Here is a 72,089-nt window from a genome sequence, read left to right as displayed (position 1 = left end):
TTATTCACATAATTTTGCATACTAGGCAGTGGTGCAAGTATGCGGGTACGGGTGGGTACGGCGTACCCTTAAGAATTTCGCCGTGGGTATGCCGTACCCACACCGACGGGCCGCCGCTTGCTACCGCTGATGTAAGGGGAGGAGAGCGCAGCCTGCGCCTCTCCTGCCCTCAGTGTCTTCGTTCAAATCAGCGCCGCCCGTGAGCCAATCAGAGCTCGCGGAGCTTTGATTGGCTCACGGATCGGCGTTGAATATTGAACTCACCCGCTGGAGACTGAGGGGAAGGAGAGGCACAGGCTGCGCTCTCCTCCCCTCACACACGGGAGACAACACAACAGCAGCAGCGGTGAGCTGGGGAAGGGGGGGAGGCAGCACTGTGGGGGGCAATGTATATCTGGCACTGTGGGGGGCAATGTACACCTGGCACTGTGGGGGGCAATGTACACCTGGCACTGTAGCGGGCAATGTACACCTGGCACTGTAGCGGGCAATGTATATCTGGCACTGTGGGGGGCAATGTATACCTGGCACTGTGGGGGGCATTCGTGTATCTGGCACTGTGGGGGGCATTCGTGTATCTGGCACTGTGGGGAGCATACGTGTATCTGGCACTGTGGGGCAACGTGTATCTGGCACTGTGGGGCAACGTGTATCTGGCACTGTGGGGGTCATATGTGTATCTGCCCCTCCCCCATATGTGTATCACACCCACATTTTCATTGGCCACGCCCCATATGACATTTGGCCACACCCATTTTTGGCACGCGCACCTTCGGCGCCCGCACACAGTACCTGTAAGACATTTTTTCTACTTGCACCACTGATACTAGGTATGCTTACTTGTATTTTTGTTGTCTGCATAACCATAAGTCAGGTTTAAATTTGCTTTAAATAGAGTCGGCATGGGAGGGGGGGCACCAACATTTATCTTGCCTCTGGGTGACTGTGAGAAAGTTACGCCACCGACTATACCGACAGCACCATCCTGTCTGCCGGAATCACAGCAGCGAGTCTCCTTCTGGTCTTGCTGCACTGGCTACACATCTTTCCCAGCTTTGCTTGCCACAGGTTCTATTCCCACTCGGTTAGTGGCGTGGACCCACCATTAGCATCCTGCGTTATTCTAGAGAGGATTTATGTGCCTTCTCTTTTTTTCTAATAGATCATTGATTTGTGATTTATATTGTGCATAATGCTCAATGGTTTAACACTAGTCACCATTCAGGACTCTGTAATCTCTCCATTGTTTCATCAGGCCAAGCATCAGGACCTGCCCACTTACAACATTTGTAATATCGGCCTTATTCACCACGTATCAGTATAAATGTGCAGTCCTCAGCAGACATACTATAGGGGAGAACACATGATGCATACCCTCCAACTGTACCTTTTTAATAGGTACAGTACCTTTTTTTCATGGTCTGTACCGATTTTTGGCTCCCCAAACTTCCATTGAAAGTATAGGAAAAGGGGCGTGTCCACGCCCCCTTTACCCGCGGCCACGCCCCTTTTCCGGATTTGTACCGATTTTTCTGTGTAAAATGTTGGAGGGTATGATGATGTGATGACTGCTATAGGGTGGGAATATAGGCTAATACCAGAGGCTGGTTACCTTCAACTCTCAGGGGGAATGTAATAGGTAATGTAATGTAATAATCAGAAAGTGAGAGATTTTGGTCAAATTCTCCTGTTTTTTTTAAAAGTGGCAATCATTTACATGGCAAAACCAGACTGATTTTGCCATGTAAATAATTGGCACTTTAAAAAAAAAAAAAAAAAAACAGGAGAATTTGCATACCCAACCCATTTTATATGGCCGTGTATGCCTGTCATAATGAACAGGGCCTTAACTACGTGTGTGCCACCGGTGCCTGGCACACAGCGCAGTCACCCTGAGGGCGCAACTGACAGCATCCCCAAAGTCTGCGGCATTGTAATGAGTCGGTCTGACTTATTACAAGCCGCCTGTACTGTGTGCTGCAGCTGTAGCGAGCATCCAAAGGGGAGGTGATGTTTGCAGTGTGCCCGCATCCTGACCCCCGTGCCCGGCTCCAGCCTCCTGTCCCTTGCTGCCGCCTCCTATCCCCTGCCTCCTGGCTACCACCTCCTGTCCCCTGCTGCCCAGCTCCCGACTCCTGTCCCCCACTGCCCACCTCCTTACACTCCGGCTGCCTGTCTCCCGCTTTATGGCTCTCCAGGTGAACGGATCCCTTAACTACTCTCCGCCTCCTGACAAGCCGGCAGAGGCAGGTCCAGCAGTGGCAGCTGCATGAGGAGGAACTGGTGAGAGGAGAGGGGACTGACAGGGAAGAGTGCTGGGGCGGGGACTAAGAGAGTGAGTGAGTATATATATATATATATATATATATATCTGTGTGCACTGTGCATATATGTATATATGTGGTTGTGTGAATATATGTATATATGTGGCTGTGTGCATAGGTATATATGTGGTTGTGTGTGTATATTTATATATGTGGCTGTGTGCATATACTGTATGTGGTTATGTGTGCGGGGGAGGGGGGCACCATTGCCTCTTCCACCTCGGGGCATCTGGTATGTACTTTCGCCCCTGGCCTGCAGTAATGTGTAAAAAGGGGACTCTGCTTGCCGTACTGTGTAAAAAGGGGACTCTGCCTGCCGTACTGTGTAGAAAGAAGACTGCCTGCCGTACTGGGTAAAAAGGGGACTCTGTGGGTAATTCAGAGTTGTTTGCAGCAGCAATTTTGTTATCAGCTGGGCAAAACCATGTGCACTGCAGGGGGGGGGGCAGATGTAACATGTGCAGAGAGTTAAATGTGGGTGGATTGTGTTCAAACTGAATTCTAAATTGCAGTGTAAAAATTAAACAGACAGTATTTACCCTGCACAGAAACAAAATAACCCACCCAAATCTAACTCTCTCTGCAAATGTTATATCTGCCACACCTGAAGTGCACATGGGGGGTCATTCCAAGTTGTTCGCTCGGTAAATTTCTTCGCATCGCAGCGATTTTCCGCTAAGTGCGCATGCGCAATGTTCGCACTGCGACTGCGCCAAGTAAATCTGCAATGAAGTTAGGTATTTTACTCACGGCTTTTTCTTCGTTCAGGCGATCGTAGTGTGATTGACAGGAAGTGGGTGTTTCTGGGCGGAAACAGGCCGTTTTATGGGTGTGTGGGAAAGAAACGCTACCGTTTCTGGGAAAAACGCGGGAGTGGCTGGAGAAACGGAGGAGTGTCTGGGCGAACGCTGGGTGTGTTTGTGACGTCAAACCAGGAACTGATCGCAGATGCCGAGTAAGGTTGAAGTTACTCAGAAACTGCTAAGAGGTGTGTAATCGCAATATTGCGAATCTTTCGTTCGCAATTTTACTATGCTAAGATTCACTCCCAGTAGGCGGCGGCTTAGCGTGTGCAATGCTGCTAAAAACAGCTTGCGAGCGAACAACTCGGAATGACCCCCATGGTTTTTCCCAACTGCTAACAAATTTGCTGCTACAATCAACTCTGAATTACCCCCTCTGCCATAATGTGTAAAAAGGGGACTCTTCCTGCCGTACTGTGTAAAGAGGGGACTCTGCTTGCCGTACTGTGTAAAAAGCGGACTCTGCCTGCCATAATGTGTAAAATAGGGACTCTGCCTTCTGTGCAGCGTAATATGAATTGGTATTATTTTGTGGCCACACCCATTCACCATGAAGCCACACCCCTATATTTTTTAAGCGTGCCTCTGGTGCTCACTGGCCCTATTGTGAGTAAAGAGGGAGTGCGCCAATGCTGTTTCTTGCACACAGCGCTAAAATGTCTAGTTACGGCACTGATAATGAATACACCTGTGCAGCAACCAGGAAATCTGGAACATGCAGTGGGGCAGATGTATTAACCTGGAGAAGGCATAAGGAAGTGATAAACCAGTGATATGTGAAAGGTGATAATGCCAGAGCCGTAACTAGGGGGGGGGGCTAGGGGGGCATGTGGCCCGGGTGCGGGATTGGATAGGGCGCTGGGATCAGCTGCGTCTGACACAGTAGAGAATCTAGTGAAGAAAAATAGGATTTGTTGTCATGTGTGCTACTGCTTAGACTTTATGCAGTAGCATAGAGACTACAAATCCCATGAGGCATTGCAGAAAGATGGCCGCCGCTGCTGGAGGTAGGGAGTCAGGGAAACGTCTAGTTTCCCTTCCTCAGCGGCAAGCCGAAAAAGTATACCGCCCGCCCTAGCTACGAATGTGGTCAGCTGCTGACCTTTCTCTGGCCCCACACAGCATTGCATTCAGCCCGCTGACAGCACAGTGATGGATGGAAGCAGGACAGCAAGAGGACCAGAGGTAAAAAACACACACATACTCAACTGTGACTGGTGTTAACCCCTGCAGCTCATTTAAACTAGTTTACTTAAGCTTATATGCAGTATATTGCCCTGATCTATAATGCTGAGACTGCTCATTTTCATCACTGTGACAGCTAGAGATTTTATATATATATATATATAAATATATATATATATATATATATATATATATATATATACACATACACACACACACACACACACACACACACACACACACACATAGCATGTGTGCATTACTGGGGTCTGCTGGTCTGAGGGATATCTGTTTTGAATTTGTTTCTTATTTATTTTCTTTTTTTCTTTTTCAATTTTAATATATATATATATATATCCAACAACTTGTGTCCGGCACTCCTGCTGTAACGAGGTAACTGCCACGGTGCCCTGGTTTTCAATTAGCATAGAATTCCAAGCATAGCCGGCACTCGTGGACTAAAACATGGACAATACACCAGTATCTTAAGCCAACGTTTCGGGGTTTTATTCCCTTTGTCAAGACCACATAAAATGCAACAATGACATACCTTATATAACGTGCACCTTCACCATCACCATGTTTCCCGTCTGAGTCCCCGATGACGTCATCATGGCGCGTCCGCGCCGGCGTGACGGGTACTCGTTGGGAAGTGAAACAGATAATACCCGTGTGTGCAATCAGCACAACTAAAAGTGAAACATATATTTTACATAAAACAGACTGTCAAATGAAAAGGGCAATGAGATACGCTGCTAGCATACTAAGTATAACATACTGTATGAGATATAGGCTGCACTATAAAGAATAGGCAGAATGTGCGGTGGACAAATACAAACTCTACACCAGTGTATCTCGATCTAGTACTGTTCATAAAAAATATGCAACATGTATGTTAAATAAATAGAACAATGACATCAGACTATAATACACGAGAAAAATGCCACGATCAATCTGCTGGTAATGAATCATAATGTGGGCACCTCTCGAACACATATATAATGTTCAAAGTGGTACCCATAGAAAGCAGAATGATGGGGGGGGGGGGGGGGAAAGGGGAATGAAAAACAGGCTATTGCAATAAATTATAGGTGCTGATGCACATATCAATGCTGATACTCTATATAAATGAAGTACATTATCATAGGAATGAGGTATATGTTAATGAGTCATTAAGACCATGCGGTTTATAGGTCTTGAGAGTGTGAATCCAAAATGTCTCTCTCTGTAATAATTTACGATCACGATCACCGCGTCTGATGTTTACAGGGATACAGTCAATCATCTTGTAGCGCAAAGATGCTAGGTTGTGTTTTAATTCTGCAAAGTGCCTTGCTACTGGTTGGTCCGAGCCTTTGCCCTCCAACGCTGCACGAATGCTGGACCTATGCATCGCCATACGTTCTTTCAGTTGTCTTTTAGTTTTGCCCACGTATAATAGGCTGCATGGGCATCTGATGAAATATACCACATAAGTGGAGGAACACGTAAGAATATGTTTAATGTTGTATTTTTTTCCCGTATGCGGATGGGGAAACGTGGAGCCTGGTTCCAGATAACTGCATGTTGTGCAGCCTGTACACCTATAATTTCCTGTTTTTTTGGTCAGAAAATGTTCTTTGGTGGGTATCTTGAACTGTGAAATGTCGTTATGGACGACTGTATCTTTAATACTGCGGCCTCGCTTGTAGGATAATAAGATGGAAGTGTCTCTTAACATGGGTAATTGCGGGTCTGTAGTTATGATTGGCCAGACTTTTCGTGCTCTCGCTTGCCAATTTGTGGCTGATTCCTGAATATCCCTGTGGCCAAACCATCTTTTTTTCCAGAGATTTGTTCTTCATTGTATTTCACTCAAAGCTTGTTCTCTGGTGAGTGTTAATGCATTGGTTTTGGCTATTTTTAATTTTTTGTAGTGATATCCGCCGGGTGATCGCTGAAAGCATGCAATACTGTATTGCGATCAGTTTCTTTCCCAGGTGAACTTCACAGCTGGATCAAGTGTATTGATCTCCTTCATGCTTTCTTCAAACGAGATTTGGCTCCCTGACCAAAATACAAAAATGTCGTCGATGTAGCGACAATAATATTTGATCTGTTGATTCCAAGCTGTACATCCAGCATTCTGGTTGTGCCATGGGGTCCTGTGTGGCCCCAAGTTTCGCAAACATTTTTATGGCCGAGGTGGAGAGAGATTTATTTCTTAGCAATGACACAGTTAAACAACAGATCAAATATTATTGTCGCTACATCGACGACATTTTTGTATTTTGGTCAGGGAGCCAAATCTCGTTTGAAGAAAACATGAAGGAGATCAATACACTTGATCCAGCTGTGAAGTTCACCTGGGAAAGTAGTACATCATCCATCCACTATTTGGACGTGCTCATTTCCAGTAATCATGAACATGTCATCTCTACTTCTCTATATACCAAAGAAACTGATCGCAATACAGTATTGCATGCTTTCAGCGATCACCCGGCGGGCACCATTCGTGGTTTACCGTACTCGCAGTTTCTGCGAGCAAGAAGAATCTGCAGCAATGAAGATGATGCCGTAGTACAAATTGACAACCTGTTAAATAAATTCTTACTCAGAGGATATCACTACAAAAAATTAAAAATAGCCAAAACCAATGCATTAACACTCACCAGAGAACAAGCTTTGAGTGGAAATACAATGAAGAACAAATCTCTGGAAAAAAAGATGGTTTGGCCACAGGGATATTCAGGAATCAGCCACAAATTGGCAGCGAGAGCACGAAAAGTCTGGCCAATCATAACTACAGACCCGCAATTACCCATGTTAAGAGACACTTCCATCTTATTATCCTACAAGCGAGGCCGCAGTATTAAAGATACAGTCGTCCATAACGACATTTCACAGTTCAAGATACCCACCAAAGAACATTTCTGACCAAAAAAAACAGGAAATTATAGGTGTACAGGCTGCACAACATGCAGTTATCTGGAACCAGGCTCCACGTTTCCCCCATCCGCATTACAGGAAAAAAATACAACATTAAACATATTCTTACGTGTTCCTCCACTTATGTGGTATATTTCATCAGATGCCCATGCAGCCTATTATACGTGGGCAAAACTAAAAGACAACTGAAAGAACGTATGGCGATGCATAGGTCCAGCATTCGTGCAGCGTTGGGAGGGCAAAGGCTCGGACCAACCAGTAGCAAGGCACTTTGCAGAATTAAAACACAACCTAGCATCTTTGCGCTACAAGATGATTGACTGTATCCCTGTAAACATCAGACGCGGTGATCGGTGATCGTAAATTATTACAGAGAGAGACATTTTGGATTCACACTCTCAAGACCTATAAACCGCATGGTCTTAATGACTCATTAACATATACCTCATTCCTATGATAATGTACTTCATTTATATAGAGGTATCAGCATTGATATGTGCATCAGCACCTATAATTTATTGGCAATAGCCTGTTTTTCATTCCGCTTCCCCCCCCCCCCCCCACCCCCCCCCCCCCCCCCCCCCATCATTCTGCTTTCTATGGGTACCACTTTGAACATTATATATGTGTTCGAGAGGTGCCCACATTATGATTCATTACCAGCAGAATTGATCGTGGCATTTTTTCTCGTGTATTATAGTCTGATGTCATTGTTCTATTTATTTAACATACATGATGCATATTTTTTTATGAACAGTACTAGATCGAGATACACTGGTGTAGAGTTTGTATTTGTCCACCGCACATTCTGCCTATTCTTTATAGTGCAGCCTATATCTCATACAGTATGTTATACTTAGTATGCTAGCAGCGTATCTCATTGCCCTTTTCATTTGACAGTCTGTTTTATGTAAAATATATGTTTTCACTTTTAGTTGTGCTGATTGCACACACGGGTATTATCTGTTTCACTTCCCAACGAGTACCCGTCACGCCGGCGCGGACGCGCCATGATGACGTCATCGGGACTCAGACGGGAAACATGGTGATGGTGAAGGTGCACGTTATATATAAGGGTATGTCATTGTTGTATTTTATGTGGTCTTGACAAAGGGAATAAAACCCCGAAACGTTGGCTTAAGATACTGGGTGTATTGTCCATGTTTTAGTCCACGAGTGCCGGCTATGCTTGGAATTCTATATATATATATATATATATAAAATTATTTTTTTGGAGGGATGGGGGGGGAGCTGATTGGTTGGTGCGTTTATCACCTTGCATCACTGGTTTATCACTTCCTTATGCCTTCTACAGGTTAATACATATGCCCCAGTATGCACTGTTAGAGGTCTCTGAGGACTGAAGTTGGTAGAGTATTGATATGCATGATTAAGAAGCTGATAAAGCTGATTATTTACTCTTAGAACACAAGCTATTTATTAATAACGTGAAGCCGTAATGGCCGCTGTCCCTCGTGCACGTGCTACGCACTTCGTACGCTATTTGCGTACAAAGACCTCGCACGTGGGTACGCAAGTTACGTACACACGCTGCGCTGTGAGTACGGAATACACACAGCGAGCGTACACATAGATAATAACCTTTTAAACCTTACACAGAGTATTGCTTATACTGTAAATCTTAGTGTTGAGATACTGCAATGATTATAATGCTGTTTAACCTTGGTCTGTAAGCTAGCTGTTTGAGCGATTGAGATGCTCCGATTACCCTCAGCAATGTAATAAACACACAATACCTTGCTAAGGTTCCAACACCTTTACTAACAATATTTAGCTAAGTAAAAGGGAAAAAGAAAACAGTGAACAGTTCATACACTACAGGCTAACATTAATATCTAATAGAATAACTAAACAGAAATATACACAATAGCGAACGATCGCAAACACAAATACATCGACTAAGAATGAATGGCTAACATTTAAACGGGTAACAAAGTGGCCACAGAGAAATATACCATACGGGGAACACTTGCTAGCGCAACCGGATCCAGTCCTCCAATTATCAGAGATAAATGTTGATGAGAGAGAGTACTGGCCGGTCTGGGGACAGTGACCCTTATATACACAACATACAGTGTACTACAAAGGGCCCTACAATCTTATTGTTCATTGGACACAGGAATGTCTCCTCGCATTATAACAAAATGTCATAGGTTAGTTTGAACAGGTGGGCTGTGACTATATCAAACTGCTCAGGTGGGAGGGAATCTCAGAATTCCCGCCGCATGGATAATGAACTGCAAATATATGAAATGTCCAGAAACTACTAATGGCCATAACTATACGCAGGAGCGATTAATCTTTACCTAACCAGCACCGGATTGTTCCTAATAAAATGTTCTTTAGTTAGGTACCAAACACCACTGCTCAAACCCTGTCTGACCCTTCATATCATGCAAAGAGGAATTCCTCTGTCCAGCGACCAGTTACATTAAACAAACTTAAAGTCATTATTAAGGGGAACATTATCTATAAAACATACTATTTGGTTTTATTATTTAACGATTGGGTCGCCCGCTAGACGCACACAAACTCTACCGTAAATGCACATACCATGCGCTCGAGCGCATGGCCGAGGAGGCGCCATCACGCAGCTGCGAGTATCCGCACGCACGGGAGAGAATGTGCACGTGCAGCGGGCAAGCGCATGAGGTGAATATATGGCAACGTGTAGCATGATATTTTTCCGACTTTGACAGTCCACCCTTTGGCAGTCATCAATAACTGCCACTTCCTAAAACAGTTCAAAAAGAAAAATATATGTCATAATGTAAATACCATTTTATGATTGGGTAAAGGGAGGAGAGGAGCAGGTGGGAAAAAGGTATGACCTAGTGAGATAGTAGAAGCATGTATGTACGAATCCATGTTTGAGGGGTCATGTATCATCGTGCCGTACATGTTTTAAATCAAGCTTCAAGGTATTGCGAAGTATACATTTGAATTCCTTCTTATCCCGTATCAAGGGTCTGTGGATGGGCTGTCAAACTTTACCGAGCTCTTTTTGGCTTTTGGTTGCAACAAATGGGGAGCACGTTTAGTTGATGATACATGAATGGGGGGAACATGTGAATGCTGATATATGTGTCTATATTCCCTATCGACTATGTGTGTCATTACCTGAAGGTTGTAGAGGTGAAGATAAGGAGCAGTCATAAACTATGTGAGTTTTAATATACATTTGCCGATTGAAGTCTTGTCTTGTGTCTTGTCTCGATGTACATGTTGACTGTAGTCTCCCGATGTTTTTGCTATAAATGGCGGCAAAAGTTTTTCCATTTTCCAGAAAATTACAGTCTCTATAATATTTGGGGCTATCGTAAAATTTAAAGTCACTAGGGAAATTGGGGCTTGTAGCATAGTTCATCAATGGTCTGTATTAAAAGAGGTTGTCAAATTCTTCTTCCAAGCGGATGTCTTTGTACCTTGGAGGAAATCAAAGGAGAAACGGGTGAAAGAAACGGACCGTGGAATCACATTTTCATCACAACATTGTCTCTATCGTTGGGTCGTAAATCAAATCAGTTGTTGTTATTACAGTGTCCTCGCTCCTCAGGCTCATCACTCCAGTACTACCTTTACACTTCGTTAAAGCCCGAACGCATCTAAATATCAGTCCGACCAATATGACAACTCCTAGAATACACAAAAGAAATTTCCCTACATTCATAATAATACCTTGGGCACATTCTCCTAAGCCCGAGAACCAATTTCGTGGGTTCAACCATGACACCCAACTGGTCAGCTCATTACCCACAGCAGCGAGTGTGAGATTGTTTTTCCTTCGAAACTCCCATTTTAATTGCAAAATGTCATCCATCTTTTGGTCTATGACCTCGGCTGGGTCTCCGTGCTGTTTGTAATGTACGTGCAGCACTTTATTCCATATTGAGTTGCAAGGGTAACACAATACCCGCCTGTCACTGCTGTGAGGTAATTGAGAATCATCCTATGCTGAACCAGTTGTTTTGTAGGCTTGTAACTCTTTCCCAGTGTACCTGAATGTGTCGTCATACATTTCGGTGATATTGTCTAATAAATTTGCAAGCGCAGATATATATTTATAATTTATCACTCCTCTGGCGGTACGAGTGATATCTAACGCGAGTAGGAATTGAATCACGGTGGATTCATGGATCAGATCAGAGGCTGAATGCTCTGTCCTCTCTATCAGGTGCCGTTTAACGACGTGCTCGTAATGAGTGTAAGAGTATAAGGAGCTTGGGCACTGCGGTGAATATCTTTCATTTTGTTATGGGATACAGTCATTACTTCAGGCAGTACTTTTCCAATATAACACAATCCCTCTGAGTTTGGGGCAAGCCACTTATACGCCTTCCTCCCGCATATGAAATATGCATCATCGGGGAGAACATATGGGACGGAGTATGACATTATCATGTTACAAATTTTCCATGTGAAATCTCCTAACCCTAACTCTCCCATCTGTTTAGTACACGTATCAGGTTGTACGATATGTGCACAGTATCCTGGTGATACTTCTCCAACTCGCATGGTCTTACTTCCTAGAGTGTACCTATACCGGAAAAATCTTCCATGGTAGGCTATCTGGCGTATAAGTTCTGTGTCTATGGGCATTCTGTCGGCTCTGTATGAAAAGGTCATGGTTTGATTACTCCATGACACTTCCCAATGTCCCGGCTTTCGGGGATTGGAAATGTTAAAGCACACTAAGGACCTATCCACATGATATTGGTGGAGCTTCAAACTAGGAGGACTAGAGCTATTAAACCTCTTGTCAACCGGCCTCCCACCACTTAGCTCAAGTACCCCTCCTACAGTTAAAGGGAATGGTACTAGTCCTGATTTGCTATGACCTTGAGGTACTTGAGAGCATACCCAACAGTCTGTCTGGTTTAACACTTTACCCACTAGGGAGTGATAGTCACTCAATGGATGCCGGTCCATGTGGACATTAAAACTGGACTGACATTTCTTGATGCACCCATCCTCAACTATATTGTCACAATGCCTACAGATGCAGTTCTCTTCATCTAACAATCCTTCACAATTTCTTCTATTATCAATGCTACCAGATCGTTTTCTGATACTCGCCTTTACTCGGAGATTATGTTGCTCTTGGAAATTTACGCCTCCATCCTGGTCATCAGAACCCATTCCCGATCCTTCCTCGACCTCCATGGTACTCTCGCCGAAACAGACTGCTCTGGTCAACATCATGGTCAACAGGAAAATCCGGATCACAGTATCTTGGGGCAAGTCCATCTTAGAGGAGAAAAAGGAGAAAAATAAGACAGGGGAAAGGAAATAGGAGGGAGGTGGGAACTGGAGAAAATAACAAATGGGAAAAAAAAGAAAACTGACTCGACAAGCTTCTGGTCTTATTATTCTCAGTGCTCAGGTGTCGTCTCAATCCTCCCTGAACAGACACTCTAGTGATACAACCTCTACCGTCTGTTCTTTATCACGGGACCTCTCTGGGTCAGTGACCTTTTTACAATGAGACGAATGGACCCAAGTCTCTCTCTCGGCAACCTTCAATGCTGTTGTGCTGGTCAATAAGACTTGATATGGTCCTTCCCATCTGTCAATAAGGCAACCTGAGCGTAGAAAATTCTGTATCATTACATAATCCCCAGTTTCAATGTCATGGCGTTTACTGTCTGGCATATCAGGAATCACCAACTTTAGATTATCATTCTGATTCCTCAATTGCTTACTCATCTTAACCAAGTATTTTACGGTTACTTCATTGTTACATTTCAAATCATCCTGGGGGTTAATCATAACATGGGGTTGTCGACCAAACAGAATTTCAAAAGGAGACAGATTAAGAGGGGACCTGGGAGTGGTTCTGATGCTGTATAATACGATTGGCAAAGCTTCAGGCCATAACAGTCCTGTTTCAGTCATTACCTTGCTCAATTTATTTTTAATAGTGCTGTTAACTCTTTCCACCTTCGCACTCGCCTGGGGGCGGTACGGAGTGTGCAGCTTACTATTAATTCCCATCAACTTACACATTGTTTGAAAGACTTCACCTGTAAAATGGGTACCCCTATCACTTTCAATTATTCTAGGGATACCATACCTACACACAAATTCCTGCACAATTTTCTTTGCAGTAAATACAGCGGTATTTGTGGCCGCGGGGAATGCTTCAACCCAATTTGAGAACACATCAATACAGACCAATACATATTTTACATTTCTACAAGGTGGCAATTGTATGAAATCAATTTGTATTACCTGAAAAGGGCCATCTGTTGGAGGGATATGGGATGGCTCTGTTGGTATTGCCTTTCCGATATTCTTCCTCAAGCAGGTGAGACATGTCATCGCTCTTTTACCCGCATGGGAAGAAAATCCTGGGGCTTACCAATAAGCTCTTACTAACTTACACATTCCTTCTTTGCCTAGATGAGTCAGCCCGTGTGCTGCTTCCGCTAGACTTGGAAGGTATGCTCTGGGTGCCACTGGCTTACCGTGTCCATCTGTCCAGAGTCCTGAGGACTCCTGGCCATATCCTTTTGACCTCCAAACTGCCTTTTCCTGTGGGGAACACAAATTTTGCATTTCACACAATTTCTGTGTGTTTACAGTATTAAATACCATCAGTCGTGTACTATCTGTTTGTATGGGGTTACCAGCTGCTGATTTAGCAGCTTCGTCTGCTCGGCTGTTACCAAGTGATACCGGGTCTTGGCTATATGTGTGAGCTTTACACTTGATAACAGCCACTCTGTCGGGTTCCTGTATCGCTGTTAGAAGTCTTTTGATGTGGGCTGCATGCGCTACGGGTGTGCCAGCTGCCGTCATGAAATTTCTGAGGCGCCATAGGGCCCCGAAATCATGGACTACTCCGAAGGCGTACCTAGAATCTGTGTAAATATTGGCTGATTTGCACTTAGCCAATTCACATGCTCTGGTTAGGGCAACCAGTTCAGCAACTTGTGCTGAGTGTGGTGGGCCTAGTGATTCTGCTTCTATGGTACTTTGGTCATCTACGACTGCGTTTCCAGTACACAAGTCTCCCGAGTCCGTCTGTCTGTGACAACTACAGTCAGTGTAGAAAGTAAAATCTACATCTTCCAGTGGGTTGTCACTGATGTCAGGCCTTGCCGTGAAATTTTGGGTCAAATATTCCATACAATCATGCGTGTCATCTCCTGTATTAAATCCTCCTTCACCATCACTCTCATCCTCCACCCTTTGTGCCTGTCCAGGCACACCTGGGAAATACGTTGCAGGATTTAATGCGCTGCATCTCCTTATGGTGATGTTTACGGGGGCCATCAATGCCAATTCCCATCTTGTAAACCGCGCTGATGAGACGTGTCTGGTTTGGGCCGAATTCAGTAAGGCTGACACTGCATGTGGTGTATGAATTGTGAGGTTGTGTCCTAGCACTACATCTTTGCTCTCTGTGACTAGCAATGCTATTGCTGCAACACTTCGCAAGCATGTGGGGAGGGATCGCGCTACCGTATCTAGCTGGGCGCTGTAGTAGGCTACCGGCCTGCTGGCATCACCATGCTTCTGGGTTAAGACACCTGCTGCGCACCCAGCACTCTCTGTTCCGTACAGCTCAAAGGGTTTCCCATAGTCTGGCATACCTAATGCCGGTGCCTGCGTTAGGCACTGTTTGAGTCTCTCAAATGCCATCTCAGATTCTTCTGTGTGCGAAATCCGATCAGGTTTGCTTGATGAGACCATCTCCTGCAAAGGTAGGGCCAGTATGGAAAAACCTGGGATCCAGTTACGGCAATACCCACACATTCCTAAAAACGTTCTAATCTGTTGCTGGGTTTGTGGCAGGGTCATGTCACGAATTGCTTGAATTCTATCAGCGGTAAGGTGTCTCAGTCCTTGTGTCAGACAGTGTCCCAAATACTTCACACGGGTCTGGCATAATTGTAACTTGTCCTTGGAAACCTTGTGTCCTGTGTCTGAAAGATGAAACAGGAGTTGTTTCGTATCTCTCAGGGATGCTTCCAGTGAATCTGAACACAGCAGTAAATCATCCACATACTGTATCAATATTGATCCACTCTCTGGTTGGAAAGACTGTAAACAATCATGCAGGGCCTGTGAGAAAATACTTGGACTGTCTATGAAACCTTGTGGTAATCGAGTCCAAGTGTACTGAACTCCTCTGTATGTGAATGCGAATAAGTATTGACTGTCAGGGTGCAGAGGTACCGAGAAGAAGGCGGAGCAGAGGTCAATCACAGTGAAAAATTTGGCAGTGGGAGGGATTTGCATAAGGATGACAGCTGGATTTGGCACTACAGGGAATTGACTCTCAACTATTTTGTTGATCCCTCTTAGATCCTGCACTAATCTGTAACCACTCCCCCCACTCTTTTTAACAGGGAAGATGGGACTATTGGCAGTGCTGGACGTCCTTACCAGAATGCCCTGTTGTAGCAAGCGCTCTATTACAGGGTAAACTCCTAACTCCACCTCTGGTTTCAGAGGGTATTGTGGGATTTTTGGAGCTATCCTACCATCTTTTACCTGCACAACTACTGGGGCTACGTTTGCCATCAATCCAGTGTCTTGTCCATCCTTGGTCCAAAGTGATTCCGGTATCTGGGAAATCATTTCCTCTACCTTGGACACCTATTTACAACAACAGTGTGTGACATTAATCTTGTTGGGGAGTCTAGCATATCCTGCGCTTCCTGAGCGTGGTTTTCGGGTATGTCCAAGAACACACCTTCAGGAGTACAGTATATGACGCATCACATTTTGCAAAGTAAATCTCTCCCTAGGAGATTAGTCGGAGCCAATGCAGCCAGCAGAAAAGAATGCTTGGTATGCAAAGGCCCTATCGTAATCTATGCGGGTTTGCTTAAAGGGTATTGTCGCACTACTCCTGTTACTCCCATGGCTGGAATTGTTTTACCAGTGGTTCTCATGCCCACGGTCGAATTTATCACTGACTTGGCCGCCCCCGTATCTACAAGGAAATTTAGAGATTTACCAGCTACATCAATTGTGACCTCAGGTTCATTTCCAAGACTCGCAATTAATTTAACTGGCTGCAGATTACAGGTATGGCCTCGCCCCTATGGTGCGTGGTGACCTCCCTGCATCGCACTGGCAGCTATTACCTGTGAAGGGGGTAAATGGGAATTATCAGAGACTTGCCAGTCTCTTCTTGGGGGATACCTTCTTGTTTCCCCTGCGTGTGGCTCATAACTCCGTCTCTGCGGTCCTTGATCCCAATCTCGTATGTCATGTCGTTGTCTAGGGTTTTTATATGCATTGTGTGGGTTACTGGTGTAGTTACGTGAAAAATGACCTTCCCTATTACAATTGTAACATTTTACCATATGTGGCTTACCACCAGGGGTCTGATATTTAGACTGAGGCGGCCTTGTTGTAAGGGCTTGGATACTTATAGCCATCAGTTTATCACTTTGTGACTCCCTGCGTCTTGTGATGTTCCTGTCGTGCCCAACAGCAGTCTCTCTTAAGGCGGCCACCGACATACCTCTCCAGTTAGGTTGAGTGGTTTGCACCCTATTCCTTAATACCTCCTTTAAACCGTCCATCAAGACGGACACCGCTACCTCTCTATGGTGTACATTTGCCTCAATTTCCTCGATCCCAGTATATTTAGCCATTTCCTCCAGTGCCCGGTGGAAATATTCAGAGGCAGTTTCTCCTTCCATTTGTTTGATGGAGAAAATTTTGTTCCATTTTACCACAGCTGGGAAGTATACTCCCAGCTGCAGATTGATTCTGGTTACATTATCTTGATTATACTCATCTGTAAGGGGTACTTCTTCATCTAATTTGCAGTCAGCTATAAATTTCACAAGGTCAATACTAGAGGGCAGGCATGCCCTCAGTAGTGTCCGCCAATCTTTGTTGTTAGGTTCAGTGGAGTTACCCAGGTCCTTACTGAACCTTTGACATGCGGCTAAATCTTTTCTGGGATCAGGAATTCAGACAAAATTGTTCTTAATTCTGCTCGGGACCAGGGACAGTGCATTGCAATATTCCTGATGGGTGTGACCCCATTTGTGTCGGTCTTCCCATTGGGGACCGCTATCACTCTAACAGGATTAATATTAATTACTTCACTCTGGGTTGATTCTACAGTGTGTGGTGCAACAGTTTCAGCATATTGTACAGTGCCGTACTTACCTTTAGATACAACCTCACCTGTCCCTGAACTATGGGCCTTTGATACCACTCTTACTGGTTGGGCGATGCCCACTGAAGTATCGTTTAGAGAGAGAGCTGAAATCGTAGTGGGCTCATCTTCCTGGTCGTATTCCTGGGGGAAGTTTAAAATGGGATACAACTTGCATGGGTTAGCGCTAGTATCAAAATTTGCATTAACTTTCATTTTATCCTTATCACTACTACATTGATTAAGTGCAACCTTATCGTACACCCGTATGTCATTCTCCGCAGCCACTTTTTCCCCTACTATATACGGTGGTGGTGCCGTTGCTATCAGACTCCTACCGGGATTTGAATTTGCTTTCTGAGCTAATTCCTGTTGTATTTCACTTTCCTGTTGCCATACCTGTAAACAATCATAATGTCTAATGCTCTGCTTTGCAGATTTTATTTGACCTATCCTTTTTCTTAGATTCTGCAATACCTCAGGGTTCAAACTGCCTACCCGGGGAAACTGCTCCCCATCATCCTCTGTCATTCGTTCCCATTCTTTGCAAAATACCTGTGTGTGTGATCCGTATTTTTCACACATTATATACCGTGCTGACCCTTTGGGCCAACAAATACCAACGTGAACCCTTGTTGGACGTCCCTTCTTTGAACAACTGGCCCCCATTGTTTGCAGATATTGCTGTCTCAGCAAATTCTTACAAAACAAACCAAGTTGCCCGCGGTAAGGCGACGGTGAAAGTTCCACTAGTGCCTTCACTCACTTTATGCCCCAATTGGCCAGTACGAGTTCCAGCAATGTGCCCACCACTGGACGTACCCAATCCGCGGGATCTTTTTGTAACCTCTATTTACTGGGGCGTGTGGGAGTATGCTACCCTCCCCAGTAAGTATTGGTTGTTGGAGATTTCCTGAGTGAACAGCGAAACTCCCTTAAAATAACAAAAACCTACACAAATCACGTTAGAATGTACAAATAGCCTTTATGATCCCACAGTAAATTTTAATGGGTATCAAGGTAACAAACTAATGCACACAATTACGTGCGGTCCAGTCGCACTGCGCATAAGTAACTTAATATTTATACGCTGTACGACCAACGGAATCAGTTGTTTAGGCTGCGAAACCTTCAGCCGGAGCTCAATCTATATGGGTAATACGCAAAACCCCCCGGGCTGCGCTTAAACCTTCGCAGTCCTTTTGTCTGCGGATACTACTTGCTCCTTTTACCTTGTATAATGTTAACGCGGGCAAGCCAGTCCCACGCCACCAAGTGTCCACTCACCTGATGTGGTCTCCGACGGGATCCCGATTTGTGGGTTCACAAAAAATAATACCTGTATTTCCACACTCACTCCTACTCACTCATATACACTGATCTTTCTGTACAGAAATTCCTTTCATACAGGCAGTAGTTCAATCCCTGAGTATTGCAATAGAAAAAGGTTCTCTTTTAACTAAGCATTTTGGAAACTGAACAAACCTGTGCTATTATCAGGTGGCTATACTATACCGCCCCCACTAAAACAATGTTATCGTGTGATTTGAGTTTCGGTGGGCGTATCCGTACGTTCCGTTGCGTAAACACGCCACGTGCGTATGCCTTTGTGTTGCGTACGTAATCTCGCACGTTGCCCGAGACACGTATGCACAAAGTCCAGATATGCCCACAGCAACACAACTAACACGCTTCTATAAATGTAAACGATGTTCAACTGTAATCGCTTACCGTACACCACACAGTATTTGCTATGCTGTGTGCGTGTCTTTTACAATTATTCCCTTAAAAATTATCCTTTATAATCTCAACTAAATAGCACCAGATTTCTTCAGCACGTGTCTAATAATCGATTCTAATGGCAACAAGAGAGTGAGCCGCAACAATGCAGGTGTGTGCGTGCGCGTGTGCGTACGCAAAAACAGAAATAAACTGTTTTAAAAGATAATAGCGTATTGTTCTTACCTTCCTACCTTCCGGATTCCACCCCAGCACTACTACAGCGTAGCGAAACAGACGCTTATCTAGTCAGCACCACTGTATCCCTCACCACCAATACGGATACGAAGGGATACTGCGTTCCCGCCCTTTGCTGACAGATAAAGTCTGTTTTCACCAGTGTGGATATGTGGAGGACGGACGAGGCCCCAATTGATAAAGCTGATTATGTACCTTAGAACACAAGCTATTTATTAATAACGTGAAGCCGTAATGGCCGCTGTCCCTCGTGCACGTGCTACGCACTTCGTACGCTATTTGCGTACAAAGACCTCGCACGTGGTACGCAAGTTACGTACACACGCTGCGCTGTGAGTACGGAATAGACACAGCGAGCGTACACACAGATAATAACCTTTTAAACCTTACACAGAGTATGCTTATACTGTAAATCTTAGTGTTGAGATACTGCAATGATATAATGCTGTTTAACCTTGGTCTGTAAGCTAGCTGTTTGAGCGATTGAGATGCTCTGATTACCCTCAGCAATGTAATAAACACACAATACCTTGCTAAGGTTCCAACACCTTTACTAACAATATTTAGCTAAGTAAAAGGGAAAAGAAAACAGTGAACAGTTCATACACTACAGGCTAACATTAATATCTAACAGAATAACTAAACAGAAATATACACAATAGCGAACGATCGCAAACACAAATACATCGACTAAGAATGAATGGCTAACATTTAAACGGGTAACAAAGTGGCCACAGAGAAACATACCATATGGGGAACACTCGCTAGCGCAACCGGATCCAGTCCTCCAATTATCAGAGATAAATGTTGATGAGAGAGAGTACTGGCCGGTCTGGGGACAGTGACCCTTATATACACAACATACAGTGTACTACAAAGGGCCCTACAATCTTATTGTTCATTGGACACAGGAATGTCTCCTCGCATTATAACAAAAGGTCATAGGTTAGTTTGAACAGGTGGGCTGTGACTATATCAAACTGCTCAGGTGGGAGGGAATCTCAGAATTCCCGCCGCATGGATAATGAACTGCAAATATATGAAATGTCCAGAAACTACTAATGGCCATAACTATACGCAGGAGCGATTAATCTTTACCTAACCAGCACCGGATTGTTCCTAATAAAATGTTCTTTAGTTAGGTACCAAACACCACTGCTCAAACCCTGTCTGACCCTTCATATCATGCAAAGAGGAATTCCTCTGTCCAGCGACCAGTTACATTAAACAAACTTACAGTCATTATTAAGGGGAACATTATCTATAAAACATACTATTTGGTTTTATTATTTAACGATTGGGTCGCCCGCTAGACGCACACAAACTCTACCGTAAATGCACATACCATGCGCTCGAGCGCATGGCCGAGGAGGCGCCATCACGCAGCTGCGAGTATCCGCACGCACGGGAGCGGGCAAGCGCATGAGGTGAATATATGGCAACGTGTAGCATGATATTTTTCCGACTTTGACAAAGCTTTTCCAGAAGAATTAATGCGGTCAGTTATATGCTTATATAACAATAATATTAATTTATTTCATAATGGTTAAATGAGCCCTTAATGACATATACTTGACAAGGCAACACAAGGTCAGATTCAGCAAAACATTTACTGCATATAGGGGGTCATTCAGACCAGAACGCAGCTGCATTCGGGTGGTCTGCGCACGTGTGACCCTACACGCACATTGAGAGGCGGCACCATGCATGCGGGAGATGGACGCAGATCATGCAGCGTGTGTAGCGATCTGCGTCCATTTCTGAATCATACTAGAAGACACTGATAGTGATGCCTGTATATGTGGAAAAGCCACCAAGGTACATATTGGCCTAGGGCAACAGACTGATCTGTAGTTCATCATATTACCAGGTACTTCTCTAGAACTTACTATTGTATTAATATACAGTATGTGTTGGCGTCACTTTTTAGATAAGATAACATGTCTTTGTTGGTCATATTTTACTATTTAAAACCTCTAAATACATTATTATTTATTGGGGGGCTTGGCCCAGAGTTACTGTCCTATAATTTTTACAGTAAAATATTTTTCCCTACTGATCACCTACTCTGACATTGAAACGTAACACACATATCTAATTGAACAGAAAAAAAATTGCAGCTGCAACTATTTGAGACAAATAATACCCTTTTCACATCGTACAAATAACCGGTATCGACCCGGTATATTGCCGTGTCAACACGGGTCACTGTGCGGTGTGAAAGGGTCCCTTCAGAAGTCCTGTGTCGCCTGACTTGGTAATGCAGCACAGGTTATAAGAAGGGTTATTCCCGGGTTGAATACCGGGTCAGCAGGCCTAGCCCGCCCGTTACGCGGGGTACGCGCACGGGTAAGGTGCCACAGTGAAGAAGGCGCCAGCAGCCTGGACCACCATGCTCTATCGCGGCGCACCTCTCCTGCCTGCCATCCTGCGGCTGCCCCTCAGTCTGGTCTCTGGCAGTGATGACGGAGTGTATAACTCAAACCAGGTGCCGGTTCGTTAGCCAATCAGAGCTCGCGGATCGGTGTCTGATTTGAGATATACACGCTGCCGTCACCGCCGGAGACCAGACTGAGGGGCAAAGCGGCAGGCAGGAGAAGCGCACGCTGCGCTCTCTACACAGCAAAACGGTGAGCGGCACTGTGGTGGTATATGTGGCACTGTGGGGGCATATGTGTATCTGGCACTGTGGGGTCATGTGTGGCACTGTGGGGGCATATCTGGCACTGTGAGCACATGGCATTGTGGGGGCATATCTGTATCTGGCACTGTGGGGTCATATCTGTATCTGGCACTGTGGGGGCATATCTGGCACTGTGGGGGCATATCTGTATCTGGCACTGTGGGGGCATATCTGGCACTGTGGGCGCATGGCACCCACTATCTCCCTGTGACCCCAGCCTCCTCAGTCACCCACTATCTCCATCACCTCTGACACCCAGTCATGCACTTTCTCCCTGTCGCTGATAATCTGGACCCCTGGGGGTACTATTATGTGGCCACGCCCCTTCCTTGTGAGACCACACCTCTTTTAAAATTTTATCCCTTCAAGGGGCACTAAATTCTAAATTCGCTTACCCAAAAAAATTAAGCTCGGGCCGGCCCTGCGGGTCAGGGGCAGTGTGAGCGGGTTGCCGGGTCGATGCGACCCTGGACCCGTTCAGTACAGAGGGAGAGGAGGTGCAGAGATTAACCCATCTCCCAGTGCCGCCTCTGCCCTCGCTGGCGGCTCTGCCCCTCATTGCTATGGCAACCTAACCCAGCATATTGCCAGGTCATGAGGGCAGTGTGAAAGGTCCAATGCCGAGTCCCACCCGGGAAGAACCCTGTTTCCAATTCCCGGATGGGACCCGGCCTTGCGATCTGAAAGGCGTTTTAGTGGACCGAGCTGCTGCATCTCGGACTCCCAGAGCCTGTAATGGCTGTATGACTGTTTTAGAAGCAAGCAGTCACTGTTAGATTCCCTTTAAATTTAATCATGTTCCCTGCATTATTTTTGTACTTTATTAGTATTATTAAGATGGATTTGCCTCCCTATTCAATTAGAGAAATGTGTTATGAATTTTGTATTATTTTAAATGTAAATTATTTGTGTATGATAGACAGGTGTTGTTTGGTAACAACATTGGACTTCTTATATAAAGGGGTATTGGGCTACAAAGAGACAACTTTGATAAAGCTGCCGACAGTGAAACGCATCATATGACCTCCATCTGGTCAGTGATTATTTATGCAAGGGATCCCTGCTACTATTTCTGGACACTTTTTGCCTATGGGGACCTCCAATATGCTGACTGTGGACTAGGGGATACCATCTATCCTGCGTTGGACTCCATTGCTGATATTTGGACCATTGCTAATTGGAAACCCCAAAGAACTGCCACAGGACCGGTAATAATCTACCCCAAACTGGACATTTTAACTCCTATAGTGCCAGGTGCCCTTACATTCAAACTGTGCATTATTTCCCAGACGTGCCCAAAAATGAACTATAGTAACTGACCAGATTTTGGTATAAGGCCTTCATTTGAATGTCTATTAATTGTTTTTGTTTTTTTATTTATTTCTACCTTAAATGGAGATTGTTTTTAAAATTTAACGACACTTGTCAATATATATCTCTAGAGCGCTGTTTTATCTATTTTCTATACATCAAAATGACTGAGCAGAAACACTCATCCATCAAGATATGTCTGAGTTGTGTGCAGATCCAAATGTTTTGGGGGGAGATAGATCAAAGCTTGCAGGTAGAGATCGCAACAAGAGATAAAGTACCAAACAAAAAGCTCCGAACTGCTTTTTTTCAAACACAGCTTGTAACATGGCAGGAGCTAATTGGTTGGTACTTTATCTCTCTGTACCTTTCCTCTCTCTAAGCTTTGATACATATTCCCCTTAGTATCGGTTTTGGCTCTATGTCATTGTCATGTTTTGGTTTTAGAAAAACACACTCAAGTGTTTTGGTTTTGGATCTATATTTCTTTAAAAAAAATTATAAAAACAACTAAAAGCATATAACTTGGATGCTAGAATGTAGTACAGGTTGAGTATCCCTTATCCAAAATGCTTGGGACCAGAGGTATTTTGGATATGGGATTTTTCCGTATTTTGGAATAATTGCATACCATAATGAGATATCATGGTGATGGGACCTAAATCTAAGCACAGAATGCATTTATGTTACATATACACCTTATACACACAGCCTGAAGGTCATTTTAGCCAATATTTTTTATAACTTTGTGCAATAAACAAAGTGTGTCTACATTCACACAATTCATTTATGTTTCATATACACCTTATACACACAGCCTGAAGGTCATTTAATACAATATTTGTAATAACTGTGTGTATTAAACAAAGTTTGTGTACATTGAGCCATCAAAAAACAAAGGTTTCACTATCTCACTGTCACGCAAAAAAGTCCGTATTTCGGAATATTCCGTATTTCGGATATTTGGATATGGGATACTCAACCTGTACTTCAGCAGGAACTACAGCCCACCCCCTCTCCATACACTCTCTTGTGAGAAATGGCAGCTGAAATCACGAGGGAGGGACTTACATGCAATCCAAAAGATGTCAAATCCATTTTTGAGAACCAAGATACGAACTTGGTGGGAAGATCCAAGCAAGATCTTGAAAACCCAAAGTGGGCTTGGTACAAGACAGAACTCTAAAGTACGGGTGTGTTAAATTCTCAACAAACTGGACCACTCATCTTTAATATTTATCCCAGGACTTTTACATACATGCAGGGCCGGCGCCACCACTAGGCAGCTTTAGGCAGCTGCCTATGGGCGCCGGCCACTAGAGGGCGGTGCTGCACGCTGCCAGTGAAAGAATAATTCCTTACCCTTAGCTAAGCTGAGTTTCATGCTGCACCGCCCTCCCGCATGTTACCCACGCCCCCACGATTGGATCTCCCTCTCTCCACCTCATGTTGGGAGCTGCAGATTGACCTTAAAGGGGGGGGGGGGCTTGATGGGAGCTGGCACGGAAAGCAGCCTTGGTCTGCTGGGGAGTTTGACGGTCTGGGGTGACTGGGAGCTCAGAGGAGAGGCTGGAGCAGGAGAAGGAGTGGCCGTTCCCAAGGTCAGTGTACAGTAGGTTCTAACTCAGCAGCTTCATAGGCTGGCATTGTGTATAGGCTGCTACTGTCCTGTGTGCTGTGGTGTGTTGGTTGGCTGGCACTGATCTGTGTATGGGGGGGGGGGGGGGGGGGCTGACTGGTACTGACCCCTATGTGTCTGTGTAAGTTGGCACTGATGTGTGTGTGTGTGTGTGTGTGTGTGTGTGTGTGTGTGTGTGTGTGTGTGTAGGCTGCTACTCCTCACCTGTGTGTGTGTAGGCTGGCACACTCCCCCATGTGTGTGTAGGCTGGCACTCCCCCGTGTGTGTGTGTGTAGGCTGGCACTCCCCCGTGTGTGTGTAGGCTGGAACTCCCCCGAGTGTGTGTGTGTGTGTGTGTGTGTGTGTGTGTGTGTGTAGGCTGGAACTCCCCCCCCCCACCTTTTGTGTGTGTGTAGGCTGCCACTCCTGTGTGTGTGTGTGTGTGTGTGTGTGTGTGTGTGTGCGCGTAGGCTGGCACTCTGTGTGTGTGTGTGTGTAGGCTGGCACTCCATGTGTGTGTGTGTGTGTAGGCTGGCACTCCATGTGTGTGTGAGTGTAGGCTGGCACTCCATGTGTGTGTGTGTGTAGGCTGACGTGTGTGTGTGTGTAGGCTGGCACTGACCTGTGTGTGTATAAGCTGGCACTCCCCCGTGTGTGTGTGTGTGTGTGTGTGTGTGTGTGTAGGCTAGCCCTCTTCTGTGTGTTTGTGTGTGTGTGTGTGTGTGTGTGTAGGCTGTAACTCCCCCCCCCCCGTGTGTGTGTGTAGGCTGGCACTCCCGTGTGTGTGTGTGTAGGCTGGCATTCCCCCGTGTGTGTGTGGATGTGTGTGTGTGTGTGTGTGTGTGTGTAGGCTGGCACTCCCCCGTGTGTGTGTGTAGGCTGGAACTCCCCCCCCGTGTGTGTGTGTGTGTAGGCTGGCACTCCCCCGTGTGTGTGTGTGTGTGTAGGCTGGCACTCCGTGTGTGTGTGTGTAGGCTGGCACTCCGTGTGTGTGTGTGTGTGTGTGTGTGTGTGTGTGTGTGTGTGTGTGTGTGTAGGCTGTAACTCCCCCCCCCCCCCCCGGAGTGTGTGTAGGCTGGCACTCCCGTGTGTGTGTGTGTGTGTGTAGGCTGGCACTCCGTGTGTGTGTGTGTATGTGTGTGTAGGCTGACACTCCCCCATGTGTGTGTGTGTGTGTGTAGGCTGACGTGTGTGTGTGTAGGTTGGCACTGACGTGTGTGTGTGTATAAGATGGCACTCCCCTGTGTGTGTGTGTAGGCTGCCACTGACCTGTGTGTGTAGCCTGGCACTCCCCCACATGTGTGTGTGTGTGTGTAAGCTGGCACTGACCTATGTGTGTAGGCTGGCACTCTCCCGTGTGTGTGTGTGTGTGTGTGTGTGTGTGTGTGTGTGTGTGTGTGTGTAGCCTGGCACTCCCCCACGTGTGTGTGTAGGCTGGCACTGACCTATGTGTGTAGGCTGCCACTCTCCCATGTGAGTGTAGGCTGGCACTGACCTGTGTGTGTAGGCTGGCACTTCGCCGTGTGTGTGTGTGTGTGTGTGTGTGTGTGTGTGTGGGTGTAGGCTGGCACTGACCTGTGTGTGTAGGCTGGCACTCCCCCATGTGTGTGTGTGTGTGTAGGCTGACACTGACCTATGTGTGTAGGCTGGCATTCCCCTGTGTGTGTGTGTGTGTGTGTGTGTGTGTGTGTGTGTGTGTGTGTGTGTAGGCTGGCACTGACCTGTGTGTGTAGGCTGGCACTTCGCCGTGTGTGTGTGTAGGCTGGCACTGACCTGTGTGTGTAGGCTGGCACTCCCCCATGTGTGTGTGTGTAGGCTGACACTGACCTATGTGTGTAGGCTGGCACTCCCCCGTGTGTGTGTGTGTGTGTGTGTGTGTGTGTGTGTGTGTGTGTGTGTGTAGGCTGGCACTGACCTGTGTGTGTAGGCTGGCACTTCGCCGTGTGTGTGTGTGTGTGTGTAGGCTGGCACTGACCTGTGTGTGTAGGCTAGCACTCCCCCATGTGTGTGTGTGTAGGCTGACACTGACCTATGTGTGTAGGCTGGCACTCCCGTGTGTGTGTGTGTGTGTGTGTGTGTGTGTGTGTGTGTGTGTGTGTGTGTGTGTGTGTAGGCTGCCACTGACCTGTGTGTGTAGGCTGGCACTCTCCTGTGTGTGTGTGTGTGTGTGTGTGTGTGTGTGTGTGAGTGTGTGTGTGTGTGTGTGTGTGTAGGCTGGCACTGACCTGTGTGTGTAGGCTGGCACTTCGCCGTGTGTGTGTGTGTGTGTGTGTGTGTGTGTGTGTGTGTGTGTAGGCTGGCACTGACCTGTGTGTGTAGGCTGGCACTCCCCCATGTGTGTGTGTGTAGGCTGACACTGACCTATGTGTGTAGGCTGGCACTCCCGTGTGTGTGTGTGTGTGTGTGTGTGTGTGTGTGTGTGTGTGTGTGTGTGTGTGTGTGTGTGTGTAGGCTGGCACTGACCTGTGTGTGTGTGTGTGTGTGTGTGTGTGTGTGTGTGTGTGTGTAGGCTGGCACTGACCTGTGTGTGTGGGCTGGCACTCCCCCATGTGTGTGTGTGTAGGCTGACACTGACCTATGTGTGTAGGCTGGCACTCCCGTGTGTGTGTGTGTGTGTGTGTGTGTGTGTGTGTGTGTGTGTGTGTGTGTGTAGGCTGCCACTGACCTGTGCGTGTAGGCTGGCACTCTCCTGTGTGTGTGTGTGTGTGTGTGTGTGTGTAGCCTGGCACTCCCCCACGTGTGTGTGTAGGCTGGCACTGACCTATGTGTGTAGGCTGGCACTCTCGTGTGTGTGTGTGTGTTTGTGTGTGTAGCCTGGCACTCCACCACATGTGTGTGTAGGCTGGCACTGACCTATGTGTGTGTGTGTGTGTGTGTGTGTGTGTGTGTGTGTGTGTGTGTGTGTGTGTGTGTGTGTGTGTAGGCTGACACTGACCTATGTGTGTAGGCTGGCACTCCCGTGTGTGTGTGTGTGTGTGTGTGTGTGTGTGTGTGTGTAAGGTGGCACTGACTCCTGTGTGCTCGAACAGTGAAAGTTATAAAAACACAAGAGGGCTCATGTTGAGAGGAGTCAATCAGTGTCAATGATCACATAAATTGGCGATATTTGGCGACTGCCCATACACAATCCCTCTCTGGCAGTAATTTAGATGTAAATGTATCATCTGGAAATAGAATTTTACAACAGATAAGAACCACTTGGCCCATCTAGTCTGCCCTGATACTGCTCCCCTCCATGTATTACTTTCTAAACATAGCACAAAGACATGCAGGCAATGTATGAATGGTCAGTAGCACTGACCTCTTCCGACACCTGTAGCTATCGAATTCTACAGCTGCAGGTGTCGATGCCCACACACCACAGCAGGGACAGAGCTGTCCCTGGCTGTGGCAGCTGCCGGCTCCGGGCTATGGCCCTCATTCCGAGTTGTTCGCTCGCAAGACGATTTTAGCAGTATTGCACACGCTAAGCCGCCGCCTACTGGGAGTGAATCTTAGCATCTTAAAATTGCGAACGAAAGATTCGCAACATTGCGATAAGACATCTCTGTGCAGTTTCTGAGTAGCTCGAGACTTACTCTGCCTGTGCGATCAGTTCAGTGCTTGTCGTTCCTGGTTTGACGTCACAAACACACCCAGCGTTCGCCCAGACACTAGAGATGAGCGCCTGAAATTTTTCGGGTTTTGTGTTTTGGTTTTGGGTTCGGTTCCGCGGCCGTGTTTTGGGTTCGAACGCGTTTTGGCAAAACCTCACCGAATTTTTTTTGTCGGATTCGGGTGTGTTTTGGATTCGGGTGTTTTTTTCAAAAAACACTAAAAAACAGCTTAAATCATAGAATTTGGGGGTCATTTTGATCCCAAAGTATTATTAACCTCAAAAACCATAATTTACACTCATTTTCAGTCTATTCTGAATACCTCACACCTCACAATATTATTTTTAGTCCTAAAATTTGCACCGAGGTCGCTGTGTGAGTAAGATAAGCGACCCTAGTGGCCGACACAAACACCGGGCCCATCTAGGAGTGGCACTGCAGTGTCACGCAGGATGTCCCTTCCAAAAAACCCTCCCCAAACAGCACATGACGCAAAGAAAAAAAGAGGCGCAATGAGGTAGCTGTGTGAGTAAGATAAGCGACCCTAGTGGCCGACACAAACACCGGGCCCATTTAGGAGTGGCACTGCAGTGTCACGCAGGATGTCCCTTCCAAAAAACCCTCCCCAACCAGCACATGACGCAAAGAAAAAAAGAGGCGCAATGAGGTAGCTGACTGTGTGAGTAAGATAAGCGACCCTAGTGGCCGACACAAACACCGGGCCCATTTAGGAGTGGCACTACAGTGTCACGCAGGATGTCCCTTCCAAAAAACCCTCCCCAAACAGCACATGACGCAAAGAAAAAAAGAGGCGCAATGAGGTAGCTGACTGTGTGAGTAAGATTAGCGACCCTAGTGGCCGACACAAACACCGGGCCCATCTAGGAGTGGCACTGCAGTGTCACGCAGGATGTCCCTTCCAAAAAACCCTCCCCAATCAGCACATGATGCAAAGAAAAAGAAAAGAAAAAAGAGGTGCAAGATGGAATTGTCCTTGGGCCCTCCCACCCACCCTTATGTTGTATAAACAAAACAGGACATGCACACTTTAACCAACCCATCATTTCAGTGACAGGGTCTGCCACACGACTGTGACTGATATGACGGGTTGGTTTGGACCCCCCCAAAAAAGAAGCAATTAATCTCTCCTTGCACAAACTGGCTCTACAGAGGCAAGATGTCCACCTCATCTTCACCCTCCGATATATCACCGTGTACATCCCCCTCCTCACAGATTATCAATTCGTCCCCACTGGAATCCACCATCTCAGCTCCCTGTGTACTTTGTGGAGGCAATTGCTGCTGGTCAATGTCTCCGCGGAGGAATTGATTATAATTCATTTTAATGAACATCATCTTCTCCACATTTTCTGGATGTAACCTCGTACGCCGATTGCTGACAAGGTGAGCGGCGGCACTAAACACTCTTTCGGAGTACACACTTGTGGGAGGGCAACTTAGGTAGAATAAAGCCAGTTTGTGCAAGGGCCTCCAAATTGCCTCTTTTTCCTGCCAGTATAAGTACGGACTGTGTGACGTGCCTACTTGGATGCGGTCACTCATATAATCCTCCACCATTCTATCAATGTTGAGAGAATCATATGCAGTGACAGTAGACGACATGTCCGTAATCGTTGTCAGGTCCTTCAGTCCGGACCAGATGTCAGCATCAGCAGTCGCTCCAGACTGCCCTGCATCACCGCCAGCGGGTGGGCTCGGAATTCTGAGCCTTTTCCTCGCACCCCCAGTTGCGGGAGAATGTGAAGGAGGAGATGTTGACAGGTCGCGTTCCGCTTGACTTGACAATTTTGTCACCAGCAGGTCTTTGCACCCCAGCAGACTTGTGTCTGCCGGAAAGAGAGATCCAAGGTAGGCTTTAAATCTAGGATCGAGCACGGTGGCCAAAATGTAGTGCTCTGATTTCAACAGATTGACCACCCGTGAATCCTTGTTAAGCGAATTAAGGGCTGCATCCACAAGTCCCACATGCCTAGCGGAATCGCTCCCTTTTAGCTCCTTCTTCAATGCCTCCAGCTTCTTCTGCAAAAGCCTGATGAGGGGAATGACCTGACTCAGGCTGGCAGTGTCTGAACTGACTTCACGTGTGGCAAGTTCAAAGGGCATCAGAACCTTGCACAACGTTGAAATCATTCTCCACTGCACTTGAGACAGGTGCATTCCACCTCCTATATCGTGCTCAATTGTATAGGCTTGAATGGCCTTTTGCTGCTCCTCCAACCTCTGAAGCATATAGAGGGTTGAATTCCACCTCGTTACCACTTCTTGCTTCAGATGATGGCAGGGCAGGTTCAGTAGTTTTTGGTGGTGCTCCAGTCTTCTGTACGTGGTGCCTGTACGCCGAAAGTGTCCCGCAATTTTTCTGGCCACCGACAGCATCTCTTGCATGCCCCTGTCGTTTTTTAAAAAATTCTGCACCGCCAAATTCAAGGTATGTGCAAAACATGGGACGTGCTGGAATTTGCCCATATTTAATGCACACACAATATTGCTGGCGTTGTCCGATGCCACAAATCCACAGGAGAGTCCAATTGGGGTAAGCCATTCCGCGATGATCTTCCTCAGTTGCCGTAAGAGGTTTTCAGCTGTGTGCGTATTCTGGAAAGCGGTGATACAAAGCGTAGCCTGCCTAGGAAAGAGTTGGCGTTTGCGAGATGCTGCTACTGGTGCCGCCGCTGCTGTTCTTGCGGCGGGAGTCCATACATCTACCCAGTGGGCTGTCACAGTCATATAGTCCTGACCCTGCCCTGCTCCACTTGTCCACATGTCCGTGGTTAAGTGGACATTGGGTACAACTGCATTTTTTAGGACACTGGTGAGTCTTTTTCTGACGTCCGTGTACATTCTCGGTATCGCCTGCCTAGAGAAGTGGAACCTAGATGGTATTTGGTAACGGGGGCACACTGCCTCAATAAATTGTCTAGTTCCCTGTGAACTAACGGCGGATACCGGACGCACGTCTAACACCAACATAGTTGTCAAGGCCTCAGTTATCCGCTTTGCAGTAGGATGACTGCTGTGATATTTCATCTTCCTCGCAAAGGACTGTTGAACAGTCAATTGCTTACTGGAAGTAGTACAAGTGGGCTTACGACTTCCCCTCTGGGATGACCATCGACTCCCAGCGGCAACAACAGCAGCGCCAGCAGCAGTAGGCGTTACACGCAAGGATGCATCGGAGGAATCCCAGGCAGGAGAGGACTCGTCAGAATTGCCAGTGACATGGCCTGCAGGACTATTGGCATTCCTGGGGAAGGAGGAAATTGACACTAAGGGAGTTGGTGGGGTGGTTTGCGTGAGCTTGGTTACAAGAGGAAGGGATTTACTGGTCAGTGGACTGCTTCCGCTGTCACCCAAAGTTTTTGAACTTGTCACTGACTTATTATGAATGCGCTGCAGGTGACGTATAAGGGAGGATGTTCCGAGGTGGTTAACGTCCTTACCCCTACTTATTCCAGCTTGACAAAGGGAACACACGGCTTGACACCTGTTGTCCGCATTTCTGGTGAAATACCTCCACACCGAAGAGCTGATTTTTTTGGCATTTTCACCTGGCATGTCAACGGCCATATTCCTCCCACGGACAACAGGTGTCTCCCCGGGTGCCTGACTTAAACAAACCACCTCACCATCAGAATCCTCCTGGTCAATTTCCTCCCCAGCGCCAGCAACACCCATATCCTCCTCATCCTGGTGTACTTCAACACTGACATCTTCAATCTGACTATCAGGAACTGGACTGCGGGTGCTCCTTCCAGCACTTGCAGGGGGCGTGCAAATGGTGGAAGGCGCATGCTCTTCACGTCCAGTGTTGGGAAGGTCAGGCATCGCAACCGACACAATTGGACTCTCCTTGTGGATTTGGGATTTCGAAGAATGCACAGTTCTTTGCTGTGCTGCTTTTGCCAGCTTGAGTCTTTTCATTTTTCTAGCGAGAGGCTGAGTGCTTCCATCCTCATGTGAAGCTGAACCACTAGCCATGAACATAGGCCAGGGCCTCAGCCGTTCCTTGCCACTCCGTGTGGTAAATGGCATATTGGCAAGTTTACGCTTCTCCTCCGACAATTTTATTTTAGGTTTTGGAGTCCTTTTTTTTCTGATATTTGGTGTTTTGGATTTGACATGCTCTGTACTATGACATTGGGCATCGGCCTTGGCAGACGACGTTGCTGGCATTTCATCGTCTCGGCCAAGACTAGTGGCAGCAGCTTCAGCACGAGGTGGAAGTGGATCTTGATCTTTCCCTAATTTTGGAACCTCAACATTTTTGTTCTCCATATTTTAATAGGCACAACTAAAAGGCACCTCAGGTAAACAATGGAGATGGATACTAGTATACAATTATGGACTGTCTGCCGACTGCAGACACAGAGGTAGCCACAGCCGTGAACTACCGTACTGTACTGTGTCTGCAGCTAATATAGACTGGTTGATAAAGAGAAGATGTCTATGTAACTATGTATGTATAAAGAAGACTGAAAAAAATCCACGGTTAGGTGGTATACAATTATGGACGGACTGCCTGCCGAGTGCAGACACAGAGGTAGCCACAGCCGTGAACTACCGTACTGTACTGTGTCTGCAGCTAATATAGACTGGTTGATAAAGAGAAGATGTCTATGTAACTATGTATGTATAAAGAAGAATGAAAAAAATCCACGGTTAGGTGGTATTACAATTATGGACGGACTGCCTGCCGAGTGCAGAGACACAGAGGTAGCCACAGCCGTGAACTACCGTACTGTGTCTGCTGCGACTGGATGATAAATGATATAAAAAATATATATATATATCACTACTGCAGCCGGACAGGTATATATTATATATTATATAATGACGGACCTGCTGGACACTGTCTGTCAGCAGAATGAGTTTTATTTTTATAGAATAAAAAAAAAAAAAACACACAAGTGAAGTCACACGACGAGTGTTTAACTTTTTCAGGCAATCACAATATAAGTATACTACTAACTATACTGGTGGTCAGTGTGGTCAGGTCACTGGTCAGTCACACTGGCAGTGGCACTCCTGCAGCAAAAGTGTGCACTGTTTAATTTTAATATAATATGTACTCCTGGCTCCAGCTATAACCTATAACTGGCACTGCAGTAGTGCTCCCCAGTCTCCCCCACAATTATAAGCTGTGTGAGCTGAGCAGTCAGACAGATATATATAATATTATATATAGATAATAGATGATGCAGCACACTGGCCTGAGCCTGAGCAGTGCACACAGATATGGTATGTGACTGACTGAGTCACTGTGTGTATCGCTTTTTTCAGGCAGAGAACGGATATATTAAATAAACTGCACTGTGTGTCTGGTGGTCACTCACTATATAATATATTATGTACTCCTGGCTCCTGCTATAACCTATAACTGGCACTGCAGTAGTGCTCCCCAGTCTCCCCCACAATTATAAGCTGTGTGAGCTGAGCAGTCAGACAGATATATATAATATTATATATAGATAATAGATGATGCAGCACACTGGCCTGAGCCTGAGCAGTGCACACAGATATGGTATGTGACTGACTGAGTCACTGTGTGTATCGCTTTTTTCAGGCAGAGAACGGATATATTAAATAAACTGCACTGTGTGTCTGGTGGTCACTCACTATATAATATATTATGTACTCCTGGCTCCTGCTATAACCTATAACTGGCACTGCAGTAGTGCTCCCCAGTCTCCCCCACAATTATAAGCTGTGTGAGCTGAGCAGTCAGACAGATATATATAATATTATATATAGATAATAGATGATGCAGCACACTGGCCTGAGCCTGAGCAGTGCACACAGATATGGTATGTGACTGACTGAGTCACTGTGTGTATCGCTTTTTTCAGGCAGAGAACGGATATATTAAATAAACTGCACTGTGTGTCTGGTGGTCACTCACTATATAATATATTATGTACTCCTGAAGCTAGGGTACAGTCAGGGAGTCAACCCATGCCTGTCCCTATGTCGCCGGGACCTTCGGGGTCTCAGAAGCGCCCACTATCCCAAACAGTTGACACAGATACTGACACGGATTCAGACTCCAGTGTCAATTACGATGTTACAAAATTACAGCCAAAGGTGGCTAAATGTATTCGATATATGATTATCGCAATAAAAGATGTTTTGCATATCACTGAGGAACCCCCTGTCCCTGACACGAGGGTACACATGTATAAGGGAAAGAAACCTGAGGTCTCCTTTCCCTCCTCACATGAGCTGAACGAATTATGTGAAAAAGCGTGGGAAACTCCAGACAAAAAACTGCAGATTCCCAAAAGGATCCTAACTGCGTATACTTTCCCGTCGCAGGACAGGATACGGTGGGAATCCTCCCCTAGGGTGGACAAAGCCTTGACGCGCTTATAAAAAAAGATAGCGCTTCCATCCCAAGATACGGCTACCCTCAATGATCCTGCTGACTGCAAGCAGGAGGTTACCTTGAAGTCCATTTACACACATTCTGGTACGTTACTCAACCCGGCTATTGCGTCGGCCTGGGTTTGTAGTGCTGTAGCAGCATGGACAGATTCCTTATCAGCGGATATTGAGACTCTTGATAAGGATACCATTTTACTGACCCTAGGGCATATAAAAGATGCTGTCTTATATATGAGGGATGCTCAAAGAGACATTAGTTTACTGGGTTCCAGGATAAACGCTATGTCTATTTCTACTAGGCGTGTCTTATGGACCTGACAGTGGACTGGTGATGCCGACTCCGAGAGACATATGGAGTTGTTGCCTTACAAGGGTGAGGAATTGTTTGGAGAGGGCCTCTCGGACCTCGTCTCCACGGCTATGGCAGGTAAATCAAATTTTTTGCCATATATTCCCCTCACAATCTAAGAAAGCGCCTCATTATCAAATGCAGTCCTTTCGTTCCAATAAAAGCAAGAGAGCACGTGGATCATCCTTTCTTGCCAGAGGTAAGGGCAGAGGGAAAAAGCTGCACAACATAGCTAGTTCCCAGGAACAGAAGTCCTCCCGGCCTCTGCAAAATCCACCGCATGACGCTGGGGCTCCCCTGAGGGAGTCCGCTCCTGTGGGGGCATGTCTTCGATTGTTCAGCCACGTCTGGGTCCACTCACAGGTGGATCCATGGGCAATATAAATTGTTTCCCAGGGTTACAAGCTGGAATTCGAAGAGGTGCCTCCTCACCGGTATTTCAAATCGGCCCTACCGGAAAAAAAACCTGGAAAGGGAGATAGTGTTACATGCGATTCACAAATTGTGTCTTCATCAATTGGTGGTAGAGGTTCCCCTGCTTCAAAGAGGGCAGGGGTACTACTCAACTCTGTTTGTGGTCCCGAAACCGGACGGTTCGGTCAGACCCATTTTAAATTAAAAATCCCTGAACCTTTACTTAAAACGGTTCAAGTTCAAGATGGAATCGCTCAGGGCGGTCATCGCCAGCCTAGAAGGGGGAGATTTTTTGGTATCTCTGGACATAAAGGATGCATACCTGCATGTTCCCATATATCCTCCTCATCAGGCGTACTTGAGATTTGCGGTACTGGATTGTCATTACCAATTTCAGACGTTGCCGTTTGGGCTTTCCATGGCCCGAGAATTTTCACCAAGGTAATGGCGGAAATGATGGTGCTCCTGCGCAAGCAGGGTGTCACAATTATCCCGTACTTGGACGATCTCCTCATAAAAGCGAGATCACGGGAGAAGTTGCTGAACAGCGTATCACTTTCACTGAATGTGTTACAGCGACACGGCTTGATTCTCAATATTCCAAAGTCGCAGCTGAATCCTACAACTTGTCTGCCCTTCTTGGGCATGATTCTGGACACAGACCAGAAGAGGGTTTTTCTTCCGACGGAAAAAGCGCAGGAACTCATGACTCTAGTCATGAACCTGTTGAAACCAAAACAAGTGTCAGTACATCATTGCACTCAAGTTCTGGGAAAGATGGTGGCAACATACGAAGCCATTCCATACGGCAGATTCCATGCAAGGAGCTTCCAATGGGGCCTATTGGACAAATGGTCCGGGTCGCATCTGCAATTGCATCAGCGGATCACCCTGTCCCCCAGGGCCAGAGTATCTCTCCTGTGGTGGCTAAACAGTGCTCACCTTCTAGAGGGCCGCAGGTTCGGCATTCAGGACTGGATCCTGGTGACCACGGAAGCGAGCCTCCGAGGTTGGGGAGCAGTCACACAGGGAAAAAATTTCCAAGGACTTTGGTCAAGTCAAGAGACTTGTCTTCACATCAACATCCTGGAACTAAGGGCCATATACAACGCCCTACGTCAAGCTGAGATCTTACTTCGCAAACGACCAGTTCTGATCCAGTCAGACAACATCACCGCAGTAGCTCATGTAAACCGCCAAGGCGGCACAAGGAGCAGAGTGGCAATGGCGGAAGCCACCAGAATTCTTCGCTGGGCGGAGAATCATGTAAGCGCTCTGTCAACAGTGTTCATTCCGGGAGTGGACAACTGGGAAGCAGACTTCCTCAGCAGACGCGATCTGCATCCGGGAGGGTAGGGACTTCATCAGGAAGTCTTCGTGCAGATTGCAAGTCGGTGGGGACTACCCCAAATAGACATGATGGCATCCCGTCTCAACAAAAAGCTACAAAGGTATTGCGCCGGGTCATGAGACCCTCAGGCGGTAGCTGTGGACGCCCTAGTGACACCGTGGGTGTTCCAGTCGGTATATGTGTTTCCTCCTCTTCCTCTCATACCCAAGGTGTTGAGGATAATAAGGAAAAGAGGAGTGAGAACAATTCTCATTGTTCCAGATTGGCCACGAAGGACCTGGTATCCGGATCTGCAAGAAATGCTCACAGAAGATCCGTGGCGTATTCCTCTAAGGCAGGACCTGTTACAACAAGGTCCCTGTCTGTTCCAAGACTTACCGCGGCTGCGTTTGACGGCATGGCGGTTGAACGCCGGATCCTAGCGGAAAAGGGTATTCCGGATGAGGTCATTCCTACGCTAATAAAGGCTAGGAAGGAAATGACGTCTAAATATTATCACCGAATATGGCGAAAATATGTTTCTTGGTGTGAGGCCAGGAATGCTCCTACGGAGGAATTCCATCAAACTGGAGTGAATTTGGGCCTAAAATTAGGCTCCATTAAAGTTCAGATTTTGGCCTTTTTCTTTCAAAAGGAATTGGCCTCTTTACCTGAAGTACAGACTTTTGTGAAGGGAGTACTGCATATTCAGCCTCCTTTTGTACCTCCGGTGGCGCCTTGGGACCTTAACGTGGTGTTAAGTTTCCTTAAGTCACATTGGTGTGAACCACTGAAAACAGTGGAGTTGAAATATCTCACTTAGAAGGTAGTCATGTTGTTGGCCTTGGCTTCGGCTAGGCGAGTTTCAGAATTGGCGGCTTTATCACATAAAAGCCCCTGTCTGGTTTTCCACATGGATAGAGCGGAGTTGCGGACCTGTCCTCAATTCCTACCTAAGGTGGTCTCATCCTTTCATATGAACCAACCTATTGTCGTGCCTGTGGCTACTCGTGACTTGGAGGATTCCGAGTCCCTTGATGTGGTCAGGGCTTTGAAAATTTACGTGGCCAGAATGGCTAGGATCAGAAAAACAGAAGCACTGTTTGTCCTGAATGCAGCCAACAAAGTGGCGGCCCTGCTTCAAAGCAGACTATTGCTCGCTGGATCTGTAACACGATCCAGCAGGCGCATTCTACGGCAGGATTGCCGTTGCCAAAATCGGTTAAGGCCCATTCCACTAGGAAGGTGGGCTCGTCTTGGGCGGCTGCCCGAGGGGTCTCGGCACTACAGCTGTGCCGAGCTGCTACTTGGTCGGGGTCAAACACCTTTGCAAAGTTTTATAAGTTTGATACCCTGACTGAGGAGGACCTCCTGTTTGCTCAATCGGTGCTGCAGAGTCATCCGCACTCTCCCGCCCGTTTGGGAGTTTTGGTATAATCCCCATGGTCCTTACGGAGTCCCAGCATCCCCTAGGACATTAGAGAAAATAAGATTTTAAACCTACCGGTAAATCTTTTTCTCGTAGTCCGTAGAGGATGCTGGGCGCCCTGTCCCAAGTGCGGACTACTTCTGCAAGACTTGTATATAGTTATTGCTTACATAAGGGTTATGTTATAGTTTCATCGGTCTTGGACTGATGCTATGTTGTTTTTCATACTGTTAACTGGGTAGTATATCACAAGTTATACGGTGTGATTGGTGTGGCTGGTATGAATCTTGCCCTTGGATTACAAAAATCCTTTCCTCGTACTGTCCGTCTCCTCTGGGCACAGTTTCTCTAACTGAGGTCTGGAGGAGGGGCATAGAGGGAGGAGCCAGTGCACACCCAGAGTCAAAGTCTTTCTTAAAGTGCCCATGTCTCCTGCGGAGCCCGTCTATCCCCATGGTCCTTACGGAGTCCCAGCATCCTCTACGGACTACGAGAAAAAGATTTACCGGTAGGTTTAAAATCTTATTTTATATAGATATATATAGATATGTATATAGATATAGATATATACACACACATATACAGAGAAAAGGGACAATACTCGAGGACTTTTAAAGTGATAAAGTATGTTGTAAACAAAGTTAACAGTGATTGTGACTTTGTTCACAAGATACTTTCACTTTAAAAGTCATTGAGTGTCATCTATTCTTTATATATTGTATAATACTGTATATGGGGTCTGGTGGGGATATTTAATTAGGATTGGGTACGGAATTCCACTTGTCAGAATACTGACAGCGGCATCCCGACCACTATATTACCAATATCTTGAATAAACTTAATTAACCTTACCCTAACCCTCCCTTCCCGCAGCCTAACCCTAACCCTTCCCAGTATACTAACATTCAGGTTGCCGGCTGTCGGGATTCCGGCTTCATATATTTGTATGCTCCTTATTCTGTTCCATCCCACCATCTGTAAGTTCATTACTGACCCTGACCCGCATACAGAGACATCATTCCTGTATTTTGCTAAATGAATTGTGTGGTGCCCTCCAGTGGCCGGTGCTCCTAGACAGCCGCCTAAAGCTGCCTAATGCTAGAGCCGGCCCTGACTGTAAACTGACTTTCTCAAGCAACAGCTTCAAGCATTTTTCCCCTAATATGATAGGGCCATGATGACACTGGTGTTTGTGTTGTGCAAATAACTTTGTGTTGTGTTGTGCAAATTTATGTGCAAATAACTTTGGAAGTTTACAAATAACATTTTGTGATGACTTTATCAGGATTGCGAGATGAAGCTGCTGGTTGTCTTTGCTCTTCTCTTGGTGGCAGTTAGCTGCTTTCCAGTAAGTATATTTCAGCATTTACACCGATTGGGTCACATTAGTAAATATACCTAGTTTAGTAGTTTTTATTGTCTTTGTTTTGCCCCAATGCTATACTGAAGTTTGATATTACTGAAACATACAGTGACTTTTATCAACACTGTTACACAAGCAAAAAAGATCCGTGACCAACACCCATCTGATTGGTTACTGTAAAGGTGGATACACACTGAGTTATAATAGTAAACGTCTTTGCTCATTTTGCCCTTCCTGGGTGACGTTGTTAACTATATTGGCCAGTGTGTATGCCGCCGAGCGATGCGTGGCCCCGCGGGTCGTTAATGACCCTCACTGTCGTCCAAGAACTGAATGCACGGCCCAGCCACAGTGTGACGTCACTGAGCGATATGGTCATCATATCGCTCAGTGTATACGCACTGCCTCAGATCACCCCGGTAGGGAAAGGAACACATTAGGCGACGTCACTCATAGAGCACATCGCCTAGTGTGTACCCACCTTTGTTTCATCCCCTTTTCATTTATATCTATATATAAATGCGAAAGCCCTCACTAACTGACTGACTCATCACTAATTCTTTTACTTCCCGACAAGCTAGGAAGCTGAAATTTAACATAGGTATTCTTCAGGAGGTAAGTAGGAAAACTACATAATCAGAATTTTAATAAACCTCCCCTAAGGGTATGAAAAGGGGATTGACATAATGACGTCATTACCGATGCGTAGCTTGGTTGCGTGAACAATAACGCCTAAACGGACAATCACATAAAAATTTGGATTGCACCTCCAGTGTGTAGAATTTAATAAACTACATAAATGGTCCTGCCACAATTTTTAAAACTCCTTTATATTTACAACCGTAAAAATTAAAAACTCCTGTGCGAAGAACGAGTAGAACAGCTAGTTTTAAATAAATCTATTATTGCAGTTCCAATGTTGCTGAACAAGAGTAATCACATATATAACACAAACTAGGTTCAAAAATATGGAAGGGTTTGTTCATATTCGTCATATCTGTGACAGGTAGCACCTAGGGGCACAGTTTGTATTTCAAGTTACATTGGCTGGAAGTGACCGGACAGCACTCCCTAAATGTAACCACATTTATATGTGACTTATGTAAAGATTATATACCTGTAATGTATCTGTGTGTGGTGCATTATTTATATTTTAAAGTTAAATCAAACACTAACTCCAATACACATAGATCGATGGACCCCAGATCTCCACCACCATATATCAGTTGTGACTGTTGTATTCCCTTTGTACTCTGGATACTTCAAAGCCCCCACCAACCAACCAGAACTTGCAGATCTCAAACTTCTCCTTCACCTTCCATATTTACATATGAGTGCAACTGTCTCACACTCATGGCAGCTGCTGCATAAATCCTTTAGGTACAATGAGGAAGAAGCCAGTGATACCACAAGCATGGTTTATGCAATTCATAATGAGGTTATTCAGTAGCATTACATATGAATTTTTGTCCCTTAAAGTTTCAGAATAGATTCCTTACTGACATTTGACATAACCTTAGTTTTCAAGGTTTCTGGTATTTTCTCCAAAGCCAACTATGGCCACATAAGCACAAAATGTGTGGACCAATGTTGTCAGTGTTAAAGTGGCATATACTTAGCATGTATTCAGCTACTGTTATTACAATACTCTCAGCAAATAAAAGAAATGAATGAAAAATGACAAAGATCCGAAACAAAATACTTGTGCATTGCAAAATAAAAAAAATCATGCAGCAAGAGGGTAGTCCAAGTCAATACAGAACGGCCTCCCAAGATATGTTCACATATTCTTTCTATATTGTCAGCAGTTGCAGGGCAGATTAACTGAATGAACACATCACATGATATACAGAATGATGCACATTAGGATACATACAAAAGGGAATGGGGGCAGTAAAACATAGCTCCCAACATTTGATGGCTGCAACTTTGGATAGAAAAATGGCCATGGTCTCCACTGGATGCTGTGTGGCCACAGACAGGAAGCATGGCCTTGCATCACGTTACCATTTTTGTCATTTGGGGGTGCACCCAGCGCTCCTCTAGCTAGTGGGCAGCCTCTGGCTCACTTCCCTGAACTGTTGAGACCACCCGCTGCTTTGCTGATCAAAGGCTCCCAACCTTCCCCACCCGTGGGACAGCAGGAGACTGTCTCACTGAAATCGGGACAGTTAGGAGGTGTGGTGAAAATAGATCCCTCCCAGTACTCATTTCCCCCATGGCCACCGCAGAGGGACTCCCGGGACTAAACCCAGAAGTTCTGACATCACAAATGGCTGCTCTTATTGGGAGAGCTGTCCTTTGCAATACTAATCGCATATGTAAGTACATATGCGATTAGTATAGACGTGGTAAGTGGCGGGATGTACCATATCGCAGAAGCGATGCCTAGTACTGTACATCCCGCCCTATGTCTGGAACACTCTGTATATATGCTAAAATTCACAAGCAGATCTGCTTTTTATATACAGTACTTCAAAGTTTATAAGTAAGCGTATCTAAATGCTTTGCAGACTTAAACTATTGTTTAATAGGAAGCAATTAGAAATGCATGTAATTAGGTTTGTCCAAGTACCTTATTGATTACCCATATAATCAAAGCATACATCTAGAGGTTCATCATGGCTCTGAGCCATGTAATATTTCTCTCTAAGCACTCTCTCAACTCAGAATCAGACTATTAATCTTTCATTTACATACATTATTTCTGCATTTTGATTTTCTTTTTCATATGTGGCATACATATCTACTGTAACTGTAGCATTAACTTGTACAACATGCTCTTATATTGCTCACATTCATATAAAACATACTTACACTACTATTATTGTAACAGGATAAATGATACTCACTCATATTGTTCTCCTTTCTCCTATTGTACATCATTTCAGAATAAACCAAAGCATCATGAAGAGCCAAAAGGAAAGGTAACATCAGTGGTGCAAGTAGAAATTTTTTCTTAGTGGTACTGATAGTAAAAATGGCATGGGGCCTAATTCAGACTGGATCGTTGCAGCGGCAGTGATCACAGTCTGAATCCCTATGTGGAGCCCAGTGAGATGCTACCAGCACTGGGCTGCGATTGCCACTGCCTGATTGACATGCAGAGGCGGTCTCTGGGCGGGAAGGGGGCGTGCCAATGGTGTTAGTACGCTGTTGGCAGAGCACGGCCTGGACAACACAGGCGTGTCCGGACCATTGGCAGGAGCGGGCCCCGGCGGCGACTGCGTGATGTCACATGCAGGTGCTGCGACCCGGGACGCGCTGGGTAGCGGCCTGCCAGCGTGCAGGAGCTGCGTTGGCAGGGAGCCACTCGCCAGGTGTAAAAGCATCGCCGCCGTGCGATACTTTTGCACCTTTGCGGGGATGGGGGGGTAGGGCCTGACATGCGGGGTGGACTAGCCCTGTGCTGGGCGTCCCCCCGCATGTCTGAGTAAATGATCGTAGATGTGCTAAATTAAGCACATCTACGATCAAATCTGAATTAGGCCCATGGTCACGTGTCATAAGGGGCGTGGTCTCACAAAACTTGGGGAGTGGCTACATGATAATAGGGGCATGGCCATATTAGGCCACACACCATAATGCCCATTACACATTATGCCACACACTTTAATACCTATTACATATTATACCACACACCGTAATGCCCATTACATATTATACCACACACCGTAATGCCTATTACATATTATACCACACACCGTAATGCCTATTACATATTATACCACACACTGTAATGCCTATTACATATTATGCCACATACAGTAATGCCCATTACATATTATACCACACACTGTAATGCCTATTACATATTATGCCACATACAGTAATGCCCATTACATATTATACCACACACCGTAATGCCTATTACATATTATACCACACACCGTAATGCCTATTACATATTATACCACACACTGTAATGCCTATTACATATTATGCCACATACAGTAATGCCCATTACATATTATACCACACACTGTAATGCCTATTACATATTATACCACACACCGTAATGCCCATTACATATTTACCACACACTGTAATGCCTATTACATATTATGCCACATACAGTAATGCCCATTACATATTATACCACACACTGTAATGCCTATTACATATTATACCACATACAGTAATGCCCATTACATATTATACCACATACAGTAATACCTATTACATATTATACCACACACCGTAATGCCCATTACATATTATACCACACACTGTAATGCCTATTACATATTATACCACACACCGTAATGCCCATTACATATTATACCACACACTGTAATGCCTATTACATATTATACCACATACAGTAATGCCCATTACATATTATACCACATACAGTAATACCTATTACATATTATACCACACACCGTAATGCCCATTACATATTATACCACACACTGTAATGCCTATTACATATTATACCACACACCGTAATGCCCATTACATATTATACCACACACTGTAATGCCTATTACATATTATACCACACACTGTAATGCCTATTACATATTATGCCACATACAGTAATGCCCATTACATATTATACCACACACTGTAATGCCTATTACATATTATACCACACACCGTAATGCCCATTACATATTATACCACACACTGTAATGCCTATTACATATTATGCCACATACAGTAATGCCCATTACATATTATACCACACACTGTAATGCCTATTACATATTATACCACATACAGTAATGCCCATTACATATTATACCACATACAGTAATGCCTATTACATATTATACCACACACCGTAATGCCCATTACATATTATACCACACACTGTAATGCCTATTACATATTATGCCACATACAGTAATGCCCATTACATATTATACCACACACTGTAATGCCTATTACATATTATGCCACATACAGTAATGCTGTTGACACCATTTTATGTCCCACACTCTAAAATGCACCTTTCAAATTATGCCCCACAGTAAGGCTTCTATTTACTTGCTGCCAGGGGTTTCATGGAAAAATATGTAACTTTCTGTAGCTTTTCCTGGTGACGCCAGCGTTCCTGGCACTTCTGGGTAACGCTATACATGTAGTGGCGTAATTATACATTTTGCGCCCCCCGCCCCATGGCACTTTAGTGCCGCTTATATGCATAATGCCCCCTGTAGTACCGCTTACACACACAATGCCCCCTGCTGTACTGCTTGTGTGCATAATGCCCCACTAGTGTCGCTTACACACATAATACTCCCTGAAGTGCCGCTTACACACATAATGCCTCTAATAGGACTGACCGCACTTCATGCTCATTGCCAGGGGTTTCTTGCTCATTGCCAGGGGTTACATGCTCATTGCGGACATAGACCCTGCACCCTGTGCAGACCCATAGACCTTCCGTACCACCCTACTTTCAGCACTGGGTAACAGTCACTTTCTTACCTGTGAGCTGTTTTACTCTTAATGAATTGCATACACATGGCAACAGTTTATGTTCAGGTTCTGTCTATTAGACTTTCAAAGTATGATACAGCCAGTGCTGAGACAGGAACCCACCTACAGCCTGTTTTGCAGCTCAGCAGTGTATGACGGGCTTCTTGCTCAGCATGCAAGTGCTGTAGAGGCAGCATCATAGTTTTAAGCTTGTGTGAAAAAAAAATTAACTTTGGACAAGAGTTTTAGCTACCTGTACTGTATGCCACGTATGCTTATATATGCTGAAAACACTCAGGATTCAACACTAGCACTGTGGGTCAGTTATATCACTCCAGCTTAACCCAAACTCTCTGTTATACTGTACATTGGGGGTCATTCCGAGCGATTGCTCGCTAGCAGTTTTTAGCAGTTGTGCAAACGCTAAGCCGCCTCCCTCTGGGAGTGTATTTTAGCTTAGCAGAAGTGCGAACGAAAAGATCGCAGAGCGACTACAAAAAAAAAAGTGCAGTTTCAGAGTAGCTCCAGACCTACTTCTAGCTTGCGATGACTTCAGACTGTTCAGTACCGGATTTGACGTCACAAACACGCGCTGCGTTCTACCAACCACGCCTGCGTTTTTCCTGGAACGCCTGCATTTTTCCAAACACTCCCTGAAAATGGTCAGTTGACACTCAAACGCCCACTTCATGTTAATTACTCTGCGGCCAGCAGTGCGACTGAAAAGCTTTGAAAGACCTTGGGGGAAATTTACTAAGCTCCCGATTTTGACCGATTTTGCGTTTTTTCTTCAAAATGTCATCTCGGGAATTTACTAAGCACAAATCTCGGCAGTGATGAGGGCATTCGTATTTTTTTGGAAGTCCAAGAAAAATGTTACGAATGAATACACCATCGGTCAAATACGCCAGTTATTTTATAGAACTCGGTCATTTACTAAAATTTGTATTTCACATACACTGCCGGCAATAGCCAAACACTGCCGTGAAAAAATACAAATCGTAAAAAAAAAGCCGTTTTAAAATAGACCTGCTTTTTTTTACCATGTTCTGATAGGCAAATACGGGGGACAAAAAGCGTAGGGGTCCCCCGTATTTTTGAAACCAGCACCGGGCGCCACTAGCCAGGTACATAATGCCACAGCCGGGGGACACATTTATATTGGTCCCTGCGGCCCTGGCATTACATACCCAACTTGTCACCCCTGGCCGGGGTACCCTGGAGGAGTGGGAACCCCTTAAATCAAGGGGTCCCCCCGCTCCAGCCACCCAAGGGCCAGGGGTGAAGCCCGAGGCTGTCCCCCCCCCCCCCCCCCCATCCGAGGGCGGCGGATGGGGGGCTGATAGCCTTTTGAAAAAATGAGAATATTGTTTTTAGTAGCAGTACTACAAGTCCCAGCAAGCCTCCCCGCAAGCTGGTACTTGGAGAACCACAAGTACCAGCATGCGGTGGAAAACCGGGCCCGCTGGTACCTGTAGTACTACTACTAAAAAAGTACCCCCACAAAAACAGGACACACACAACGTGAAAGTACATAAATGGGGGTAAAGGAAGAGAAACTGGGAGTATACAGTAATCAATAACAGAAAGACATACAATAAAACCCATGCCTTGTTCATCATGGGGTAAGCATAAGGTAAATAAGGGTAAAAAGGAGAAAGAAACCACTAGTGAAGGCCATATAGTGTACTACCAAGTACAATACAAATTCAAAGTGACCAAGGAGTCTAAGATGGTGTAAGGTGTTCTGTACAACAGTGGCGTTCGGTGAGGTCAGTGGCTGGTGAGGTACTACAGCCATAATGTCCGCCGAATCCTGCCGATGACCCCTACCATCGCAGACCCAGCCCTCCGCCACTAATTTGCATCTCAGTCCGATGCCGCCAATGCCCGTTGCCTGCCTGCTCATCATACTTGTAATATATTGTACATTTTTATAGAAAAAATAATAATAAATGTTTGGGAAGAAGAGGGAGGAGGACATAAATGCAATTTTGTTGTCCAGGGCTTCCATTAACTTAATGGAGAAGGGTCTGAATGGGTTAAAAAAAAATAAAAAAAAATGCGTGACGTCCCCCCTCCTAAGTATAACCAGCCTCTCTTTGAGCCGGTCCTGGTTGTTTAAATACTGGGGAAAAAATTGGATAGGGGTTCCCCGCATTTAGACAACCAGCACCAGGCTCTTAATGCGGTCCTGGTTCCAAGAATACGGGGGACAAAAGATGAAGGGGTCCCACGTATTTTTAAAACCAGCACCGGGCTCCACTAGCCAGGGACATAATGACACAGCTGGTGGACACATTTATGTAGGTCCCTTTGGCTGTGGCATTACCCCTCCCCCCCCCCCCAACTAGTCACCCCTGCCTGGGGTTCCCTGGAGGAGTGGGGACCCCTTAACTCATGAAGTCCCCCCCTCCAGGCACCCAAGGGCCGGGGGTGAAGCCCGAGGCTGTCCCCAGCACCCCTGGGCGGTGGGTGTTGGCTGATAGCCGTGTGTAAAAAAAAAAAAAGAATATTGTCTTTTGTTGTGGAACTGTAAGGCCCAGCAAGCCTACCCATGCTTGCTGGTACTTGGAGTACCTCAAGTACCAGCATTCGGGGAAATAACGGGCCCGCTGGTACCTGTAGTTCTGCAACAAAGAAATACCCAAATAATAACACAACTCACACACCGTGAAAGTAAAAATAGGATTTTGGTCACGTACTGGTAAATTCTTTTCTCATAGTCCATAGAGGATGCTGGGGTCCACATTAGTACCATGGGGTATAGACAGGTCCACCAGGAGCCATTGGCACTTTAAGAGTTTGAAAGTGTGGTCTGGCTCCTCCCTCTATACCCCTCCTACCAGACTCAGTCTAGAAACTGTGCCTGAGGAGACGGACATTTTCGAGAGAAGGATTATACACAGATAGTGGCGAGATTCATACCAGCTCACACATACAAGGCACATCAAGCTACTGTAACTAGCTTGAACTACTCTGCAACTGCAGAAACATTACTTACCAAGTAACAATACAGTACTCAACTAAAATGAAGCTGTACTGAACCAAATAACATTTGCAGGAAAACGAAACGCTGGGTGGATGCCCAGCATCCTCTACGGACTACGAGAAAAGGATTTACTGGTAGGTAACCAAAATCCTATTTTCTCTTACGTCCTAGAGGATGCTGGGTCCACATTAGTACCATGGGGATGTACCAAAGCTCCCAGAACGGGAGTGAGAGCGCGGAGGCTCCTGCAGAACTGATTGACTGAACTTCAGATCATCAGAGGCCAAAGTATCGAACTTGTAAAACTTTGCAAACGTGTTCGACCCAGACCAAGTAGCAGCTCGGCAAAGTTGCAATGCCGAGACACAATGGGCAGCCACCCAGGAAGACCCAACCTTATGAGTAGAGTAGGCCTTAACAGATTTCGGACACGGCAATCCTGCCATAGAATAAACGTGCTGGATAGTGAACCTAATCCAGCGAGAGATCGTCTGTTTAGAAGCAGGACACCATATAGGACAAACAGAGAGTCCGACTTTCTGTGACGAGAATTTCTCTTCACATATAGCTTCAGAGCCCTTACAACATCCAAGGACTTTGATGTAGTATATGAGTCAGTAGCCACTGGCACCACAATAGGTTGGTTGATATGAAATGCAGACACAACCTTCGGAAGAAACTGCTGACGTGTCCGAAGCTCAGCTCTATCTTCGTGGAAGATCAAGTAAGGGCTTTTACAGGATAAAGCCCCCAATTCGGACACACGTCTAGCAGAAGCTAAGGCCAACAACGTGATCGCCTTGCATGTTAGAAATTTGATCTCAACCTCCTGTAGAGGCTCAAACCAATCCGACTGAAGGAACTGCAACACCACATTAAGTTCCCAAGGCGCCACAGGCGGTACAAAGGGAGGTTGGATATGCAGAACTCCCTTCAAAAAAGTCTGAACCTCAGGGAGGGCAGCCAATTGTTTCTGAAAGAAAATGGATAGGGCCAAAATCTGGACCTTCACAGATCCTAACCTCAGAAACCGTCCGAGTTGAGACTCCACCATAGGAGACTTCTTGGACTCACACCAAGAGACATATTTCATCCAAATACGATGGTAATGTTTAGATGTTACCCCTTTCCTAGCCTGTATGAGAGTAGGAATGACCTTCTTCGGAAATGCCCTTCCGAGCAAGTATGAGGCGCTCAACTTCCATGCCATCAAACGTAGCCATGGTAAGTCTTGATAGGCGAACTTCCCCTGCTGCAGCAGGTCCTCCCGAAGAGGAAGAGGCCTCGGCTCTTCTTGTAGTAGATTCAGAAGGTCCACGTACCAAGCCCTTCTTGGCAAGTCTGGGGCAATGAAAATCGCTTGAACCCTTGTTCTCCTTACAAGCATTAGGATTCTTGAGATGAGTGGGAGTGGTGGAAATACGTACAGTGACTGGAACACCCACGGAGACACCAGGGCATCCACTGCCACTGCTTCTGGGTCCCTCGAGCTGGAACAATAACGCTGAAGCTTCTTGTTGAAACAAGAGGCCATCATGTCTATTTGGGGTAATCCCAAAAGATCTGTTATTTCCTTGAACACCTCCGGATGGAGACCCCACTCCCCTGGATGGAGATCGTGTCTGCTGAGGAAGTCTGCTTCCCAGTTGTCTACTCCCGGAATGAAGATGGCTGACAGCGCCAACGCGTGTTTTTCTGTCCAGAGGAGTATTCTTGTCACCTCTGACATTGCCGCTCTGCTCTTCATTCCGCCGTGGTCGGTTTATGTAAGCCACTGTTGTTACGTTGTCCGACTGCTTTTGAATGGCCCGATTTCTTAGAAGAGGGGCCGCCTGATGAAGACCGTTGTAGATGGCTCTTACTTCCAGGATGTTGATGGGCAGGACAGCTTCCAGGCTTGACCACCGTCCTTGTAAAGTTACTCCTTGAGTGACTGCTCCCCAGCCTCGAAGGCTCGCATCCGTGGTTAGAAGGACCCATTCCTGAATCCCGAACCTGTGGCCCTCCAGGAGGTGAGGTAATTGTAACCACCAGAGGAGCAAAATTCTGGCCTTCGGCGACAGATGAATTCTCTGGTGTATGTGGAGATGAGATTCTGACCACTTGTCCAGAAGATCCAGTTGGAAGGTCCGAGCGTGGAACCTTCCGTACTGAAGAGCCTCAAAAGAGGCCACCATCATTCCCAACAGGCGAATGCATTGATTAACCGAAACCCGGGCTGGCTCCAGGACATCCCGGACCATAGTTTGTATCACAAACGCCTTTTCCTGTGGAAGAAACACCTTCTGCACTTCTGTGTCCAGGATCATTCCCAGAAAGGACAACCTCTGGGTTGGTTCCAAATGTGACTTTGGAAGGTTCAGAATCCAACCATGACTCTTGAGGAGGCGTGTTGTGAGAACAATGGACTGCAGCAGCTTCTCCCTGGACGATGCCTTTATCAGCAGATCGTCCAGATATGGAATGATGTTCACCCCTTGTCTGCGGAGGAGAACCATCATCTCTGCCATCACCTTGGTAAACACCCTTAGTGCTGTGGAGAGGCCGAATGGCAGGGCCTGGAACTGGAAATGACAGTCCAGCAATGCGAAATGGAGATAAGCCTGATGCGGCAGCCATATCGGAATGTGAAGGTATGCATCCTTGATATCCAGAGATACCAGGAATTCCCCTTCTTCCAGACCTGATATCACCGCCCTGAGAGACTCCATCTTGAACTTGAACTCATTTAGAAAAGGGTTCAATGATTTTAGGTTCAGAATGGGCCTGACCGAACCATCCGGTTTCGATACCACAAAAAGGTTCGAATAGTAACCTTTGTTCTGCATGTGAGGTATTACTGGCACAATAACCTGTGCCTCCACCAACTTCTTCTGGACAGCTTCCTGCAGTACAGTGCTGTCTGCCAACAGAGTTGGCAAGCCTGATTTGAAAAAGCGATGAGGGGAGAGACTTTGAAATTCCATGCTGTATCCCTGGGATACAATATCTATCACCCAGGGATCCAGACCAGACGATACCCAGATGTGACTGAAGAATCTCGCTGCCACCGGCCCCACCTCCAGGCCGCGCGGTCCACCGTCATGTGGAGGCCTTTGGCATACCTGAAGCAGGCTTTTGTTGCTGGGAACCTGCAGCGGCAGGTTTCTTGGACTTAACTTGACCTCCCCTAAAGAAGTATTGGGCGGTCTGGACTTTCTAGGCTTGTTAGGCCGAAAGGATTGCGTTGCAGATGAAGAGAAGGATTTCTTCGGAGCAGGTGCTGCTGAGGGAAGAAACGGAGACTTACCCGCTGTAGCCATGGATATCCACGCGTTTAGAGCTTCCCCAAAGAGAGCCTGACTTGTATAGGGTAGGGACTCTACACTTTTTCTGGATTCCGCGTCAGCCAACCACTGGCACAGCCACAGTTCCCGACGAGCTGAAAAAGACATGGAAGAAATTCCCGCAGCCATGGAACCCAGGTCCTTCATGGATTCTACCATAAAACCTGCTGAATCATGTATGCTGCGTAAATATAATGCAACATCATCCCTATCCATCGTATCCAAATCCTCAAGTAAGGTACCCGACAACTTTACTATTGCCTTTGCAATCCATGCCGTAGCAATAGTGGGACGTAATATGGCCCCTGAAGCAGTGTACATTGATTTAAGCATGTTATCAATTTTTCTATCAGCCGGCTCCTTTAAGGCGATAGATCTCGGAACAGGTAAAGCCACCTTCTTTGAGAGTCTGGACACAGATAAGTCAACAATCGGCGGGTTTTCCCATTTTTTCCTATCCTCCTCAGGGAAAGGAAACGCCACCTGGACCCTATTAGGGACCTGGAATTTTTTCTCAGGGTTTTCCCATGCTTTTTCAAATATAGCATTCAATTCCTTTGACGCAGGGAAGGTTAGCGAGGCTTTTTTATTTTCAGTGAATAAAACCTCCTCAACCTGCTCAGGTGTGGTATCATTAACACATCCCTGATAGCCTCGAACAACAATTGCACCCCCTTTGCAAGAGATGCGGACCCCCGCAACACATCCCCATCACCGTCTGTGGTGTCAGAATCAGTATCCGTGTCGTCTTGTGTGACATGCACAAGCGCATGTTTGTGGGGGTATATAGCGGGGCATCCTGAGGTACCAGAAACCGGCCATATTGCCATAGAGCTCTGTAACACCCGGGTTGCAGATTCATTACTTGCAACCCTGTCAGAAATCTGGGAAATCCAAGATTTGATAGAGGAAAACCACGGAGGTTCCCTTGCCGGTATCTGTGCTAAAACAGTGCTATCCTGATTACATGAAACGGGATCATCCTGGGAGGATAAATCCTCTGCAGCATATGACACAGTGTCCCTGGACATAGCTGAAGGAGACCACCAAACACTCTACACACACACAGGTGAGGGCAGACAGAGTCCCCCCCCCCCCCCCCAAGAATGGCAAGAGAGACACATAGATTGGAGCCAACCCACACACAGCGCTTTTACCAAAGGGAGACCCCTTGTCAGCGCTGACTGTGCCCCTTAATAGGGTACACAGTCGTATTACAACCCCCTGGTACCGTGTACAGAAAGTTGGAGTTGCTGTGGAGGGACCTGTCAGCACTGTGCAGGCAGGAAAATGGCACTGAAACGCTGCTGGGTCTGCTCTGAGGAGAAGCTCTGCCCACTTAATGGCGCTGTCTTCCCGCTCTTCATGGATTATATTGGCTTAAGGAATTAGTGCTGGCTGAGATTCCAGGACCCCAACAGGCTTCTGGACCAGTGTAGGGGGTAAGCGCTGGCCCAGGGCACCCCTCACAGCGCCGCTACTGCTGAGCCTTCCCAGGAGCGCAGTTAATACAGCGCTCCCTTCCCGCTGCCGCCATCTTCACACCGGCCCCCCGCTTGCTAGGGGGGTTGGTATTAGAGATGAGCGGGTTCGGTTCCTCTGAATCCGAACCCGCCCGAACTTCAGGTTTTTTACACGGGTCCGAGCAGGCTCGGATCTTCCCGCCTTGCTCGGCTAACCCGAGCGTGCCCGAACGTCATCATCACGCTGTCGGATTCTCGCGAGGCTCGGATTCTATCGCGAGACTCGGATTCTATATAAGGAGCCGCGCGTCGCCGCCATTTTCACACGTGCATTGAGAGTCATAGGGAGAGGACGTGGCTGGCGTCCTCTCCGTTTAGAGAAGAGAGAGACACAGTATTTTGGGGAGCATTATTAGGAGGAGTACTACTATACTGTATACTACTATACTACTTGCTGAAGTGATATTTATAGATTAGATAGTGTGACTGTAAGTGTATTATCTGACTTGTGGGGGAGACACTGACAGTGGGGAGCAGTTAGAGTCTGAGAGCAGGACTCAGGAGTACATATAACGTACAGTGCACACTTTTGCTGCCAGAGTCAGTGCCACACTGCCATTGTTGTGACCACACTGACCACCAGTATAATAATATATTTTGTGATTGTCTGCTTAGGCCTCGGAGTACTAGTTGCAAGTTGCAACGTGACCTGAAGTGACCACCAGTTTAATAATCAATCACCACCAGTTTAATATATATATATATATATATATATAATTGTATATAATATATATATATATATATATATATATATATATATATAATATTGTATACCACCTACCCGTGTTTTTTTTTTTTTCATTCTTCTTTATACATACTACTATAGTAGCTTACTGTAGCAGTCTGCGGTGCTGTGCTGACCTGACAGTGTCCAGCAGGTCCGTCATCAGTCATTACATAATAAATATATATAGTACCTGTCCGGCTGCAGTACTAGTGATATTACCGTATATACTCGAGTATAAGCCGACTTTTTCAGCACCTTTTTTTATGCTGAAAAAGCCACTTCGGCTTATACTCGAGTGAGTATTTAGGAGGGACACGGAGGGCACAGCGCGCGTCTCTCCTGTGTCCCTCCTGCGTCTCCGGCGGCAGCGGCGTGTGTGTGTTAAAGGAAGTGCACGAACCGGCACTTCCTTTAACACACACACGCCGCTGCCGCCGGAGACGCAGGAGGGACACAGGAGAGCCGCGCGCTGTGCCCTCCGTGTCCCTCCTTCAGAAGACAGCGCGGGAGCGACGGGACAGCGCTGGAGCAACGGAGGGTAAGTAACAAACTGGCACTGTGGGTCATATCTGGCACTGTGGGGCATATCTGGCACATCTGGCACTGTGGGGCATATCTGGCAGCATGAGGGCATATCTGGCACTGTGGGGCATATCTGGCAGCATGAGGGCATATCTGGCACTGTGGTGCATATCTGGCACTGTGGGGCATATCTGGCAGCATGAGGTCATATCTGGCACTGTGGGGCATATCTGGCACTGTGGGGCATATCTGGCAGCATGAGGGCAAATCTGGCACTGTGGGGCATAACTGGCACTGTGGGGCATAGCTGGAAGCATGAGGGCATATCTGGCACTGTGGGGCATATCTGGCAGCATGAGGGCAAATCTGGCACTGTGGGGCATAACTGGCACTGTGGGGCATAGCTGGAAGCATGAGGGCATATCTGGCACTGTGGGGCATATCTGGCACATCTGGCATTGTGGGGCATATCTGGCAGCATGAGGGCATATCTGGCACTGTGGGGCATATCTGGCACTGTGGGGCATATCTGGCAGCATGAGGGCATATCTGGCACTGTGGGGCATATCTGGCAGCATGAGGGCATATCTGGCACTGTGGGGGCATATCTGGCAGTATGAGGGCATATCTGGCACTATGAGGGCTGTGTACGGCTAGAGCTGCATTTCCCACCCTAGGCTTATACTCGAGTCAATAAGTTTTCCCAGGTTTTTGTGGTAAAATTAGGTGCCTCGGCTTATATTCGGGTCGACTTATACTCGAGTATATACGGTATATTGATTTCATCTCATTATCAATAATTTATCATCCAGTCTAGACTCTATATTAGCAGCAGACACAGTACGTTAGTCCACGGCTGTAGCTACCTCTGTGTCGGCACTCGGCAGTCCATCCATAATTGTATACCACCTACCCGTGGTTTTTTTTTTTTCTTTCTTCTTTGTACATACTACTATAGAGTATAGTAGCTTACTGTAGCAGTCTGCGGTGCTGCTGAGCTGACAGTGTCCAGCAGGTCCGTCATCAGTCATCATTACCTAATAAATATATTATCTACCTGTCCGGCTGCAGTACTAGTGATATTATACATACATACATATATATATTGATTTCATCTCATTATCAATCATCCAGTCTATATTAGCAGCAGACACAGTACGTTAGTCCACGGCTGTAGCTACCTCTGTGTCGGCACTCGGCAGTCCATCCATAATTGTATACCACCTACCCGTGGTTTTTTTTTTTTCTTTCTTCTTTGTACATACTACTATAGAGTATAGTAGCTTACTGTAGCAGTCTGCGGTGCTGCTGAGCTGACAGTGTCCAGCAGGTCCGTCATCAGTCATCATTACCTAATAAATATATTATCTACCTGTCCGGCTGCAGTACTAGTGATATTATATATACATACATATATATATTGATTTCATCTCATTATCAATCATCCAGTCTATATTAGCAGCAGACACAGTACGTTAGTCCACGGCTGTAGCTACCTCTGTGTCGGCACTCGGCAGTCCATCCATAATTGTATACCACCTACCCGTGGTTTTTTCTTTTTTCTTTCTTCTTTGTACATACTACTATAGTATAGTAGCTTACTGTAGCAGTCTGCGGTGCTGCTGAGCTGACAGTGTCCAGCAGGTCCGTCATCAGTCATCATTACCTAATAAATATATTATCTACCTGTCCGGCTGCAGTACTAGTGATATTATATATACATACATATATATATTGATTTCATCTCATTATCATCCAGTCTATATTAGCAGCAGACACAGTACGTTAGTCCACGGCTGTAGCTACCTCTGTGTCGGCACTCGGCAGTCCATCCATAATTGTATACCACCTACCCGTGGTTTTTTTTTTTTCTTTCTTCTTTGTACATACTACTATAGTATAGTAGCTTACTGTAGCAGTCTGCGGTGCTGCTGAGCTGACAGTGTCCAGCAGGTCCGTCATCAGTCATCATTACCTAATAAATATATTATCTACCTGTCCGGCTGCAGTACTAGTGATATTATATATACATACATATATATATATTGATTTCATCTCATTATCAATCATCCAGTCTATATTAGCAGCAGACACAGTACGTTAGTCCACGGCTGTAGCTACCTCTGTGTCGGCACTCGGCAGTCCATCCATAATTGTATACCACCTACCCGTGTTTTTTTTTTTTTTTTCTTCTTTGTACATACTACTATAGTATAGTAGCTTACTGTAGCAGTCTGTGGTGCTGCTGAGCTGACAGTGTCCAGCAGGTCCGTCATCAGTCATCATTACCTAATAAATATATTATCTACCTGTCCGGCTGCAGTACTAGTGATATTATATATACATACATATATATATTGATTTCATCTCATTATCAATCATCCAGTCTATATTAGCAGCAGACACAGTACGTTAGTCCACGGCTGTAGCTACCTCTGTGTCGGCACTCGGCAGTCCATCCATAATTGTATACCACCTACCCGTGTTTTTTTTTTTTCTTTCTTCTTTGTACATACTACTATAGTATAGTAGCTTACTGTAGCAGTCTGCGGTGCTGCTGAGCTGACAGTGTCCAGCAGGTCCGTCATCAGTCATCATTACCTAATAAATATATTATCTACCTGTCCGGCTGCAGTACTAGTGATATTATATATACATACATATATATATATTGATTTCATCTCATTATCATCCAGTCTATATTAGCAGCAGACACAGTACGGTAGTCCACGGCTGTAGCTACCTCTGTGTCGGCACTCGGCAGTCCATCCATAATTGTATACCACCTACCCGTGGTTTTTTTTTTTTCTTTCTTCTTTGTACATAATACTATATTATAGTAGCTTACTGTAGCAGTCTGCGGTGCTGCTGAGCTGACAGTGTCCAGCAGGTCCGTCATCAGTCATCATTACCTAATAAATATATTATCTACCTGTCCGGCTGCAGTACTAGTGATATTATATATACATACATATATATATTGATTTCATCTCATTATCAATCATCCAGTCTATATTAGCAGCAGACACAGTACGTTAGTCCACGGCTGTAGCTACCTCTGTGTCGGCACTCGGCAGTCCATCCATAAGTATACTAGTATCCATCCATCTCCATTGTTTACCTGAGGTGCCTTTTAGTTGTGCCTATTAAAATATGGAGAACATGCTGAAGCTGCTGCCACTAGTCATGGCCGAGATGATGAAATGCCAGCAACGTCGTCTGCCAAGGCCGATGCCCAATATCATAGTACAGAGCATGTCAAATCCAAAACACCAAATATCAGTAAAAAAAGGACTCCAAAACCTAAAATAAAATTGTCGGAGGAGAAGCGTAAACTTGCCAATATGCCATTTACCACACGGAGTGGAAAGGAACGGCTGAGGCCCTGGCCTATGTTCATGGCTAGTGGTTCAGCTTCACATGAGGATGGAAGCACTCAGCCTCTCGCTAGAAAACTGAAAAGACTCAAGCTGGCAAAAGCACCGCAAAGAACTGTGCGTTCTTCGAAATCCCAAATCCACAAGGAGAGTCCAATTGTGTCGGTTGCGATGCCTGACCTTCCCAACACTGGACGTGAAGAGCATGCGCCTTCCACCATTTGCACGCCCCCTGCAAGTGCTGGAAGGAGCACCCGCAGTCCAGTTCCGGATAGTCAGATTGAAGATGTCAGTGTTGAAGTACACCAGGATGAGGAGGATATGGGTGTTGCTGGCGCTGGGGAGGAAATTGACCAGGAGGATTCTGATGGTGAGGTGGTTTGTTTAAGTCAGGCACCCGGGGAGACACCTGTTGTCCGTGGGAGGAATAGGGCCATTGACATGCCTGGTCAAAATACAAAAAAAATCAGCTCTTCGGTGTGGAAGTATTTCACCAGAAATGCGGACAACATTTGTCAAGCCGTGTGTTGCCTTTGTCAAGCTGTAATAAGTAGGGGTAAGGACGTTAACCACCTCGGAACATCCTCCCTTATACGTCACCTGCAGCGCATTCATAATAAGTCAGTGACAAGTTCAAAAACTTTGGGTGACAGCGGAAGCAGTCCACTGACCAGTAAATCCCTTCCTCTTGTAACCAAGCTCACGCAAACCACCCCACCAACTCCCTCAGTGTCAATTTCCTCCTTACCCAGGAATGCCAATAGTCCTGCAGGCCATGTCACTGGCAATTCTGACGAGTCCTCTCCTGCCTGGGATTCCTCCGATGCATCCTTAAGTGTAATGCCTACTGCTGCTGGCGCTGCTGTTGTTGCTGCTGGGAGTCGATCGTCATCCCAGAGGGGAAGTCGTAAGCCCACTTGTACTACTTCCAGTAAGCAATTGACTGTCCAACAGTCCTTTGCGAGGAAGATGAAATATCACAGCAGTCATCCTGCTGCAAAGCGGATAACTGAGGCCTTGACAACTATGTTGGTGTTAGACGTGCGTCCGGTATCCGCCGTTAGTTCACAGGGAACTAGACAATTTATTGAGGCAGTGTGCCCCCGTTACCAAATACCATCTAGGTTCCACTTCTCTAGGCAGGCGATACCGAGAATGTACACGGACGTCAGAAAAAGACTCACCAGTGTCCTAAAAAATGCAGTTGTACCCAATGTCCACTTAACCACGGACATGTGGACAAGTGGAGCAGGGCAGGGTCAGGACTATATGACTGTGACAGCCCACTGGGTAGATGTATGGACTCCCGCCGCAAGAACAGCAGCGGCGGCACCAGTAGCAGCATCTCGCAAACGCCAACTCTTTCCTAGGCAGGCTACGCTTTGTATCACCGCTTTCCAGAATACGCACACAGCTGAAAACCTCTTACGGCAACTGAGGAAGATCATCACGGAATGGCTTACCCCAATTGGACTCTCCTGTGGATTTGTGGCATCGGACAACGCCAGCAATATTGTGTGTGCATTAAATATGGGCAAATTCCAGCACGTCCCATGTTTTGCACATACCTTGAATTTGGTGGTGCAGAATTTTTTAAAAAACGACAGGGGCGTGCAAGAGATGCTGTCGGTGGCCAGAAGAATTGCGGGACACTTTCGGCGTACAGGCACCACGTACAGAAGACTGGAGCACCACCAAAAACTACTGAACCTGCCCTGCCATCATCTGAAGCAAGAAGTGGTAACGAGGTGGAATTCAACCCTCTATATGCTTCAGAGGTTGGAGGAGCAGCAAAAGGCCATTCAAGCCTATACAATTGAGCACGATATAGGAGGTGGAATGCACCTGTCTCAAGCGCAGTGGAGAATGATTTCAACGTTGTGCAAGGTTCTGATGCCCTTTGAACTTGCCACACGTGAAGTCAGTTCAGACACTGCCAGCCTGAGTCAGGTCATTCCCCTCATCAGGCTTTTGCAGAAGAAGCTGGAGACATTGAAGGAGGAGCTAACACGGAGCGATTCCGCTAGGCATGTGGGACTTGTGGATGGAGCCCTTAATTCGCTTAACAAGGATTCACGGGTGGTCAATCTGTTGAAATCAGAGCACTACATTTTGGCCACCGTGCTCGATCCTAGATTTAAAGCCTACCTTGGATCTCTCTTTCCGGCAGACACAAGTCTGCTGGGGTTGAAAGACCTGCTGGTGAGAAAATTGTCAAGTCAAGCGGAACGCGACCTGTCAACATCTCCTCCTTCACATTCTCCCGCAACTGGGGGTGCGAGGAAAAGGCTCAGAATTCCGAGCCCACCCGCTGGCGGTGATGCAGGGCAGTCTGGAGCGACTGCTGATGCTGACATCTGGTCCGGACTGAAGGACCTGACAACGATTACGGACATGTCGTCTACTGTCACTGCATATGATTCTCTCCCCATTGAAAGAATGGTGGAGGATTATATGAGTGACCGCATCCAAGTAGGCACGTCACACAGTCCGTACTTATACTGGCAGGAAAAAGAGGCAATTTGGAGGCCCTTGCACAAACTGGCTTTGTTCTACCTAAGTTGCCCTCCCACAAGTGTGTACTCCGAAAGAGTGTTTAGTGCCGCCGCTCACCTTGTCAGCAATCGGCGTACGAGGTTACATCCAGAAAATGTGGAGAAGATGATGTTCATTAAAATGAATTATAATCAATTCCTCCGTGGAGACATTGACCAGCAGCAATTGCCTCCACAAAGTACACAGGGAGCTGAGATGGTGGATTCCAGTGGGGACGAATTGATAATCTGTGAGGAGGGGGATGTACACGGTGATATATCGGAGGATGATGATGAGGTGGACATCTTGCCTCTGTAGAGCCAGTTTGTGCAAGGAGAGATTAATTGCTTCTTTTTTGGTGGGGGTCCAAACCAACCCGTCATTTCAGTCACAGTCGTGTGGCAGACCCTGTCACTGAAATGATTGGTTGGTTAAAGTGTGCATGTCCTGTTTATACAACATAAGGGTGGGTGGGAGGGCCCAAGGACAATTCCATCTTGCACCTCTTTTTTCTTTAATTTTTCTTTGCGTCATGTGCTGTTTGTGGAATGTTTTTTGGAAGGGCCATCCTGCGTGACACTGCAGTGCCACTCCTAGATGGGCCCGGTGTTTGTGTCGGCCACTAGGGTCGCTTATCTTACTCACACAGCTACCTCATTGCGCCTCTTTTTTTCTTTGCGTCATGTGCTGTTTGGGGAGGGTTTTTTGGAAGGGCCATCCTGCGTGACACTGCAGTGCCACTCCTAGATGGGCCCGGTGTTTGTGTCGGCCACTAGGGTCGCTTATCTTACTCACACAGCTACCTCATTGCGCCTCTTTTTTTCTTTCCGTCATGTGCTGTTTGGGGAGGGTTTTTTGGAAGGGCCATCCTGCGTGACACTGCAGTGCCACTCCTAGATGGGCCCGGTGTTTGTGTCGGCCACTAGGGTCGCTTATCTTACTCACACAGCTACCTCATTGCGCCTCTTTTTTTCTTTGCGTCATGTGCTGTTTGGGGAGGGTTTTTTGGAAGGGCCATCCTGCGTGACACTGCAGTGCCACTCCTAGATGGGCCCGGTGTTTGTGTCGGCCACTAGGGTCGCTTATCTTACTCACACAGCTACCTCATTGCGCCTCTTTTTTTCTTTGCGTCATGTGCTGTTTGGGGAGGGTTTTTTGGAAGGGCCATCCTGCGTGACACTGCAGTGCCACTCCTAGATGGGCCCGGTGTTTGTGTCGGCCACTAGGGTCGCTTATCTTACTCACACAGCTACCTCATTGCGCCTCTTTTTTTCTTTGCGTCATGTGCTGTTTGGGGAGGGTTTTTTGGAAGGGCCATCCTGCGTGACACTGCAGTGCCACTCCTAGATGGGCCCGGTGTTTGTGTCGGCCACTAGGGTCGCTTATCTTACTCACACAGCTACCTCATTGCGCCTCTTTTTTTCTTTGCGTCATGTGCTGTTTGGGGAGGGTTTTTTGGAAGGGCCATCCTGCGTGACACTGCAGTGCCACTCCTAGATGGGCCCGGTGTTTGTGTCGGCCACTAGGGTCGCTTATCTTACTCACACAGCTACCTCATTGCGCCTCTTTTTTTCTTTGCGTCATGTGCTGTTTGGGGAGGGTTTTTTGGAAGGGCCATCCTGCGTGACACTGCAGTGCCACTCCTAGATGGGCCCGGTGTTTGTGTCGGCCACTAGGGTCGCTTATCTTACTCACACAGCTACCTCATTGCGCCTCTTTTTTTCTTTGCGTCATGTGCTGTTTGGGGAGGGTTTTTTGGAAGGGCCATCCTGCGTGACACTGCAGTGCCACTCCTAGATGGGCACGGTGTTTGTGTCGGCCACTAGGGTCGCTTATCTTACTCACACAGCTACCTCATTGCGCCTCTTTTTTTCTTTGCGTCATGTGCTGTTTGGGGAGGGTTTTTTTGGAAGGGCCATCCTGCGTGACACTGCAGTGCCGCTCCTAGATGGGCCCGGTGTTTGTGTCGGCCACTAGGGTCGCTTATCTTACTCACACAGCTACCTCATTGCGCCTCTTTTTTTCTTTGCGTCATGTGCTGTTTGGGGAGGGTTTTTTGGAAGGGACATCCTGCGTGACACTGCAGTGCCACTCCTAGATGGGCACGGTGTTTGTGTCGGCCACTAGGGTCGCTTAGCTTAGTCATCCAGCGACCTAGGTGCAAATTTTAGGACTAAAAATAATATTGTGAGGTGTGAGGTATTCAGAATAGACTGAAAATGAGTGGAAATTATGGTTTTTGAGGTTAATAATACTTTGGGATCAAAATGACCCCCAAATTCTATGATTTAAGCTGTTTCTTAGTGTTTTTTAAAAAAAACACCCGAATCCAAAACACACCCGAATCCGACAAAAAAAATTCGGTGAGGTTTTGCCAAAACGCGGTCGAACCCAAAACACGGCCGCGGATCCGAACCCAAAACCAAAGCACAAAACCCGAAAAATTTCAAGTGCACATCTCTAGTTGGTATCTCACTCACCACTTCTTCAGCTCTGTAAGGGGTTGGCGGCATGCTGCTGGGACAAGCGGTCCCCTGTGGCAGAGAACGATGAAACCCCTCTGGAGCTCAGTGTCCAATCAGCGGAGACAGTGGCTCAGACCCCACAGGGCGGACACTGTTGCCAGCAGCCTCCCTGTAAAATAAAAAACTCTAAAGTTAAACTTTTCTAGAGAAGCTCTGTAGAGCTCCCCTAGCTGTGAATGGCTCCTCCGGGCACATTTTCTAAACTGAGTCTGGTAGGAGGGGCATAGAGGGAGGAGCCAGCCCACACTCTCAAACTCTTAAAGTGCCAAAGTGCCAATGGCTCCTGGTGGACCCGTCTATACCCCATGGTACTAATGTGGACCCAAGCCTCCTCTAGGACGTAAGAGAAAATTTATTAAAACACACTTACACACTCACACATACTTACCTAGATCCCACGCCGATCACGTCCACTTGTCCATGTAGAATCCAATAGGGGTACCTGTAAAAATGAGAGAGAGATTACTTACCTACATCCCATGCCGATCACGTCCACTTGTCCAGTAGAATCCAATAGGGGTACCTGTAAAAATGAACATTCTACTTACAAATCCACAGGACAGTGAGAGAGAGAGACTAACCTGCTGCTGCTGGCTGTGAACGGAAGGACGGAGCTGGTGGAGGAGGATGGGGGGGAGGGGCACGGGGGAGAGCCGCATGCACTGCAGGGCTACACCGCTGCTCCTGTCAGCGGGAGGACGTAGCTGGTGGAGGAGTTCGGGGGAGAGCCACATGCACTGCAGGGCCACTGCTGCTCCCGGCTACCTCCAATGCCACTCACCGCCAGGACCCGCCGCCTCCAGCGGATCCAGCACTTGATCCGCTGTCCAATCACAGGTGCCTCGCTGACATGGGGGTGGTGTCCCTGTCAGCGAGACACTTTTTTCAGTGCCGCTTTCAGCATCTTTTTGAATGGGCTTTTACAGCCCAGTGCTTGGCCCCGCCCCCCGCTCTGTCCCCGTTCCAAGAATGTATGGGAGCAGAGCCGGCCCTAACCAATATGATGCCCTAGGCAAGATTTTGGCTGGTGCCCCCTAGCACCACCGCTGGTTCTGCCTCTGACCTTGCACCTCTTTCCCAGCACCATCATCCCTCACCCATAGCAGTCCTTGTACCCCCTATATTTTAAATAGGAACAGTTCGCACATTTGACGCACAGCCCAAAAAGGGACATCTTCTTATAAACATAATGCACCTTACACATTATGACAACCTTTATTAATGCCCTTTTACACATAATGTCCCTTACACATATGCCGCACATTATTAATGCCCTTATACACATAATGACACACATAGTGCCCCTACCCATTTGCTGCACATTATTAGTGCCCCTATACACATAATGACACACATACAGTAGTACCCTGTTACACATATGCCGCACATTATTAATGTCCTTATACACATAATGACACACATAGTGCCCCTTTACACATATGTTGCACATTATTAAAGCATTTTTACATGACACACATAATGCTCCTTACACATATTCTGAACACTACTGCACAACCAACCCACTCACATGCACACAGCACTCACACTTCCACTAACACTGTGACCTCTGCCTGGATACAGATGTGTCTTCACAAATCTTGCATCAATGCTAACGTCGGGCACTTTTTTTTCTTATTTGCATTGCTATGTGGCTAAGATGCACAAGCAGCTTCTGCTGATTAAACTGATATGCAGCATGCCAATATACTGTGTGAGACTATGGCTATATCTGCATATGAAATGCTACATACAGAATATAGGCATGCCGCATATCATTTTAATCAGCAGAAGCTGATGATGCCCCTAGGCATATCAAATGCCCTAGGCAATTGCCTAGTTTGCCTATGCCTATGGCCGGCTCTGTATGGGAGGCACTGCTATCAGTGCCTCCCAAACACATTTAAGCCAGGAAAACTATTAGAATTAAATAAAGAAGATACTTATGACACAGAATATGTGTCATAAGTATCTTCTTTATATTATTTTAATAATTAATCACAGGGGAGGCACTGCCACTGAAACTATTTAATCAAAGCAGAGAATGCAGAAGAGGTATCTTGGAAGCCAGTGCTTTCTGTTTTGTAGCTCCATAGGATCGTCACTGCAATGGTAAAAAGGAGCTGAGAGAGAGGGAAAGATTTTCAATACTGAGCTATTGTAGGCCTGGCAGCTTTGAGACTATGGGATCTATTTAGTAAAAGTGTGAAACTAGTTTACACTTAATACACAGGGCCGACGACAGGGGGGGTCAAAGGGGACACCTGTACTGGGCCCCAAGGATCAGAGGGGCCCCAAGGACACGCAGCTTAGTGCCCGGAAGGGATGTAAGCCATCTTGTCCAAGTAAGGCAGCGAGCTGTAGGTGATGTGGGTGTGGTCTCAGAGTGACAGGAGCCTCTCACACACAGTGACTGTGTGGTACAAGTGTGCATCCACTTTTCCAAGTCCAGCTCTGTTGCAGACATTTACGGGACATGGCAGAAGCTCCGCTGCCAGTACTGCTGTGCCCTGCGCCGGCCTCTTCTGGTGGGGTGTGAGTGCCGTAAGGTACCTGCTATGCGGTGTGAGGATCTGGATACTGGGGAGCACAGCGCAGGTGTGGCTTGGTGAGGGAATACAGGGCTTTGGGATGGGGTGGGGAAGTTGTGAATGCAGCATGGAGTAATTAAGAAAGATAGACTTTGGGGTGTGTGGGAGAAAGGAGAGAGGAAGACAGACTGGTGTGTGTGGGAGAGGAAGCAGAGATATACATACTTATCTATATGTGTATAAGTAAATAAATATTTATTTTTAGTAAGTTTATAATATAGTGCAGCAAATTTAGAATTCAGTATATATATATATATATATATATATATAGAGCTTCAATAAGAGGCGGCACTCAGTGACTTTTTCACTAATCAAATGCGTGTATTGTGGAACATCAACGTTTCGGGGACCCCCGTCCCCTTCATCAGGATAACCCAACATAACAAACAACAGTGTTTAAATAGATCACACTCACCCCCCTTTTTTCTCGCGCTGTCCCGTTGCGAACGCCGCTGGCCACGCTGCTCCGGCTTCCTGTCTGGCGTCCCGGCGCACATCCTGTGACACGGTCCTGCCGTCTCGGTTGCCAGGCAAGTAGTCATGACGACGCTGTAAACCAACAGGTTGCGATTCAACTTCAACAAAAACTGAAATCCTGTGCACCGCAAACAATATAAATAACCAATTCAATCTTTGACAGTCTAATGTCTGGTATTGCACCTGCAGCATAATCAAAATGTAATTGTCATAAAACCAACATGTGTGTTAAAATGCATCATCGTAACAACTTTAAATAAAAAATCAAAATCTATATGAAAACTCTGTAGTGAATTGTTAAAATAGTTTCTATAACCTTTTAATTGTTTCTACCTAATAGACTCCCCGCACTCCACCACCTCTTATCGGGGCCCATTATTAAAAATAAGTCCTGCCGTCTCTTTATGATTACATAACCATGACCTTACTTGATGTTCTCTTATTATTTCAAACAAGATATCTTCTTTAGCCCATAATTTGTTATTGGGTGCTCGGCTCCACCCTTACTAGATTATCTATTTCCTCTATAGCTAATTTGATTAGTGAAAAAGTCACTGAGTGCCGCCTCTTATTGAAGCTCTGTACGTGAGGCCAGCAAAGGCCTGTGGAGGGCACCAGTGCAAGATTGTCCTTTCACGGACTGGGTGAGTGCCGGGGATCCGGAGTACATATATATATATATATATATATATATATAGACAAATCACAGAACAAAGTCCCGGGAAGCCGCACTGACACTCTCAAGTATAATGATGCAGGTGACCGGTCAAAAATTAATGTTATAGCAACACGTGTCCATCCAAAACTTTCCAGCCAGGGTGTAGACAGAACCAGCACACTGCTAAGTATTTCAATCAACTTTTACTTCATGGAGCAGACATGTTATTCAACCAGCTATTCACTTCATATAGCAGTAAAGCACAAATATCTGGATTCAGCAAATACTCATCGTATGCAAGGCAAATGCAGACTGGCAAAGTCCCAAACAGCCGTTTTCGGTGCTCCTTCCTCAGGGGAATACCAGTTAAGGTGCCACAGTGCCTGTTGCTAAAGTGTCAAAGTGCTGTGCAAAATGCTGCCTCATAGGAGAGCATTTTTTATGCTCAAAAAAGGAAGAAATGCTCTGCGCACCAAAAATCACTTGGAATTAATTAATTGATTAATTAAGTGCAGTCTAGCAAGGAGAATGATTGACTCAATGAAGCTTGACCTTTTTTATAAAGAAAAATATTTTATAAAACAGTTAATGACACAGAACAAAGTATATGAGACAAATAGTACATATATATATATATATATATATATATATAGCAGTTTAAAAACCAGAGGTTTTCACCTCTTGCATGTGTAAACAGAAACACTGTATCTAAAGGTCCATACACACTTAACGATATAATGAGCGGCGTCGCTCATTTTCCCCCTCCTTGAGCGACGTTGCTCATTTTATCGTTAAGTGTGTATGCCGCCAGCGACGACTGATGCGCAGCCCCGCGGGTCGGCAACGATCGTCACTGTCGGTAGGGCATGCATGAAGGATGTGGACTGTCGTCCACGACCTTCATGCAGGGCTGGCGGGGGCGTGACGTCACTGAGCGATATGAGCGGTCATATCGCTCAGTGCGTACAGGCGGCCGCCGACCGGCCGGCCCGGGAGGGGGAAACGTTAGACGATGTCGCTCACAGAGCGACATCGTCTAATGTGTATGGGCCTTAACTTTTATAAACGTGCTGTTTAAACAGCATACAATGTATCTAGTTGCTGCCACAATGGTAATTAGAGGACAGACTTGCTGGAATACTTATTCTCCGTTGTAATAGCCGTCAGTTGACCATCAGATGATGACATATAGGGAGTTTCCCAGCAAGGGACGTGATCCGTATGGCTATCGGTAACAGCATGAAACGGCAAAGCCGCTGATGGCTGGCGCCGCACTGGTCTCACAGCGGAGATCCGTCTATATCCAGCTGATCGCAGCGGGATTCTGATGCAGAAATGCCGTTAGCAACTGGACTCCCTTTAACCTCACTGCGGAGGTATGAATCCTGTAGGTCACTTGGCTTAGATGTGGACGGAACCGGAGTATCAGGACCGAGATGGTGGGAGCCCGTCTGTGGAGTAACAGATATCCACTGCACTGAACTCGCAGAAAGGGGCGTCAACGCGTTTTGTCTCCTATATGTCATCATCTGATGGTCAACTGACGGCTATTACAACGGAGAATAAGTATTCCAGCAAGTCTGTCCTCTAATTACCATTGTGGCAGCAACTACAAATCTTTACATTCTCCTCGTGCAAATGCATACAGGACTCTGCATTACATCTCAGGAATCAGCACGGGGGTAATTATTACCGTTTGCTTTGCTTCTAATAATTTCATATTGTGGAGCCATCTGTGGACATTTTATATGATTCCACACTGGGACGCCAGTGTCAGAATCAATTGTTGCTCTCTGTAGAGAGCCTCTTTCACTTAAGATATCTGATCTGCATTTTAGAAGCCGTAGACATCCGCACAAGGCTGTATTCAGTAGGGGCCAACACGGTGGTGCTCAACCCCAAGGAGTAGTGAGTTCCTGATAATAGTCTTTTGAAAAAAGAAGGCACTCACCAAATTTTCATAAAAGAAAGTCAGAAGATCATTTATTGGTACATCCGTAGGTCGACGTTTCGATCATATTAGAATGATCTTTGTCAAGACAACAAAAACAGTGTTGTTGGTGACAGGGCACCAGAAGCAGCATGTTCAGCAAGCTCACATATACAGATATTTATACCATCACCAATCTGAGTAGGCCAAACACACCCACATATGTCACTTCCTGTCAATCCAGAAGTAATAATGAAACATTATGTACAAACAAACTCACACAAGTATCAATTGGACAATCTCAAAGAGAGTGTGCACTTATATTCAGCACTACATGCAAAAACGAGGGCACCAGGCACATTAAAAATGTATTTAAACCTCTAATCAGGTCAAACAAGAAGTGCATGTGCGTTCCACCGGCCCGTGGAGCGCACGCGAATAGCGGAAGCGTCCCGTGCTTACCGGAAGTGACGCGCGTCACCATGACAACGCGGTGATTATCTGAAATGGCCAAACGTACTGTATCAGAGACAAAACATTAGACTTTTAAACGTTGTCATGGAGATATTAATACCTTAAAGTGACACATAGAACGGTGGGTCAGTCCAAACATCACATTGGCGAAGGTATGCATTATACCATAATGTTATCTAACTAACATAAAATATAACCTTTATTAGTAACAATAAAAACAAAATAAGCAAAAGATTAAAAAACTGTATACCTGGCCAGGAGACAGAGAGCTTGCATGAGGCCGCCGTAATCACGGCTGGCATCAGGGAAGCTAACATATGCTCCCAAAAGGTATGGCCATAGATATAGAACATTTAAAGAGAGAAGAACCATAAGTAAGTCCTAAGAATACACCATGACTATAAACCCCTATAGAAATATTCCATATGGATTTGCTTCATTTAGGCCTTGCGGAGTGAGTGTCTCCAACTCAAAGATCCACCGTGACTCGCGTCGTTTCAACTTTAGTTCCCTATCACCCCCTCGAATGGAAGGTGGGATATGATCAATCAGCATACATTTGAGGCTTGATACTGAGTGTTTATATTGTAACCAGTGTTTGGCTACTGGTTTGTCCGTTTTGTTGGTCTCCAGAGCCTGTCTAATTGAATAACGATGGTTTGCCATACGTTCACGGAAGCACCGTGTGGTAAGTCCAACATAATACAGCCCACATGGACAGATGATAATGTAGATCACAAATTCAGACAAACATGAGAGCTTGTATTTGATAGGGATCCTTTTTCCACTGTGCGGGTGGGCAAAGGAAGATCCACTCATCATAGATCTACATGTTGTACAATTGGGGCAGCGGAAACAACCTGTTTTCCTCATTGTCAGCCATGATGGATTCACGATCTGTGGTTGTAGAGTTGGACGCATCAGCAGCTGTCGTAGATTAGGCCCTCTACGGTAGGAGTGCATAGGAGGTCTTTGGCTCAGACCCTCCAATTTAGCATCTGTTGCAACTATGGGCCAATGCTTCTTTATAGCTTTTTCAGCAGCCCTCGACTTTGTATCGAAAGTTGACGTGAAGATAAGCCGACAGGGATCAAATCTCGATGCTGACTTCTGACCAATATTTTTATACTTGACCTTAGCTTTCTTAAGGCATCTGGAGACCACCTTCGGTGGGTACCCTCGTGCCAAAAATCTCTCAGACATCTCGGAAAGTTGTTGGTCCACAGTAGCCATTGAAGAGTTATTCCGTAAAACACGTAAAAATTGAGAAATGGGCATATTCTCTTTGAGACTGTCCGGATGATGGCTGGTAGCAAACAACAATGTGTTCCGGTCAGTCTGTTTACGAAACAAAGTAGATCCTAGATGGGTGTGCTCTCGAAAGATCGTCACATCAAGAAAGTTCATATAGTCATGGTGTATTTCATAAGTAAAGCGAATGGGACTATCAATTGAATTAAGATACTGTACCATTCCATGAAACTCAGCCTCCGTACCCCTCCACAGGATAAAAATATCGTCAATGTAGCGCCCAAAATAAAGTAACTTATCTCCAAATTTCGGGACAATATGCATATTTTCGTAGTGATGCATGAATAAATTGGCGTAAGATGGCGCCAGGTTAGAACCCATGACGGTCCCGGTGCCCTGAATATAAAAATCCGTGCCATAACAGAAATGATTTTTGCTGAGAACAAGTTCAGCCAATGCTACCAGAAATTCAACAGGGGGACCATCATGGGTGCCACCACTCAGCGCCAGCCTAAGCATATCTAGGCCAGCAAGGTGGGGAATCCCTGTATATAGTGAATTGACATCCATAGATGCCAGTAACACATCATCAGGAATGTCACCAATTTTAGAGATTTTATCCAAAAAATCACCAGTATCCCTGATATAGCTCCACATATTACGCACAAGGGGTTGTAAAAAACTGTCAACAAATCTCGCAATGGGTTGGAGGAGTGAGTCATTGGCTGATATAATGGGGCCTCCAGGGGGGGTATCAAGGGATTTATGTATTTTTGGCAGTGTATATAGGATTGGACACACCGGGTGATCAACAGTGAGATACATGGCAATCTGAGCATCAATCCAACCATTCTGGAGACCCATTGAAATGGTAGAGTCAACAAGTTTTTTTTATTCCTGGTATGGGGTTAGAGGTGATCTTACAATAGGTCACAGTGTCTGCCAGTTGTCGGCGTATTTCAAAATCATATTTAGACCAATCTTGGACCACTATCGCCCCGCCTTTATCTGCTGGGCGGATCACGATTTGGTCGTTTTTCTTAAGAGATTGGAGTGCTAACCTCTGTTGTTTATTGAGGTTATCATATGTACGGTCACCCCTATGTTTTTTCATATCATGTTCAGTGAGTCTAAGGAAAGATTTAATGCTAGAGTTGTGTGATGTCGGGTCAAAGGTACTGGGCTTGGAAAAAGTGCGATCCTGGAAGATACCAGAGGACTGATTTGTAAAAAATTCCCTAAGTCTAAGTTTTCTGCCAAACTTAAAATGATCAACAGACCACTGGAAGGCGTCATGTCGCACCGTAGGGACAAAGGACAGTCCCATGGAGAGGACTTCCATCTCAGTAGTAGTTAAAGAGGTGGTGGACAAATTAAAGACAGTTGTTAAGTCTTTGCACCCCTGACCTTTCTTGTGTTTCCTCCCGCCCCTCCTTGTCGGGTATTTGGGGGACGTCTTTCTGGAGGAGTATTTTTGCGAGTACCCCGACCTAAAAAATCACCCATAGGTGGCCTGGAGTCAGTAAACTCACTATCAGAGTTGGATTGGGAGGAGCTGTCGTACTGTCTCTGTGGTCTAGAACGAAAGTTATGTTGAAATCTACGTGCAAGTCTGTCCTCTAATTACCATTGTGGCAGCAACTACAAATCTCTACATTCTCCTCGTGCAAATGCATACAGGACTCTGCATTACATCTCAGGAATCAACACGGGGGTAATTATTACCGTTTGCTTTGCTTCTAATAATTTCATATTGTGGAGCCATCTGTGGACATTTTATATGATTCCACTCTGGGACGCCAGTGTCAGAATCAATTGTTGCTCTCTGTAGAGAGCCTCTTTCACTTAAGATATCTGATCTGCATTTTAGATACATTGTATGCTGTTT

The sequence above is a fragment of the Pseudophryne corroboree genome, chromosome 1 (genome assembly GCF_028390025.1).
Source record: "Pseudophryne corroboree isolate aPseCor3 chromosome 1, aPseCor3.hap2, whole genome shotgun sequence".
Taxonomy (NCBI): domain Eukaryota; kingdom Metazoa; phylum Chordata; class Amphibia; order Anura; family Myobatrachidae; genus Pseudophryne; species Pseudophryne corroboree.
The sequence above is the reverse complement of the archived record's forward strand: the minus strand, read 5'-3'. Positions refer to the sequence as shown.